This window comes from Pseudonaja textilis, chromosome Z (assembly GCF_049901715.1).
Source record: "Pseudonaja textilis isolate UNSWEBS1 chromosome Z, rPseTex1.2, whole genome shotgun sequence".
Classification (NCBI taxonomy): Eukaryota; Metazoa; Chordata; class Lepidosauria; order Squamata; family Elapidae; genus Pseudonaja; species Pseudonaja textilis.
This window is the reverse complement of record NC_142008.1, coordinates 12794639-12866727: the sequence shown is the minus strand read 5'-3', so window position 1 is coordinate 12866727 and position 72089 is coordinate 12794639. Positions and strand designations below refer to the sequence as shown.

The 72089-nt window shown below is 40.6% G+C and overlaps 1 long non-coding RNA gene across 1 annotated transcript; it reads left to right on the top strand.

Annotated features, from left to right (window-relative positions):
- Positions 1–18558: 18558 nt before the first annotated feature.
- On the top strand, positions 18559–49113 carry LOC148123905 (uncharacterized). The gene is made up of 4 exons (XR_015739970.1): positions 18559–18783; positions 24373–24419; positions 24816–24888; positions 48901–49113. It is a non-coding gene; the product is annotated as an uncharacterized LOC148123905 (long non-coding RNA).
- The last annotated feature ends 22976 nt before the right edge of the window (positions 49114–72089 follow it).

Genomic DNA, 72089 nt, shown 5'->3' with positions numbered 1-72089 from the left:
TTCAAACTCCTTCTGTAATATTGTCAGAACTTCAAGAATGCCAGCCCTTCAAGGCAGACTAGATTAAGACTGCAATGTCAGCACTACTTTTATTGTAAAGTTATAGTAAGAGAATCTTTCAACAAGAAATGATAATAGCAATAGCATTTAGATTTCCAGGTGTTTTCCAGCACTCTTTAAGCAGTTTACAGAGTCAGCATATTGCCCCCAACAATTTTGGATCCTCATTTTACCCACCTCAGAAAGATGGAAGGCTGAGTCAACCTTGAGCCTTGTGAGATTTGAACTGCCAAATTGCAGGCAGCCGACAGTCAGCAGAAGTAGCCTGCAGTACTGCACTCGAACCACTTTGTGACTGAGGCTCTTAATAATAGCACTTTATATTATACTATATTTTTCAAATTTAACAACAAACGAATAAAAGGAGACTAGTATAGCTATTTCAAGCTTTTTAGGTCTCATCAGCTGGCCATACCTGTCTGGGATTCAAACCTGAGCCACTTGCATATTAGACAGATATATTAACCTCTAGGTCATGGCCTCTCCTTGCTTTGTCAACTGTACCAGGGGAAAGATTAAGTGTTTTTTCTGGTGACACTAGTCTATCAGGGCACCTATCAGGTCTATCCAGATATAGGACAGAGAAAGTAGAAGCAGTATGTTCCATTCCATCTTTGGGTAAACCAGGTTGCCCTGATAGACTGGTCTCACTGGAAAAACACTTGCACTAATGAGTCTACACTTGGAATCTGGTCACCATGATACAAAAAAGATACTGAGATCCTACAAAGTGTGCAGAGAACAGTAAAAAGGTAAGCGTTCTGGAGGCTAAATAATACATCTAATGAGCAGGTAAGGGAACTAGGAATATCTAGCACTTATTGAAGAGAAGGAATGGGGCGATATGACAGCTGTCTTCCAGTACTTGAGGGACTTATACAGAGAAAAGCGGGTTGACTTATTCTCCAATGCACCTGAGGACAGGATAAGAGGATATGGATGGAAGCTCATTAAAAACAGTTCCAAGCTAGAACTAAGGAGAAATGACAGTAGGAATAACTAAGCACTGGAACAGTTGGCCTACTGGAGTTATGGATGCTCCATCACTGGAGATTTTTAAGAATAGAAAAGACAACCATTTGTTTGGGATGATATAAAGTTTCCTCCCTTAATCAGGGGTTTTGACTGAAAGATCTCCAAAGTCTTTCCCTATGATGCCCCTTTCCCCTCCTCACTTTTTCTTTGTGACAACTCGGGGGAGGGTTCTTATTTGAGAATTTTATTCAGATCACATTCCTGTTTCACACTCAGTCCTTTTATCTGACCATAGTGTTGGTAACAGAGCCTTCTGTCCCTCAAGGCCTTTTCTCTCTACAACTTTTTCCAGGTCTACTAGATTGTAAAACGAGCAAACAGAACATTTCACGGTTTTCCAGATATGGATATATCTTAGTTGTCTAAGAGCATTACAAACTTGGCATTTTTAATTTCATCCTTTTCTAATGATCCTTAGCTCAGCTTTGTTTAGATTTTCCTGTTTTCATAGCTGCCACTGGTGGAGTGAGCCTTTTTGCTAAGCTTTCCACTATGACTTTCCAAGATCTTTTTCCCAAATAGAGTCAGCCTGAATTTCCAAAATGTATATGTGAAGATGGAATTTATGCATCAGTTCAGACTTATTTAAATTGAACTGCCTTTATCATTTAGCCAATCATTTACCAGATTATAAAAGCCACTTTGGGAGGTTTTTCAAAGCTACATTTGCTTTTTATCACTCTGAGTAACTGTATATCGTCCACATACTCACTCCATTGTCTTAAGTCAAGAGGAAGACTTTGCCTGCAATTGCCGATGTGTTTAAAATCCAGGGATAATTTGTGTCATTCTTTCTTTACTTTGGCCTCTGCAACAGCTACCCAAGAAGAGTATCGATAGACCTTTTAAAGCCCATCACTGGCAAATTAAATTTGTTCCTCTCTAGAATGAGAGTGCCTTGGTAGTACACTTTATGACTTGAATTGCCTGCCAAGTGGCTTACGAGGTCTTTTCTATTTGCTCTGCATAAAACAAAACAAAATAAAAAATTAAAGGAGTGAGGGAATAACTTCAATTGTGTATTGAGGTTGATTGCATTTAAATCCTTGACTGCTTGTGTAATTAGAACATTATAATAGTGGCTATCTATGGCATAGTTCATGTGCTTTTATTGCATTGCGAACCTTCTTTGCATGTTGGAAAGAACTGGTTCATTCTGCAGTTACTTTCATTTACCCAGCACATCTTAGTATCATATTTGATGCTAAGGCTTAGTTACCATTGATGATAGATGCTTGTTAGAGACTAACATCAAGTGCTAAGTCAAAATTTCTCAGTATGCTGTCTGGGGAATTCTAGAAGTCTACATATCTTCAAGTTACCAATGTTGAGAAACACTGCACAAGGTATTTATGTCTCATGCTGAAGACAGTCTTGGGTGAAGGAAAGCTGGATAAAGAAATTAATACACAGGGCCTCATCCAGTCTTCTTCAACCCGATGCCCTCCAGATGGACTGGACTTCAACTGTCCAAATGCTCAGTCCATATTTATACGAATAAAGATGCATTGGGCTATTTAACACAAGTAACATTTACTTTAATTGGGTGATTATGTGCTTCAAGATATTTTATTTTAGGAGCTTCATCAGGCAAATATATATTCTTGTATTGTTGTACTTTTTGAGAAATTAATTATGTTAATTTGAATTAAATAGATATAATTGCCCAATCGTAGGGCCCTTCAAGGTTAACCTTTTGTCAGTTCTGGTCCATTAAAACTGGCTAAAGTGTTGTGAATCTTCAGGCTGCCACAGGACTCTTCCTCAGTTTTGTTGGCTTTCACTGCATGTACTATAAGGGATCATGAGGGGAAAAAACATCTCAACTTTAATTTTACTAAGCCAATGGTATCACATATTAATATGTAACAACAAAGACAACACTATACCATTTCTCAGGACAAACTGTTGGTATTATTTTCATATTTCTTTGTAGAACTCATTGCTAAATATTAATTTTCATAAAACCATGGCCCCTAACTAGAGTAGTTATAACTTTGTTTTCTTTTGCATTATATATTATTATTTCTCTTACATGGATCTGTCTCCCTCATTATGGGGTCATTGAGTCCATAGAGTTTAATATAAGATCTTAATGCCTGACATGAAAGACAGCCATTACCATAAAGTATGTTTATAAAAAAGCATATTAAGCAGATACTTTAATTAGGTCAACTATGGCTTATTGAATAGCTGCCAGTTTTGAGTTTCCAAGAGCTCCAGCCAAGATATTTAACAGTCAGGGGAAAAATTAGGGCTGTTAATATTTTGATGGTATCATTCATATTGCATAATCGGGGCTGTCTGTGGGATGTGGTCCAAAGTTGTGGGCACAACTGTACAATCAAAGCTCCATTTGTTTTTTAAGGCATTCCATGTGTGACACACATAAAAAAAAAAAAACAGATGGAATTTCAAAAGACTTTGCTTATACAAACTGGTAGGGAACACTGGCAATCATGATTGAGCTTATACCTCCCTCTGGCTTCCCCTCTGATTTGTGGAATGCTGTCAGGTAGCTTTGTGAATCATAATCACATGGCCACAAATGACTGTAGCAGCAGCAGCTGGGCAGTGGTACTAAAGAGACCACAACTTTCCTAAATTTTATTCCCATAAAAGTTAGGGGTCTTGGCATTTTGTAAATTAACCTTTTTGAAATATTTTCAGAGGTGGTATTCAGTAGGTTCTGATCAGTTCTGGAGAACTGGTAGTGGAAGTTTTGAGTAGTTTGGAGAACCAGCAAATACCATCTCTGACTGGCCCCGCCCCCATCTATTCTCTGCCTCCTGAGTCCCAGCTGATTGGCTGGGTCTTCTTTGGTTGCCCTGCATGGGAGAATGGAGCTGGAAAGCAGGTTAGTGGGGTCGGAAAGGAATGGGATTTTGCAGTAACCTTCCCCCACAAGTGAGGAGGGAATGGAGATTTTACAGTATCCTTCCCTTGCCATGTCTACCAAACCATGCCCACCAAGCCGGGCTATGCCCAACAAGACACGCCCACAGAACTGGTAGTAAAAAAAATTGAATCCCACCATTGTATATTTTGGTTCAAAACCTATTGCTCTCTGAGGCACCATTTTGCCGAGTTGAAGGCTACAAACAGGCAAACAGATACAAGAGATTTAATTATTTTATTTTGTGGAATTAATTGGATGCCCATCTTACTTCAAGGTAAGTTTGGATGGTTTATAATCGTAAAAGATATAAACTAAAAACATAGTTTATATGTTCTAAAAACATAGTTTATAGTTCAAAAGGTCAAACATTTAAAGGATGGGGAGGGTAGAAGCAGGAGGGGGAGGGGGCCTCGGATATTAATCAATCAACCACCCCCACTGTGTGATCTCTGTATTGGAGCTCCAAGCTAACTCATGGAGCCAGTTCTTTAGGCTTTTATGGAAAGTCAAAAAAGTTGGATCTAACCTCATTCTGGAGAGCAAGATGTTTCAGAGAGCAGGAGCAACAGCAGAGTAGTCCCTTCTCCTAGACCCCACCAGCCAGACGGGGGATTGAAATGTGAAGAAAGATGTGATAGCAAGGGGCTTAATTTCCTTTCCCAGACAATAGTTTGGCTCTTTATGAATCTTGGCTCTTCCGATTCATTTCTGTTTTGCCTTGTAAAATGGGATTGAAGGAGAGAGCATGCTTATAAGGCAAAGGACAGATAGTCAGGACTTGATAAATAAATGGGCACTTGGTTCTGAAAGTTTGAGGAATAAAGCGGTGGGAATTTTGCTTCCAGAATAGCTTTGCCACTGAATTTCCAGAATATTCAGTTAGAATGGAATGGAACAGAACAGAACAGAATGGAACAGAACAGAATAGAATGAGCTGGAAGGGACCTTGGAGATCTTCTAGTCCAGTCCGCAGCTGAAGCAGGAGAACCTATACTATTTCAGAAAAGAGACTGTCCAGTCTCTTCTTAAAAATCTGCAGTGTTGGAGCACTCATGATTTCTGAAGGCAAGCTGTTCCACTGGTTAATTGTCCTCACTGTTAAGAAATTTCTCCTTAATTTCAGGTTGCTTCTCTTTTTGATTAGCTTCCAACCATTGTTTCTTGTTCTTCCCTTTTGTGCTTTGGATAATAATTTTTGATCCCTTCTTTGTGGCAGCCCATCAAATATTGGAATACTGCAATCATATCAATACTAATTCTTATTTTCTTTAGACTAACCAAACCCAAATCCTGAAGCCATTCTTTGTATGTTTTAGTCTGAAGAATTGGTCTTACTAGGATTTTATAAAGCGGTACTAATAGTTCATGTGATTTTGATTCTAAGCCTCTGTTTATACAACCTGGAATTGTATTAGCTTTTTTGGTTGCAGTACACTGCTGGCTCATATTCAAATGATCATCCACTAGGATTTCAAAGTCCCTTTCACAGTTTTTGAGCCAGGTCTCACCTAATCAGTACTCATACCTTTGGTTCTTCCCGTCTAAACGTAAAACTTCACTTTTCTCAAAACTTTGCAGTTCTGCCTGCCAAGGGACAGATTACCTGAATAGATTATAAACCTCAGTGTTCTTTCCTCCCTCAAAACCAGGGCAATCCAGCTGCCAATCCAACAGCAGTGACCAATCAAATGGCAGCATTGAGAAAGAGGGGAGATATGCTTCCTGAGAGCTCTTCAGCCCCATACCTCGTGAGAAAGAGGCTGAATAAACTGAGCCAAAGCCCAGAAGTCAAATAAAGGGACAAAGTAAAAGATAGGCAACCTTCATGAGAAAGAGGCAGCCAGAAAAAGGCAGTAACTGAAAAAACTGGGAAGAGAGAGAAATTTTTATCTTCCCTCAGATTGGAGTGAGGAAAATTTTTTCAAGCCATTTCCCTCAGAAAGACAAAAGATTTTATTTATTTTTTATTTATTTTTATTTATTTGTCAAGAAAGTATTAGATAACAGGTATAAGCATGGTTATGAATACATGAAATGGGTACATATAAGAAAAATAAAAAACAATAAGACAGGGACAGTAGGCACGTTGGTGCACTTATGCCCGCCCCCTACAGACCTCTTAAGAAAGGGGTGAGGTCAATAGTAGACAGTCTAAGGTTCTTTGGTGGGGGGAAGCAGAATCAAGAAGTCTAGGCAGAACAGATACACAGACAAACAGAATGGGTGAAGAAAAAGTATACTTTAACACAACAGAGAAAAGAGAATGGGTGAAGAAAAAATACTTCAACACAACAAAAAGAGAAATCAGAAACTGAAAAAGATAAAAGATCATACTCTGTAGAAAAAGTTTTATAGCCATATAAAGAATGGCAATATGAATAAATAGGGATTAATAAAACAGGAAAATACAAATCAGCCGTAAACAAATATATTGGGGTTATACAGTAGACTCAGAAATGGTGAAATTGGACTTTAAAGAATATAATACAGATAAAAGACTTACAGAAATAGTTGAATGCACTAGAAAATAGTTCTATTATTAGGACTCATTTCTTCACGAGTTAAAGGCAATCTATAATTTACAATCCTTTTTTAATTTGTAAACTCTCCTTTTTTTAAAGTTTCCTTGCCAGCCATTGAAGGCAGAATCAAAATCAATTGTCCAAATTGTTTTGTGCCGATTGAGTCTGGCCCAATCTCCTTATTGGTAATTCAGAAAAAAAAAAACTGTGACATTGCCTTATTTTACAACGGCTGCAGTTGTATGGCTCATTTGAGAACATCCCAGCCAGCTGTAATCCAGGCAATTTGAATATAAGAAAAGAGAATGACATTGGAAAGACTAAATAGGGGCAGAATTAAGTATTTGGAACTAGAAAACTTTCTCTAATGTATTGAAACTTTAAAAAATCTTCATGAGAGGATAGACAAAAAAAAAAAAAAAAGCTCTTGGATTCACTTCTGCTCTGTCAGATTACCAATGGAAAGAAATGTCCAAGTTGGTGCACTGGAGTAGTGAAAAGGTGAAAAAACTACCAATCCTAATTCAGCAGCCTTGAGGCTAGAATCTTGAAACATGAAAGACAAGGTTTTCTGGATGGAAGTGTGCCCCAATATGGATCATTTTATTTGGAACCTGCTTTCTAGATGAAATTTTATTTTGTAATGGGAAGGGGTGGGGGTTGAAAAATATAGAAAAAAGGTTGTGGGCTTAGAAAGCTAGAGAAAAAAAATGCTAAGTTCCTATCAGGGCAAATGTGAGTTCAGAGATAGACTCCTAGGAAAGGTGTCAGACTTGACAGCTTAAAATTAGAAATAATTATGTAAATCTTGGCTCTGAATCAGGAAACAGCACATGTTGCCAAGGTTGTTAAGTATGGTCCCATACCTTTGCAAATTAATTCAATTGCCTGTCATTTGATTACAGTTCCCTGGCAAAGCTACTAAAACTACTACTGTGCAGTGTGTTGTACAGCACCAGAAATTTTTTTCCCTTTTCTCCCTAGTTCGGGAATCTTTAAAATAATACAAACATATGACCTCCCCCCCCTCTTTTTTTTTTTTTGCCATTGGAGCCTTCTCTTCAAATTAAAACAGGGAAATTTAATGAACCCTATGATCCTTGGAAAACTGCCAGGAAAGCCAACAGATTCCCTCTCTATTAAGAAAACTCAACCTGTATGACTCTTATTTTATTACGACACCAACAGGAGTTTCTCTGATGAGGAGTGATGAGTCCTTGGTGCTCTCTGAGCCTGCTTGTTTCCTTGCAGACATTTCATTACTCAAACTAGGTAATATCATCAGTGCTAGTAAAGAGTGCTGTTTGCTGCAGTTTATATTCCAGTGCTTTGCCCTGTCAAGTGTTGATGGGGCTGGTCTTAGAAATTCTTTGGTTGGGTTGTTTGCTATTGGCTCAGTTTCTTGATTGGGGTATTGTTTTACTTGATTGTTGGTCTGATGTTAACCTTGGAGTTAATCTATGGGTGCTAATTGCTGGTGGAAAAATGCTTGGGTCTTTTTGTTCTTTTTGGGGGCTGGGTGATCTTTTGCATATTCCAGCGGTGTCAAAACTCAAGTCTTGGGGGCTGGATTTAGCCTGCAGGGTGCTTAGATCTTTCCCCCAGGGCCTCCCTGGAAACAGCAAAGAACTAGCCTACGTGGCCTCTGCCTGTGAAAATGGAGCTCATAAGGGCCACATATGGCCCTTCCGAACTCCATTTTTTCTCCTGTAAAATATTCCTAGGTATACATCTGTATTGTAATACCTTCTATACACTTCTAAATGATAATAGATAACTGGTTAATTAAATTCTACTATTCTACTATATAATAGTATATGATATCATCTAGATAATAAGTTAATAAGTAGATATAATAAATTTAGTAATACAATAAATAATTAGATATATTCTAACATATTGTAATTTGTAGTTAATAAATTATTACTTAATAAATATTGTGAGATTACTATTATTAATTGTTATTATCTATAGTTAATAATTAATACTAAAACTAATATTAATATCAAATTTTCTCAGTATTGACACAATCCCACAATTTATAATCTTAAATATTAAAAAATAATGTATGTCATTTACACCTTGTCAATATCCAATATAAATCTCATCAGTTATGGAGAGCTTCAAATTCATAAAGCAGAGAAAAAAAGAAAAAGAAAGAGTAAATATAAAATAATACGTACTTACAAAGATATATATATATATATATATATATATATATATATATATATATATATATATATATATACACACATACATACACATACATATTCTTAGTTAATTGTAGTTAATTGATTAATTAATTATACCATCAATTACAGTACCTTTTACCTTCTTATTTGATATATTTATCTCTACTATTTAAGAATAATTAAGATATTTAATATTCTCTATAGATTCACAGTCAGATCTACTTCAGTCCAAATGTCTTCTTCATATTCTGCAGAGTCACTGCACAATTCTGGTCTCCTGTCTTTCTTGCTTCTTTCAAGACTTCTTTCTTTTTCTCTATCACTCTAAAGGGGTCTTTTCATTTTCCATTTTCTCTGACAGAGGGCTGCAGGAGGCCATCCCAGCCAAAAACGGAGCTCAGGAGCTTGTTTTCACTAGCAAAGTGCTTGGACCACCACAGGTGTCCCCACCAACATGAGTGATGTCATGCTGGCCACACCCATCTTGGCCCTCTACCCCAGCCCCCCAGGTCAAACACAACCCTAACGTGGCCCTCAATGAAAGGAGTATCTTTTTAGTTGACATTGAGTTTAACACCCCTGGTGTATTCAATATATGTTGTTAGTGTCTATATGTGTCTATTGATGGCTGATTTGTCAGAGTGCCAGGTTTCTAGAAATTCCCTGGCATTTTTTGACTTGGCTTGGCCTAAGAGGGTCACTTTTTCCCAATTGAAACTATGGGTAAATTAGTTCATTTACCTTCCTACTGATCTTCCACTTCTTTTTCCTTCAACCTTTCACAGCATTATTTCCTAGCTAGATTTTTGTGTTTGATGTAGGATAATTTTAATCTAGACATGATTCTATTGAGAATTCTGGATTGACAAATTTGATGATCCATTTGCTTGATTGCTTGACTGAACACAAACACAATGTTCTTAGGAATCTTCTCCAATATCAAAGTTCAAAGACTCAATACTCTTCAAAACAATTCGAAAACTACCAAGACTACTGCCATGTAGTCATTAGGAGTCAAAATTGTCTTAAAAGTGCCCCCAGCCCATAATAACTAGGCATAGAAAAGACAGTCTTTTCACTATTGTAGAATAGGTGATAATAATTACTTAATCCAGAAGATCTCAAAAAAGGTGGAGCCTAATTCAAACTTAAATGGGAGACCATGAGGAAGTTCCTGGACTAGATACTCCAGGCTAGAATATGGGAATACTGAAAACTGGAATATTGAAGAAACATCCTGAAAGAAGACTATGATCTCTCCTTATTGTTGTTAAGTACACAGCCAAACTCTTGAGGAAGACTTTTTCTGTAAGAGAGGGAATTTTGAAGGACTGATTTGAGAAGCATCTTCAATAAATGATCCAATTTTGCCCACCTTTCTCTGTAAAATCATCAGTTAATAGGACAGGCTGGGAAATATCCAGACTTGTGAAGAAATGTAATTGCTTTTCATTCATTTTGCTGCACATTATGATTCCATTTGACAGCACTGAAAGCATTTTCTCTCATTTGCAATAATATTGGAGGTCAAATAGGAGATAATTCGATGAATGCATCCCATTGACTTCGCTCTTTTTCTTGTTTCTAAAAAACACTAGTCTTCAATTCTAATTATTCTCCCTCACTGCACTTTTTATGGGAATTCAGTTGGCTTCTAGAAGATTACAATATCGAAATTGGCTATTTTCTTTTACATCTGATTTTGGGACAGTGCCACATATTAGTGGCACCCGTGATCACAGCTAAAATTGGAAGAGACCATTGCAGAACAGCCACTTGCTGACCACAAGAATCCAAACTTACAGCCCTCCAAAGTGATAGGCATGTAGACTTCACAGAAAACATTCAATTGTTTGCACTGTTTGTGGTTAAGATTTGTGTTTTTTTCCCATTCTCCTGATCATTCTCACTGCCTTTTTAGCGCTGTTTTGACCTGGTCAAATCCCTCTGCAGACGTTTCAATTTGGTCCTGATTCAGAAGTTTTAATATATATACAGTACATATTTGGGGGACGTGAAAGGAGCCTGAACAAAAATTGTATTACTTTTGACAAAGGGGTGTCCTCTAAGCAATGGTGTAACTGCAAGTACTATTAATCCAGAAGTACTGTTCAGTTAGCTTTATAGGTGCTTCTGACATGAATACAGACAGTTTATACAATATACTTGTGTGCTGATGTGTACATGCATGTACACACACATATATGCACACATACAGAGACACACACACTATAGCATGTGACTGTACACAAATACTATAAAGTGCGGTAGCCTAGAGATGGAGCTCTCACCTCACAATCAAGAGGCTGTGAGTTTGATCCTAGGTAGAGGCTAATATTAGGAATAAACTCTCAAGCTCGAACAGTGGGTTGGACTAGATGACATCCAAGGTCCCTTCCAACTCTGTGGTTCTGTATTCTATCTGTCTATCCATCCATCCATCCATCTACCTATCTGATACAATCCTATATATGCGCGCACACACACACACACACACACACACACACACACACACATGTATGGTATTCAGCTTTGTTCAGGTATTTTCCCACATCATTATAGTTGTGCTTTTAAAGTTGTAGCAAAATCTCATCTGCCACCATCAGGCTTCTGTATAGTGTTCGTCTGTGAGTCAGACTTTCACAGCTGTTTCTGTTTTAAATTTGGGGCTAGCCTACGCTGTGCCAGAATGGTTTTTTTCTTCATCCTGATTGGTTGGGAGTCTTGGTCTATGTTTATTGGTCTTGGAGTTTGCTGTGTTCTGCTTGATTGGTGTTTCTAATATCTTCTGTCTGTTTTGTGGCTTTTTTGTCTTGGTTGGCTGGCAACATTGTGTTCCTGTATTGAAGGCTTTTAGTACAGCTTGGGGTTTCTTAGGATGGCTGCTATTTTTCTGTCTGCTTTGAAGAAACTCTTGATGTGATGCCTGTGTAGTATCTTACTGATTTTGTCTGTAGTACCTCTTATGTTTGGCAGGACAGCTGTTCCATAGGTCTGTCCTGCCCTACATAAGAGGTACTACAGACAAATTTTGTACTACAGACAAAATCAGTAAGATACTACACAGGCATCACATCAAGACTGCCTTCAAAACAGACAGAAAAATAGCAGCCATCCTAAGAAACCCCAACAATAAAATTGACCTGGAAAACCAAGGCATATATGAAGTCCCCTGTGCATCATGCTCTGCCACATACATCAGACAGACCAATAGAAGAATAAGTACCCACCTGGATGAACACAAAAATGCAGTAAAAAAGCTAGAACACACTTCCTCACTAGTCCAACAGATGAAAGCCACCAGTCAGAGCATCAACTTCAATGGCACCAAAACCCTAGCCACTATAGAAAACCCCAGCCACAGAATTATCAGAGAAGCCATAGAGATTGAAAAAAGACCTGAAAGCATGAATAGAAGAGATAATTCCACCAGACAGTCAATTATTTGGAAGCCTGCACTCACAAACAAACAAATCTCCACACCACAAGCCAGGCAAACACCTGGGCACAAACAGATCTCTCCTGATACCTCCAGCTCAAACACACCCCAAGCAGGCACCCAGATGAAACCTAGCTTCCTAACAAATGATAGCCATCCATTTATTTGGAGCCAAGCTGCACTAAAAGCCTCCAATACAGGAACACAATGTTGCCAGCCAATCAGACAGAAGATATTAGAAACACCAATCAAGCAGAACACAGCAAACTCCAAGACCAATAAACACAGACCAAGACTCCCAACCAATCAGGATGAAGAAAAAAACATTCTGGCACAGCAGTAGGCTAGCCCCAAATTTAAAACAGAAACGGCTGTGAAAGTCTGACTCACAGATGAACACAATACAGAAGCCTGATGGTGGCAGATGAGATTCTCATCTACAACTTTAAAAGCACAACTATAATGATGTGGGAAAATACCCACGTCATGTAAGTACCCACGAAAACTCTACTTCTGGCAATCCATGAGTAGGAAAGATGAAGACTGGGTAAGAAATGCATTGGAGTTCACTCAGTTAGTTAGGAAAATCTGAACAATTCTTAACTCTTGCACATTATCAAGCATTAACATTTACATATTCTTCAACTTGATTAAAACAGAACATGACAAGCTTTTATCTGGCTACCCTTTTCACTAAGTTTCCTATCAAAGACCCACCTCTCAAAGCACTTTGTGTGAGCATCAAGATGTCAAGGAAGCTTTGTGTAAGGTTGGGGGCACCAAGGAGACAGGGATTGACAAGTTCCTACCATCGTTGGGACTTAAAAGAGACTATACCTCTCAGATAGAACTGTTGCAAAATTAAGATTTTGGGTTGCTGAACAGGGAAAAAATTGGCTTGACCTAGATGCTAGAGTGTGAACCTGTCATTGTTAGTAGTAAACATCTAAAACCATAGAGATCCAACAGAAACTCAACATCTATGGAGAGAAGTTGGATAAAACTATATTATAGTTCTAGATATGGGGTTATGAATGAGGAGAAACTTAGTCATTGATGGCTGGTTGGCAAAGCTGCTATTCAGATAAGGATTTCCTATAGAAAAGAAAATTAGCAATTTAAGATACATTGAAAATAGATTTGCGTATGTGGATATATGTTAATAATCCAATGAAGAAGCCAGGGGTGGATTTCTACTGGTTCTGTCCACCTCTGCAGAACCGGTAGCTCTGAAGAGCAGCAGACATAGAACCGGTTCTATGTCTGCTGATGTTTTTGCTCACCTGCCCACCCAGGCTCTTACCTGACCTATTTCCTGATTTTTTTCAACTTCAGCTGCTGTGCGAGGCACAGCTGCAGTTAAAAAAGCAGGAAAAAGGGGTTTTGAAAGGCTGCTTCTCTGCACACAGCATGCTGATGATGACTTACAGGAGTGCACTGGCAGCGTGCAGGGAAGCACATTGTAAATGACTGAATCTCGTAAATGACTGAACTAGTAGTTAACCCTGTTGGATCCCACCCCTGGAAGAAGCATACCCATAGACTTCCTGCTTCAGGATCTCAGGCTTCAAAGAAGTATTTTACACCTTAAGTACTGTATATCAGACATAATTGTTAACATTCATCCAGTTGTAACCAGGGCATAAAATCCCGTACTTTTCCATTCAGTTCAACCACTCATTAGTCTACCTATCAAATTCATCCAAAGATGGTATTCTTTTAAAAATCACCTTGCATAAGCATGATCTTTTTCTCATCTTGAGGGAATTATAAACGGAAAGCAGAAAGATGTGTTAGTCCGAGGGTCTTCAAACTTGGCAAGTTTAAGACTTGTGGACTTCAACTCCCAGAATTCCTGAGCTAACATGACTGGAGGAGGAATTCTGGGAGTTGAAGTCCACAAATCTTAAAATTGTCAAGTTTGAAGACCCCTGTGTTTGTCTATCTGGCATCACTTTTTCACTTTTGCTAATGGACTCAAACGAATATTCAAAGTGCTAGTGGTAAGTTGACTATCTCCCTCCAAAAAGCAGCACCTGGAGTCCTTGCCAAAATTCAATAGATAGATGAATTTTCCATGTTTTCTTTAGGGCACTTTAGAGGTGTATGAGAGAACTGATTGTAATCTAGTTGAAAGCATTACATCAGCTGAATTGGGGAACAAAGCCATCCTAATGATTTGATTTGAGGGGGTAGAAGAGCCTGATTTAATCTGATGAGTTGCTCCCATCAAGCGAAAATGGACTTTCATATGTGTTACTGCCCACAATTTTAAAAGCTCATGAAATAAAGTCCAGCCCAATTTGTTTCTCTAGTGCACCACTTCATCATAGAATGACTCAACTTTATTCAATCTGTGTTTCCTTCAAAATAAGCATTCTATTGAAATTTTATTGCATGCAATAAGCTAAACACCCTGAATCAAATCTGTTGTTTGCTATTCATCCATTTGACTCATATTCCTATACAAGGATTTTTGTTTCTTAAAAAATTAAAGCAAGATTTTTACATTTAATAGAATCATTTTACTCATTCCTTCCTTCCCCTTTAAGTCAGTATTAACACCTGGTGACTTCTTGAACAAGTCCCTGCATTTTTCTTTATAACATTTCAGAAATAGTTTCCCATTGCCTTGTTCCTACCATTGAGAGAGATGACTGGTGCAAGGTCATCCAGCTAGCTTTGTGCCTAAGGTGGGACCATTGTCTCCTGGTTTCTAGCTTGATTCCTTAACAAGTAGATCAAACAGGTTCTTTAATGTGATGAGCTACTGTATATTCTTTTTATGAATCCTAATTTAACTTGGCTCCTCCTTCCAGCCAGCTCATCTGCCAATTGTGGGCTGATGAGAAAACAGTTCCTATCTATAGATGCTGTGGTTTTAGTCAAAATCATAGTCAGAAACTTATAAGGAGGAAGGAACAACTGGATGACCTTAGGTGGAACTATCTCAGCTACACATTGCTAAGAAGATGAGTGGAACAGCTTCCAAACTCTCCATTGCCACAGTGTTGACAATCATCAACCAGACCCAGAAGGAACATCTCTAGAATAGGATAGAATAGAATAGAATACTTTATTGGCCAAGTGTGATTGGACACACAAGGAATTTGTCTTGGTGTAAATACTCTCAGTATACATAAAGAAAAGTACATTAGTTAAGAATCAAGAATCATAACATACAACACTTAATGATAGTCATAGGGTACAATCAATAATCAAATCATATTAGGAAATATTCAATATAAATCATAAGGATACAAACAATAAAGTTACAGTCCTACAATCACAAGTGGGAGGGGATGGGTGATAAGGAGAGATGAGAAGATTAACAGACTAGTAGTGTACACTTTGTAAATAGTTGAACAGTGTTGAGGGAATTATTTGTTTAGCAGAGTGATGGCTTTCGGGAAAAAACTGTTCTTGTGTCTAGTTGTACTGGTGTGCAGTGCTCTATGGCGTCGTTTTGAGGGAAAGAGTTGAAACGGTTTATGTCCGGGATGTGAGGGGTCTGTAAATATTTTCACAGCCCTCTTTTTGACTTGTGCAGTATACAGGTCCTCAATTGAAGGCAGATGGGTAGTAATTGTTTTTTCTGCAGTCCTAATTATCCTCTGAAGTCTGTGTCTGTCCTGTTGGGTTGCAGAACCAAACCAGGCAGTTATAGAGGTGCAGATGACAGAATCATTCATTCCTCTGTAGAACTGTATCAGCAGCTCCTTGGGCAGTTTAAACTTTCTGAGCTGGCGCAGAAAGAACATTCTTTGTTGTCCTTTTTTGATGACGTTTTTGATGTTAGATGTCCATTTTAGGTCAAAATATATAGTAAAACCTAGAAATTTGAAAGTCTCTACTGTTGATACTGTGTTGTCTAGAACTTCCTTCTAAAAGAGAGAATACAGGTCCTAACTTTAGACTCTAGAAGAGATGTGCCATATGGTGGAGTCTACGTGAGCATGAAGAAGTTCTTAGGTAAAGAACAAGCAGTCAATACAGTCCAGGTATCCCCTTTGGGTATTTACTTCAGCCTTGGATATTCATTGTCATTCACTGGCTGTGAAACAAAACTACTGCATTAAAAGAATTTGATCTGAAAAACACTAAAAAAAGGATCAGTTTCTAGGAAATTTGGACTAAAGATTATTTTCAAAGGGTTGCATAGAGACAGAAGAGTGCAGGGGTGGGCTTCTACCAGTTTGCACCTATTCATTAGAACCAGTTGTTAACATTGTAGGCAGTTCAGAGAACCAGTTGTTAGAAGAAATTACTGGCCTAATCCTGTAAGGAAGGCAGGAAGGAAACATTCTGGTGTTGCTTACAGAAACTGCCTCTCCGTTAACCCTTATTACATTCTTGGCAGGACTAGACTTCCTGTCTCTGGAATGTCTCTGGAGTTTTCTCCCCTCCTTTGCTGATACTTTGCCTGTGTGGAGTGACCATTCAAAGTTACAGTGGCACTGACTTATGACCCTTTTCCACATTTACAACTGTTGCAGCATCCCCACAGTCATGAGAGGTCAGGCAAGGAGATGCGTGCCTCAATGTGAGTGATGTTGAGTTGGCCACGCCCAGCCAATAACATGACCACCAAGCCATGTCCATCCAGTCACATGACCACCAAGCCACGTCCACCACTTAAGCCACACCCACAGAACTGGTTGTTAAAAATTTGAATCCCACCCCTGGAAGAGTGGCATGGTGGTGCAGTTGTTTAAAAACACTAGATTGTTGGCCATAGATGGTTGGCACTCCAGTGGTCCAAGGCCATGGCACCACATGACGGAGTGAGCTCCTGCCATTTGCCCAGCTCCTGCCTACCTAGCAGTTCAAAAGCATGTAACAATTCAACTAGATAAATAGGTACTATTTTGGTGGGAAAAGCTAGCAGTGCTCGGTCTAGAAGTGGGAGGTGGTGTCGGATGTGCCTGGATATAATGCAAAATTGGCAGAAGAAAGCCTGGGTGACCCAACATTTTCCAAACACTGCTAGCTAGCTGGTGCAAAGCCAGTCTGCTCCCTGTGGTGTACCATGGATAGTATGTATGAATGAACAAAATGAATTGTCTTAGGCTTCCAGAACAACTCTGTGGCAAGAAGCATTGTAGATTTCCTTGAATAATAAGGAACAAGTAACTTACGTCCTTTTGTTGTTCTGAAGTCACTAATGTGGCTGCATGTTCCCTGCTTCCTATTAAATAAGGTAGATGAAAGATGTTCTTCCTATTGGACAAGGCAGGTATGATGGATCATTTCTTCTGATGTCTAACAAGTATGAAAGTCATAGCTTTACTTAGTGCTGTCTATTACCAATAAATTAAATTAAAACTTACTTCCAGAGAATATGTTCTACAATTGGTGCCAAGTTCTGTGGAACTAATGGAACTGACTTGGGTAAATACAAAAATATAAGATTTACAAATCTGTGTTTTTACTTTTTTTAAAAAAAAAAATTGCATCTGGGAAGGTGCAAATCTCTGTTTAAAGAGGAAAGTATGTTGTGAGGTATGTGATCTGATTCTCAGCTAAAATAAAGTCTGAATTCTGATTACAGTGAAGTTCCAGAAATCCTTCTCCTCAATTTTCCTGCTTGAAAGGGAGTAATATTTTTCTTCCCATGCCAATGATTTAATGAAGAAGTCCAATAAATACAAATCCTTGTTTGCTACAATATATTATGCAAGAATTCCTCATACCAAGGATATACAGCAGAAGTATCAAACTCGATTTCATCGAGAGCTGCATCAGGGTTGTATTTGACAGCGGGGTCGGAGTGGGTATGGCCCAGGTGGGCATGGCCAGTTTGATATTACTCATGTTGGGAGCACCTGTGGCCCAAGCACTCTGCCAGAAAAAAACAGGTTCCTGAACTCCATTTTTGGTTGGGATGAACCCCTGCAACCCTCTGCCAGCAAAAACGGAGCTCAGGAGGGCCACGTTTTCGCTGGCAGAGGCACCTCAGGCTGGTCCTTTGCTATTTCCAGAGCTTCCCCATGGGCTGTATCTAAGTAGCCCATGAGCCAGATCTGGCCCCCAGGCCTTGAGTTTTACACCTCTGATATACAGTATGAAACTTTAAGGCAAATGTCTGAAGACCAACATTTCCATTTTGTGCAGTGATGCTTTCACTTTCTTCTAATCTAACATAGGTATTTGCAGGATAACTAATAATTACAATCCTATTGCTTATTTAGTAACAGATAAGCACATACTTAGTGTCCTTTTAAGTACCATTTTTAATACAATTCCTTCTGGTGAATTCATGACCTAATTGCTGATTTAAAGTGGCTCATCCAAATCCAGTTGAAATCACTTATTACTAAGACAACCAATTTGGTCTGCTTCATTTCCACTTTGACAATTGCAAGTTTTCCTGAATCCGTACTTCTTACATTCCATGTTCCAGTGTGTGTATATATGCACCTATAAAAAGAGCTTTTTTCCCTTTTCAGTTTTAGCAACATGAATCACTGGATTATTTGTGACTCGGATCTAATTCAGCATAGTTTCCAGAACTTCTGATGATTGTTGTCTTTGGTGAAAGAAGGTAGAAAGAAAGAAAGAAAGAAAGAAAGAAAGAAAGAAAGAAAGAAAGAAAGAAAGAAAGAAAGAAAGAAAGAAAGAAACCTTCATAACCTGGTACCCAATTTCATCTAAATAATTATATAGTGACCTTGGCAATAATACAGAGGGCATGTGGTTTTGGTGTCCTTTCTTCTAGATGGATTGGGTTTTCTCTAAGATATTTGGGACATCAAAAAGTGAAGATGCAGATGATCAAAGTTCTTCCCCTTACTATTTATTTAGTGCAGGGGTGTCAAACTCAATTTCATTGAGGGCCACACCAAGGTTGTGTTTGACCTTGGGGGGACCGGGGTGGGTGTGGACATCTTGACATCACTTGTGTTGGGAGGGTGCCTGTGGTGGCCAAGCACTCTGCCAATGAAAACTGGCTCCTGGGCTCTGTTTCCGGCTGCAGCAGCCTACTAAAATCCCCCTGCAGCCCTCCCGACCTCTATTTTCACTGGGAGAGGCACTGTGGGGCTGGTCCTTCACTGTTTCCAGGGTGGCCCAATGGGCCAGGACTAAGTACCCCCACAGGCCATATCTGGCCCCCAGGCCTTGAGTTTGATTTAGTGTATGGCAAAAATGTTGCAAAAGCACATCATAATTACATTCCCAATGATAAAATATGAAACTGTTCACTCATTCTCAGATTCAAAGACAGACTATTCATATAGTCAATAAAATGATGGAGCTTTCCTGATATGTGTTCAGAGAGCACCGTTCCATAATATATTGCATCACAACTATATTCCAAAGAAGAGAGCAACCCCCATTTATGAAGGAGATTAGCATACCTGGGATGTTACCTTGCTTAGTAACAAAAATTCTGGTCCCAATTGTGGTTCTCAGTCAAGGACTGCCTAAATACAAATACATACAGTCCATACCCAGATTCCAAATCATACTCAAAACTAAGCAACGCTATTCCTTTCATTGGGAGAAAAATATTTTAAATTTGATTGTTGCAATGATTGCTTATTACCAATGACATACTTGACACTATGACAAACTATGACATTTTTGTTTTTGCTTCCTTCCTTTGCTCTATCAATTAATATGCAGTTAAAGTAAATGTGTATTTATTTCCTGCCAAAACTGATCCTATGAAATCATTACTTTTATTTAGGGAGGGCCTCTTTAGCAAACCACAGCCCTGAAAATTTAGAAAACTGAGGAAAACATTCAACCAATCTTGTTTGGAATTGAAAGTGTCCCTCTCTCCACCCTATCTAGCACAAGCTCTTTACGTGATCCTGACCCAGTTAAGTGAATTTTGTGAAAGAAAGAGAAAACTTCTGAACCTTTGCTAGGTCCAATAAAGAATTCTTCATTCTGAGACCATGAGGTCGACCCCAAGAGGGACAGCCTTGCCGCTACTCTGCCATATCCCTATTTTTATTTGTGAATTGTTGGTGGGCATGTCAAAGCATTTCCTAGGGCGATTTTTCTGAATGTGATTTTTGCATGAGCGCATTTGAATCAACTCTCAGCCAAGCAGCCAGGACTGCAATCATGCACCTTATTGCTCACAACAATTGGCCACCCACAACTGGTAGCAGTATCAAACTCCTGATAAATTGCATGTATTTCTCATCATCTCTCTCAAAAGATATGCACAGCTGTTTAGCTCTGGGAGTAGAGGGGGATAGCAAGACATTTAAAACCAAGCCTCACCTCTGTGATCTTTTATGATGGATGCCGGATGCCATCAGTGATCAGCACAAGAGAGGCCAGGGCATGCATTTATTATAAATAACATGTCTGTGGAGCCTTTGCAAAACGTTTTCCCTCAATCAAATCTTTGCTATTTAAATAAAACCGGGAGGGAGGAAACGCGATATCACTAATGAGGTGCAAATTATATTGGCAAGAACACGTACACATCCCAGGCAGCTGATTATCTTTCATCAAGCCAGTTAAGTAATGTAGTCCTCTTAATGAATGAATGGATTTGCAAGTCCAGTTAGGGCCCAGAGTTCAACCCTGAGACAAGTTAATCTGCTATTTTAAAAAAAATTAAATTAGCCGATTGGAATTCAGCTGATAGAAGTATTCGGAACAAACTTCCTGGTTCATATTTTTTTTCTCATTTCCCCCGTCAATGTGGAAGACTTGAAGGCTTCAAATCTTAGGGGACTTGGTGCTCGAACTCCCCACCATCCATGCATATGGAACGGCTAATGATAGAAGCCAACCCAGTGGAGAAGGCAATTCCATGTAGACATTTTCTCCAAAATGGATTATTTCAGCCTGGTTGGTCACAGATTCCGTAGTTTTCGAGCGATTCATCTTACTATTAATAATGTCAGAGAATTTTAGGCCCTTGAATTAAATAATGATAAATAGGAGGCACAGAACGAGCTCGGCAGAGGCAGTGTCTGTTTATTTCAGCACAAGGCTCTGTCAGGCCTGATAAATCGGATCCCTGAAATAGTTTATAAAGTACCGAATTGATGTGGCAGTTTGGTGAGGGGAGAGAATTAATGTCACGGGAGAAGCTTGCAACCCAGATTTTGATGAAAGCCTAGGAAAGTCGTTTTATATAAATGGCCAGGAATGGAGAGGAGAGAAAAAAGGAGGGAGAGAAAAAAGCCAGAAAGGAACTTGTGAAATTTCAATACACCCCAAAAGAAAAGTAACACAGGCAGGGAGGGAATGACAAGATGGGAGTCCAAAAAGAAGGAGGCCATAACTTTGCTATCAAACAGAGGTGGTATTCAACAGATTCTGACCAGATCTGGAGAACCAGTAGCAGAAATTTTGAGTAGTTCGGAGAACCGGCAAATACCACTTCTGACTAGCCTCACCCCCATCTATTTTCAGTTTCTGGAGTCTCAGCTTATCAGCTGTGTCTTCTTTTGTTGCCCCGCATAGGAGAATGGAGCTGGAAAGCAGGTTAGTGGGGTAGGGAGGGAATGGGAATATGGGATATTTTGCAGTATCTTTCCCCTGAAGTGGGATGGGAATGGAGATTTTATAGTATCCTTCCCTTCCCATGCCCACCAAGCCACACCACACCCACCAAGCTATGCCCACAGAACCGGTTGTAAATTTTTTTAATCCCACCACTGTATCAAATCCCTCACTCCTTTTTTAAAATATGTATTTACAGGGGTGTGGGGAAGAGAGGAGACTTCAGTCACAAGATCGCAGCTGCCATCCTGACATTTGGACCTCTGTGGATGCCCCTGATCAGTCGCCTGAAAAGTTAATAACTCCAACATTGGAGTATAGGAAGTGGAAGAAGTGGGTCATAGGTTGGCTTCCTATTTTACAGGCCAAGAAGTAAACACTTTGTATACAAAGGATGGATCTGGGAGAGAGGACATCATAAGGAAATTAAAAATTAAGCCACCTAAACTAATGAAAGGTGTACAAAAGCTATCGTGCAATTTCTTGAAAATGTTCATCACATCAGGGTTTCTACCTTCCCTTAGCTTGAAAATTTATTTCAATTTTCTCTACTTGGTGGTTTTGAACTTCTTTTACTGTCAGAGATGCTACTGTTTACTTGCCCGCCTTCGCAGTGCATCATTTTATGCTACAATCTTTGCTTCACTGGATTTGCTACTTCAAGTGGGCAGCTGAGGCTGACTTTGCACAGGGTCTAGCAAGAAATCTAAGGACTATGGCCTTTATTGGGGAATGTAAAACATCAGTTGCTAAAAACAAGATGTGAATGTGCTCACTGAATCCATCTTAAGGAGCTGATTTCTAGGAGTCTTAATGCAGATCCTTAGAAAGCATAGCAAACAAAGCAGGATCTTGCTCAGAGGTCTCAAAATTAAGGCCTAGGGCCCAGATCTGACCCACGGGGTGCTTAGATCTGGCCTGAGGGCTGACCCTGGAAACAGTGAAGAACTGGGCCACCATGCTTCTGCCAGCAAAAATGGAGCTTGGAAGGGCTGATCTGTTTCCGCTGGCAGAAAGTTGCAGGAGGACATCCCAGCTCAAAATGGAGGTTGTGAGGGTCTTCCATTTTTTTTCTGGAAGAGGGTTGCAGGAGGCTGTCCCAGCTGAAAACAGAGCTCAGGAGCCCATTTTCCCCGGCACAGCACTTGGGCCACTATAGGTGCCCCCTGACAAGTGATGTCATGCTGGACATGCCCACCACGTCCATGCCCATTCTGGTCCCCGAGGTCAAACAAAACCCTGATGTGGCCCTCAATGAAATTGAGTTTGACACCCCTGATCTTCCTGATTTCCACATCCTAATTCAGCCCTTCCAAAATGGTAATTCTTGTAGATACATTAAGTCACAATCTTGAAATTTCTGTTATGAGGCCCAAACAAATTAATACCTATAGGTGTTGTTCTCCACTCTGAGAATGCCAACAAATAAGGAACGATGTATCGTTTAAGCATCTATAGATCAAAGTCCCATCATCCTCAGCCAACATAGCTAATGTTTCTGTTCATGGCAGATGATGGAAACTGTGGCCCATCAGACCAGGAAGATACCAAGCAGGTAAGTTTCTTCTACCTGGAGGTGATCCTCACCTCCAAGTTTGCCAGTATCAGATCAACCACCAGCTGATACTTCTATGGTGAGGGCAATAAATGAAGATTTAGGCACTACAAGGTTAGAAACCTGGTCAGATTTTAAAATCTGGATATGAACAAGATATTAACAGGAGTTTTTTATTAGGTATTTCTTTTATTTTCACATTTTAAAAAGGGGTTGTGGGTTTTTTTAAAACTGTAGCGATCTTTCATGTTTTCTGCAAAGATTGAGTTAAGGCAAATAGTTGATTTATTTGTAAACATGAACAACATTTATTGATCTTTTAGAGACAACCAAATCAATTGGTAGTTCAGTAGTAGAACTGATCAAAGGATGGATAGCCAGACAATGAAAACGACTGTAAAACAGTTTCTGCCTAATTAGCTTCTTTTATTTGCATTTTTTATCCAAATTTACATATGGGCTTGTTTGGAAAAAGGACTATTTTATCTCCCTAGAGAGCATTAGGGTTTTTCATAGTTTTGATGCTCTCTATAATTATAATGGTAATGTTCATAATGATGATACATTTATACTGTTCTAAGTGTTCACATGATTGGAATAATAGATACTCCCTGGTTCTCTATATCTTTGGAGAGTCCAGTATTTGCCTTTTATTATATGCTATAAGTAAAGGGAAGAAATATAAAGTTGATTTATTTGAGTAAGACTAAAACATTATGTAGTTATTTCTTACATGGACTTTCTGCTGACATGATTGAAAATGATGCTTTATAGAATTGTCTATAGATAAGAAATGAGGTGTGGGATGAAGAGATCTTAGATGTAAACCAAGAGGGGGTGAAGATTGTGAAGGGGGTGAAGAAAAATTGTTCATACTTGTTGTGAAGAAGGTTGGAAGTCACCTCTTTTCTCTTTTTTTACTAAATCCTTTCCTTTTTCTTTCTTTTCCCTTTTCTATGTTTTGTTCTTTTCCTTTAAACCTTTTGTTCTTTCTATTGTTCTAGTTAATATTAGATTTTACTATCTAATCCACAACTCCCAGAGGTAAGCTATCCAACTGATCAATTGTTCTCACTGTCAGAAAATTTCTCCTTAATTCTAAGCTTGATTTCTCTTTAATCATCTTATATCTGTTGTTTCTTGTCCTGCCTTCAAATGTTTTGGAAAATGAGTGGACCTCTTCTCCGTGACAGCCCCTCAAATACCAGAAGAAGCTAATCGCATCCTTACCTTTCTGTTTGTAAGTGTCTCTGCTTTATAGCTATAGGCCAAACCTATGCTCTAAAAAGGAAAAAAAAAGTCCATATAAAACTGAGAGACTATTCTATCATTACAGAATGAAGAGAGTCTTGGAGAGATAAAGATGAAATTCCAGATAATTTTATGGCAAAGTTAAATTTTGAATAAAGAACACTCTACCTATTTCAATATTAAACCTTCAGCTACAGCATTTTGATTATTTATATATGGTAGTAAAAATAGGGGTACAATCTAAATTCTATCAAATAGTTGAAAAGATTTAATCATTGTCCTCTTCTGCTTCACATGTATACAAGCTGAGATGGGTGGCAAGATAGTCTTCATTTATTTTCTTTATTAATTTGGGTAATAAGTCTTAACTTGTCTCTCTGAGCAGGGAATAAATACAGACCCAGGAAAGGAATAGTTGATATCTTGATCAATCACGGGAGCACCTCTCACCTAAAATGGTATGGACTTACTGCTTACTAGTAGCAATACCCATACCACAATAAGCCATCATTTTAGAATAAATTAGACTAACAGAGTTGGAAGGGACCTTCCAACTCTGTTATTCTGCTAGTCTAACCCGCAGGAAACCCTATACCATTTCAGACAAATTGTTGTCCAATCTCTTCTTAAAAACCTCCAGTGTTAGAGAATTCACAATTTCTGGAGGCAAGTTATTCCACTGGTTAATTGTTCTGTCAGGTTTTTTCTTAGTTCTAGGATGCTACTCCCCTTTGATTAGTTTCCATCCATTGCTTCTTATCTTGCTCTCACATGCTTCGGAGAATAACTTGACTCCTTCTTTCTGGCAATCCCTGAGATATCAGAACACTGCTATCATGTCACCCCTAGTCCTTCTTTTCATCAGACACTAGACACACCCAATTCCAGCAACTGTTCTTTATATGTTTTAGCCTCCAGTTCCCTAATCATCTTTGTTGCTCTTCTCTGCACTTTTTTTAGAGTCTTAACATCTTTTTTACATTGTGGTGACCAAAACTGGATGTGGTATTCCTAGTGTGGCCTTACCAAGGCATTATAAAGTGATATTAACACTTCACATGATCTTGATTCTATTCCTCTGTTTATGCAGTCTAGAACTGTGTTGGCTTTTTTGGCCTCTGTAGCACACTGCTGGCTCATATTTAAGTGATTGTCCACTAGGACTACTAGATCTCTCTCACAGTTACTACTATTGAGCAAGACACACATATACTGTACCTGTGTATTTGGTGCATTTTGTTCTGCATGATTTGCTGATGTAGGCATAATTGGCTGTTTACCATAAACAATGATAGGTAAATCTATATTGTTTCTGCATTACTCTCCCAGTTTGAGGGAATTAAATGTCAATTTCTCAAAAAAAAAAAAAAAACCTGCCACAATTCCAGTCGAGCACCAATATCAACTGAATGGTTGCCACATTTTATTCTGTTTCATGAGTTCTGTGGCTGTTTTATTTTTAAAGATTTCAAATGGAAACATTTCAACATTTTCATTTATTTAATTGAACTTCTGTTTCCAAAGACAATTCAAAGAGTAGCAATGGGCTGACCTATCAAACTGAATACAATTCTCCAGCAATGACATTGTCCTCCCAATTACCCTCCCATTCCACCTTGTCATTTTTGCAAGGGAAAATATACAATTCAAGCAGAACATTTTTATGATTGGCAATTCTATTCACAGAAATGTTTGAGGACAAATTAAATTTACTTACACATCTTTTTTCATTTTCATTTTAAAATATAAGCTTCCTATAGACATGCTAGACAGCTTCTAAACCTGACAAATAGTTTTGAGTGTATACATAAACTTTTTAAAAGATTCCATATTTTTCCAAATTTTGCAGACTACCTTGAAAATTACAAAAGGAGAAGGAACAAAAACAAGCAAACAAATATAAAACTGCTGACATTTTGGCCAATTGCGTTAATATATTACAGGGGGAAAAGATTTTTTTAAAAAATCAGGAAAATAGTTATCAAAATGGAAATATCAGAGGAAATCTACAGGAAAATGCTCACATTGTGGCATGTGTATTGCATTTGAAAAAATCACTACCTGATGCAATCAGGAACAAAATCAATACTGGAAAAATGAAAAACGGAGTAAAAGTGTAATTAATTGCCAATCCTAAACCATTGATTGTGGTAGTGGTATAGAAAAGTGAACAAATGTTACTGTAAACAGAACTATAGATAAGATGCCCCGTCTAACATAATTTAATCTAAAAGTGTTCCATCATGTCTTAGATACATTATAATTTCACCATCAGAGTTTACATAATGCTGAGGTTGTGGCATTTTTAAAAATAGTTTTTGGGGAAAAAATCTTCCAACCCTTCAGACTGAAGCATAAGCTGAATGCATCATATTTATGAGTACTAACTGTAATATATGTTACTACTTTTCAAAAGGGGCAGATGGGCAAAATCCCATAAGGTTTTCTATCTGTGCTTAATTTCCCTAATGACTATTTCATATCCAGCCCATTCAGCTAAAGAGGCGCTAAATTAAGAAGACTGCTGTTTGAAGCTAAGGGTACAAATTGAATTTCAAACACCTAATAAGGTGTCGAAAATTACCTCAAGCTTTCAAATGTCATATAATGTAAAAATACAAATGAGTCTTGAAAAGCAGCTCCAGTTGTAATTAACATTCTGATGTGTTCAAATAATCAAACGTTCACCTCCAAGGAGCATATTGTAGGAGATTATTGCAAGTAATACTTTGCTAATCACTAGGTGACAACTATTTTTATGTCATTGATCCAGATTGCTTGCAACCATTTTGTCTCTGTCACTTGGTGGTTTTTTGTTTTTAATTCAATGATGTTTCACCCCCTCCTTCCCCCATGTTGAAGACAATCTGTCCTTCAAATCTCAACCGAGGTCAGTAATCAAATTCCGTAAGGAAAGGTCTCTGTCTCTCTCTCTCTCTCTCCTCCTCTCTCCCTTATATGAAATAGTTGGTTCTTTGCTCCAACTATTTTTAACCTGAAAAAGGACTTTGCTAATATTGAAAAGGGGCTAGATGTTTCCCAAATAACGCCCCCCTTAATAGATATTCTCAATTGAAGTTTTCTTTGGCTGAATAGTTCAGAATGATGGTAACCATAGAAATGGAATTTTATAGCTATTCCCTTTTTATTTAGCCATGAGGAATTTTTTCCAATCAGTCATATGCATCACAGATGTAAATATCAAGGGTATGATGTTCTCCATCATCTTTGTTTGGTGTTATTACTTCCTCCTCCTTTCAATAACAGGAAAAGATATCTGGGAATTTATCTTCAATCTCATACCAAGTTGTTGTCATCACATTTTTCATACAGGTTACATGACCTGTTTCTGACATTTCAGCCTTTATATCAAATCTGAACTGGCCTTGCTGTATATAGACATTTGCATACTCGTAATACTACGTTCCGATTGGGCAACCACTGCCGCCTAGCAATTGGTGGTTAACAACATGTTATGATTGGCCGCCTAAACAGTGGGAGGTTTAAAATGATGCCATTGTTTGCGAGCCGCCGCTATAAAAGAGGCTGCCGTGGCTCAAGTTCAGTGGAAGTTACTGACAGTTAATAAAGAGCTGAACTCAACTCTGGTCTTGAGTCTAACTTTGTTCTGGCGATAGAACACTGGCGACGAGGATGGGATCGAGAGGACAAAGACCGTAAGCACGCGGCAAAGAGAACCAAGAAATCGAAGAGATGGCCGGCAATAACTCTCCATCAGCACCGTTCAACCCAGCCGAAGAGGAGTGGGAATCATATATCGACAGATTCCTGATGTTCCTGGAAAGTAACGAACTACAAGGAATCACTGACGAGAGGAAGAGAGCCGTATTCCTGGCACATTGTGGACCTACAATTTTTAAAATGGCCAAGGCATTGGCAAAACCACATAATGTCAAGCAGATGGCATGAACCGGATGCTGAGAGCCCATTACGCACCTGTTGTTTCTAATCTCATTCGAAGACACGAATTCTATAAATGGGATCAACGAGAAGGCGAGAGTATCGGGGATTTCGTAGCAGCACTAAGGGACATTGGAGGGAGTGGCAAAGCCAACTCAACCAACCTGAAAAGGCCCGGCAGGAGCGGCATAGCTGACTCACCCTTCCAGGAGGTTCCAGAGAGAAGGACAGGAGAGACATCGATCCCTTCTGAACCGACTGAAAACAACACAGAGACTGAGCTGCGCAGGTCAAGTAGGACCCACAAAAGCCCCACCTACTTACGTGACTACATCAAGTAAAGTTGGACTGAACCAAGAGGGGAGGGGTGTTGTATATAGACATTTGCATACTCATAATATTACGGTCAGATTGGACGACCACTGCCGCCTAGCGATTGGTGATTAACAACATGTTATGATTGGCCGCCTAAACACCGGGAGGTTTAAAATGATGCCATTGGTTGCGAGCCACAAGCAGCCACTATAAAAGAGGCTGCCGCAGCTCAAGTTTAGTGGAAGTTACTGACAGTTAATAAAGAGCTGAACTCAACTCCGGTCTATCTTTGTTCTGGTGATGGAACAGGCCTGTCCACACATCATCCTTAGTGCAGCATGCAAACCAGTGTCTACATTTCCTGCATTGGGTGAGGAAATCACATCTTTCTCCTTCTATCCTGGCCACTTTATACAGAGGCACAATTGAGAGCATTTTAACAAACTGCATTCCTGTTTGGTTTGGTGGCAGCAGTGCTTCAGATAGAAAGTCCATACAGAGAGTGGTGAGAACAGCCAAGAAGATTATAGGAAGCTCGCTTTCTGTCCTTCAAGATATTGCTTATAAGCATTATGTGCTTAGAGTTCCAAGCACTGTTAGAGACCACACACACACACACACACACACTTTTTTCGTGGTCTTTTTCTATTGATCCCTTCTGGGAGGAGATTTCAAAGCATTTCTAACAGGGCTTTCAGATTGTGTAACAGCGTTGTTCACTATGCCATCCGTCTGGTAAACTTGCAAGATTTGTTTCTCTTGCCATGCACATGTATACATCAATGGTGGTATTCAACTTTTTTTACTACTGGTTCTGTGGGCATGGCTTGGTGGGCGTGGCAGGGGAAGGTTACTGCCCCACTAATCTGTTTTCCAGCTCCATTCTTCTGTGCAGGGAAACAAAAGAAGACTCAGCCCTGTTCAGGGCAACCAAAGAAGACCCGATCAGCTGGGACTTGGGAGGCAGAGGTGGTATTTGCCGGTTCTTTGAACTACTCAAAATTTCCACTACCGGTTCTCCAGAACTGGTCAGAACCTGCTGAATATCACCTCTGGTATACATCCGAATTAGACTGTGTTGTTTCTCTATGTCATATAATATATGTGGGTACATACATAATTATGTATGTATTATGTATGTATGTATGTATGTATGTATGTATGTATGTATGTATGTATGTATCTTGTCATTGTTGGAAGAAATGTCCATCTGGGTTCAGTTCCAAGTGGGAAGAAAGACACTGGAAACATGGAGACTGAATGGAAAGATGGTTTAATGGTGGACAGGATCACATTGAGGTCCTGGGCAAAATGGAATACATGGGTGAGAGAAAGATTTATATCCTTTGTTGGACTTTGAACTTGCTTCCTGTTCCTGTGACAAGAAATGTATCCTGATTGGTTATCAGACTCCCATGGGGCCATGCAGAGACAACTTTGTAGGTTGTCTTGAGTTCCAAGCTTGCTTGAATCTTGCTGGGTGATGTAATGAAGAGGTTTTGGGAAATTCCTGTTACACCTTAATGGCTTGGATCTGAGTGACGGTTAATCCCATCATCCTAGAGCTAAACTCCTTTTTTTGAACTATTACCATTTTGCAGATGGTACAGAATAATAAAAACAAAGACAAATAGGCTGAAAAACAGCTTTTATCCCAGGGCAGTAGCTCTTTGAATTCTACTGTATAGTGCAGTATTGGTGTGGTGTCGGGGTTTCAATGTGTGGATTGTGAAGGGTGTGTTTTTGTGTTTATTTTTATGGTCATGATGTGCACTGAAAATGATGCTTGATTTCATTGTACGAGGTGCAATGACAATAAAATAAACTAACTAACTAACTTTTGTCTTGTAGACAAGATGGCTGTCTTTCTGGGGCTATTGACAAAGATGAGGACTGCTTTCCAAGAGCATGTTTCTCCTTTTCTCATCCATAATATTCTACCTTTTTAAAATATTTCCTAGAATATTTCATTTATCTAGGAAAAGGGTGGATGTTAACTTTCTACATCAAGTTTATGTTCATATTAGAGGTGGAGACCCTTTGAGAACTGTATGCAAAATAATTTCATTTAATGTATGCCGATTAGTGTACATTCAAAGTGACAATAAAGTATTCTATTCTATTCTATTCTATTCTATTCTATTCTATTCTATTCTATTCTATTCTATTCTATTCTATTCTATTCTCACTGTTGATAGCTTAATTTTTTAAAGGCGAAATTATTGTGTGTGAAGCTGAACAACAAAATATGTATAGAGCTCAAAGGGACGTGGAAGAACAACTCTTCTTTATAGAATCTTCTCTCTTCCTCATTCATACAGAAACCTTAATAGAAGGCCAAGACTTACATAAAATTACACTGAGGAATGCAGGTTGTTCATCACATATGTGTTTTCCAGAATAAGCTATTCCGAATAGGTCCCTGTCAGATCTAGGCATATCCATTTGTTATGTGTTACACCTTGGATCACAACAGAATGCTTCAAGGGGAAAAATGTATTCTTTTGAAGCTATGACTGATTTAAAAATGGTGTTACCAAAAAATAAGGAAGGCTCTGAGCATTAAATAAAAATATTGTTAGGTCTTTAAAGATCAAGAAGTATCCTTTGAATTAAGACTGAAATCATTAACCTGAGCAAATGTATATAACATAATGCAACAGCGAACAGGCAAATTATTAGTCAATAGAGGAAGCCCTGCATTCAGTTTTATCCTAATTATCTAGCCTGAATAATAAGACACATAGACAGATCTAGCCTCTCGGGAAAAAATAAACAATAGCTTGAAATAGTAAAAATCACTACTGTTTCCTGCTGCTGCCATCATCTTAACCATCCAGGAGTAGGGTTACATTAAACAACAAGCTATGGTTTTGATTTTTTAAAGAATTAGTAGAATTATTTTATCAAAGATAGCTATTGCTCAGTTACCTCAATCTTTTCCCCAGCTTTGCTTTGTCTCATTCAGATTAGGCTTCAAAAATGATACCAAAACTGATAACTATGCCAAACCACAGGATAAACTTGATTTTCTTTTATAAATGCTGAACAGACAAGAACCAAGACAAATCCTTTTAGAATTCTGTAAGTTGAGGCTGTGCACTTCTTCAACTGTTTCATAGTCAGAACTGAAATTACTGCTACCCAATGCCTCATTTAGGCAGTGCATTAAGCTATTGTAATAAAAAAGTATTGAGATTCAGTTGGTTGTAGCGATTAACACATGAGGTTATGAGTTCTAGTCTTGCCCAGTGGTGGGATTCAAAATTGTTTACTACTGGTTCTGTGGGTGTGGCTTGATAGGCGCGGCATGACTTGGTGGGTATGGCTTGGTGGGCATGGCAGGGGAAGGATACTACAAAATATCCATTCCCACCCCACTCCTGGTGGAAGGTTACCAGCAGTTCTTCGAACTACTCAAAATTTCTGCTACCGGTTCTCCAGAACTGATCAGAACCTGCTGAATACCACCTCTGATCTTGCCCTAGGCACAAAGCTAGATGACTTTTGGGCCAGAGCTTCTCTCTCATCGGGCATGTTAAGAAGAAATTGGACAACCATTTATCTGGGAGTTGGACTAGAAGACTTCAAGACTCCTTCCAACTCTGATATTTTTTTACTTCTGAAGCCAGAAAAATTGCAGAGACCTATCCATATTAAGGCTTGTTTGTCCATAAAGCTTTAATGGATTCCAAGCAGGGCCAGTCAAATACAAGAATCAAATGCTAGTTGACCATTTATTTATTTATTTGATTTATCAATCGCTTACAAGATAATAGGTATAAGTATAAACATGAGTAAGAATACAGGAAATGGGTATGAATAAATGGGGACAATAGGACAGGGATGGGAGGCACGATGATGCACGCCCCTTACAGACCTCTTAGGAATGGGGTGAGGTCAATAGTGGATAGTTTGAGGTTAAATGAGTGGGGGTTAGAGGATGTAAGAACAGAGTCAGGTAGCACATTCCAGACTGCGGTTGGATTAGCCTATATTAAGAGAAAACACTCCCCATTCCTTGAATATACTCAATTGATACTACAGAGATCAAAATTCTAACTAATACTTTCTGTTTGGTAAGTTTCTATAGGAAACCTATGTAAAAGAAAGCAGGCATAAATGTAATTTTATAAGGAAGGGCATAACCCTGAGGTTCATGTGTTCCCTGAAAAGAAAATAGATCTGAAGGCATCTACAGAGTTCTTACCAAACTGTAATTTTTAAATTTATCAGGAGGAACAAATTGCTATAGAGTGGAAGTATCAACCATTTTTTAATTGAAATATAGATATAAATAAAGGGAAATTTGGTTCTTAATTTGGCCCCAGAGGTTACTGGAGTTATGGTATCTCCAGTGTATCATTCAAATATGTGTCCTTTAATCCAGAGCAGGGCTGTTAAATTTCCAGCCCCTGGGCCAGATGTATCGCGAAGGGGGGAAAAATTCCCATATGTCACGTGATGCCATTGTGATGATGTGAGTTTGACACCCCTGACCTAGAGGAAATGTGTAACATCAAATTGTGTAAGGAAACAGCTATGATATTCTGTGAATCTATACAAATAATTTCCATAAATTTAAGGAATATATATGTCCAGTAAAATTGCTCATAATTATTCCCACATACTGTCCCTTAGCCAAAGTAGTCATTTCCTCATGACCCATTGGCATATCATTTCTCCTGTTTAAATATCGGGTAGCTGCAATCCAAAGGTAGAATTTGGAACATAATTAATCTATTTCCTTTCTCTGTAAATTATTGTCGTATTTAGTGAAATTCTTCTTGTCAAGCAGTAAAAATGTAGTCTTTCTCCCTATATGCTTGGATTTTTGATCCTACATGGAATTTGATACATAAATCAATATTTAATAACAAAGCAATACGATTCTTCTATGTACTTTATTGTGCCTCTTGATGCATTTTAATAATCTTCACTTCCCAAAGGTGATGGAAACTTTATTTAATTAACGTCCATGAAATATTTTTTGCTATTTTACTTTGGGCCCTGCTTAAAAGCTAATTCCCACCCCTTCACTTTTTCTCTTTAGGTTTAATTGAATCTTAGGTTGATTTTCCACTACATTCTCTTCCCCATAACGATAGGCTTAGCCATGTCTTTTCAAACACGATCTTATAGAGCTATTCTGATAGATTTTCTCACGCTGCTCAGAGAATTTCTAAAGCAGACTATCTCAACCTGTGGTCTTCCTGATGTACTATCTGTTAATTCCCATGTTCTTAGGAAAGGAAAATACTCCAAGTCTCACAGTTTCAAAATGCACTAAATGAAGAAAAAGTGATTCCAAGTTATCAGGTCATGCTTGTTAGTTCAAGACATCTCATGTCAAGAAAGGGCAAAATGTGGTCTCTGAACACTTTATATTTTTAGGAGAATTTTTAAAGAGTTCACTGAACCACAAATTGTTTTATTGATCAGTAGTGGGGTAGACAGTGATGGAAACCTCTCTCCACAGAGTTTTGCAAAATAGAATACACATACATGTGATGCCAGTTTGCTTAGTGGTAAAGACTAGAAAGTAGGCTAATGTTCCACCTTAGATGCAAAGCCAGCTGGATATTCTTGGGCCAGTCACTCTCTGTCAACCTATGAGTTCAGGCTCACGTAACAAGCCAACTGGTCAACTCTGGTTGATTCCCCCTTAAAAAATGAACCCTACAAACATTGCGAAGAAATAAATCAAAAAAGAAAAAAAGATGTTATTAAAAAATAAAGAATTTGACTGAATGCAGCACATCCTGTATTTAATGAGATCAGTGATGGGATGGAATTATGATGGGAAGTACTACAAAGACAATGGTACCTTTGAGAGAACAAAGAGGCAGCATTTTTATCAGTTACTTATCTTATACCATCCTTGTTTCCCAGAACCACCTTCTATTATTATTTACCAACATTCATTGATCTTTTAAACACGGACAGAAGAAAATATTTCTAGCTCAGGGTTGAACTGCAAAGTTCTTGGTGCCCTCTGAACGTTGATGTTTTCTTGCAGATTTTTAATTACTAGACTTAGCACTAATAGAGAGTGCTGTTTGCTTTTATTTTATATACTAGTGATTTTAGTATTGTTGGGAAGAATCTTGGTAGTTATTTATCTCTATATAGAGATTTATCCCTAGGCTTCAAGATTAAACCTCTGTGTAGAAGGACATCAACAGATAAATAAAGTGCCATTCAAACAAGACAACCAAAAAGCCAAAAATGAAGCAAAAACACCAATCAACACCCAAATAATCAGAGATTAACACCAAGATTAACATTAGACCAACAATCAAGAAGCAAACAATATCCCAATCAAGGAAGTACCAAGACCACTTAGTAGCTAAGCTAAATTCCTTTAAAATTGGCTAAGTATTAACTTTTTTATTACTTAACAAAGACTGTTTTCCAGAATATTTTTCTTGTTAATTTCTTGAGGATGGAATTTAATTTCAAGTCAGAAATGTTGCTATTTTGTTTAACTGTAGAATGCCCACAGCATCTTCTCATTTGACAAGCACATTGCATGCATTTCATATATTGGATTTCTTTGTCTTGTGATATTATCTTCAAAACAGGAAAGGGTTGAAACCTTGAAACCTCTGACCATACACTTTTATAATACAGTGGACATTTCATTTCATTTCCCCTCTCATTTTTATTTTTTATTGCCCATAAAGAAAAAAAAATATAGTGAGAATTCTTCCTCTGACACAGTTGGATTAGGGGAGTACATCAAACAAACCCAGGACGTACAGACCATGATGGCCTCTGGAAGAGGAGATTTGTTCCCAACAATTTTTGAGCCTAGGAGCCCAGCTCTGTTGCTATGTATGCTAATTGTGACAAAGAAGTGCATGAGTGAAAAATATCCCCAAAATGTATGAGGCAATGTTTCTATTATTGCTCTTTGAGGCTTTTTCCTTAGAGCTTTCTAAGCATGGCTGTTTGCTTGCAAACATTTTATTACAGGTAGTCCTCAACTTACGACATTAATTGAGTCTGGAATTACGGTCATAAATTGTGGTGGTTGGTATGTGGGTGACCACATGACCACACATGACTTTACAACCTTTTTATGTGGTGGTTGTTAAGCAAACACCATGGTCATTAAAGGAATTGTGGAGGTCTGCTGCAACTTTGAATAGTCGCTCAGCAACTGCTTGTAAATCTAGGACTCCCTTTACATGAGTAAGTAACATTATCAGTGGTGGTGAGTGTGTGTTTGCTCCCTGTTTATACAATCGGGTTTCCACTTTTCTTCTTGCCTGAGGCAAGAAGTTCAAGTATTGCCAGGACACCCCTTCCTTCCTTCCTTCCTTCCTTCCTTCCTTCCTTCCTTCCTTCCTTCCTTCCTTCCTTCCTCACCCATCAGTGGCTTGAGGGCAAAGCAGTGGCTGCTTCAGTCCGGATTGGACTGATATCTTGCAGAAGACATCTGAAATTATGTAAAGATTTCTTGAAAGTGACCAACATATATTCACCATCAAGACTTGGCTTTGGAAGGGAGAGAAACAGTGTAATATCAATGTCGTTCACACACTTGCTACATGCTCTAAATTATCAACATAGCAATTTTGAACTTTGATTTTACAGAAATATGTCAAGTATTGCTGAAGTTATTCTAGGAATATGCTCTGCTGTCTCTGGAAAAAATGAGAGCTTGAATATGAAATAGACCAGTACCCTATTCTGTCATGTCATTTAACCATACTACTTAAGGCCATCGACCAATAATTTTATTTCCCCGCCCCCAGCTTCACTATTCTTTGAAAATCTGAAGGTTCTTTAAAGATGATAGATAGGCACTAATGGATTTTCTTAAAAATAAAAATTGTCTAGGCAAAGGGCTTGACCTTTCCAAGTCTCTATTTAGCACCCTCTGTTACAGCACTGTGCTTCATTTGTTACCATACTGCACCTCACTGGGAAAGGTAATTACAGTTAAAATTAAATTCTACAGACTGTCCTGCCTGCCTTTTAACAGTGAGAGGCAAAAGAGAGACCAATCCGGGTTTGTTCTCTTCTTGTTTAGAAGATTCATGTTTATCTAATGTGAAGTCAATATTATCGTCCTGTAAAGAGTTAGGGCACCACTAACAATCCATCAGGGAGAGTTTCTTTATCATGCCAAGGCTACGCTTGGGTAGCTCAAAATCTATTTAACACCGTGCTAATGCTTGAGCTCAGCTTTGCTGTGTCAGCATTCCCACCACCATTCATCTCAGCCTGAAACATTTCACAATCAAATGTTTTACCGAGTGCTCCCAATAGCGAAACCTTCCTGAAACGGGGGAGGAAAAACGGAACCATAGACACATACATCAGAGTGGGGTTTGGTATGTTTCAGAACAAAACAAGCAAGCTAGCAAGTAAAACTTTGTACTTTTGGCTCAGTGTCATATCTTGCCAGCCTTCCCAAGCGGACCAGACAGGAAACATGATAAGACGAACTAATTCTGATATTTTGTAAGGTTAGGTTAATAGAATGTCGCAAGTCTGAAAGTACAAATTCCCGCTGTCTCCCTTAGAGTCTGAGAAGTTAGGGAGTGTCGCTTATGAGTCTCTTTCTCTGCCCATTATATTGCTGAGGGCTACACCTTTCTGTTATCTGATCAATCCCTAGGCAACATTTATTGCCTGTATCACAAGGTCTTTCTCACATACCAGATGTCATAGAATAACAGAGTTGGAAGGGACCTTGGAGGTCATCTAGTTCAACCCCCTGCTTGAGCAGGAGACTCTATTCCATATATTAGCCTCCACCTAGGATTGAACTCACAGCCTCCTGATTGTGACACAAGAACTTTACCTTTAGGCCACCGTACTGGACCAAAGGGGGTATTCAGCCAGTTCTGATGGGTTCTGGAGAACCAGTAGTGGAAATTTTGAGTAGTTCAGAGAACCGGTAAATACCACCTCTAATTGGCCCTGCCCCCATCTATTTGCTGCTTCCTGAGTGCCAGCTGATCAGAGTACCAACTGATCGTCTGGGTCTTCTTTTGTTGCCCTGCACAGGATAATGGAGCTGGAAATCAGGTTAGTGGGGTGTGGAGGGAATGGGGATTTTACAGTATCTTGCCCCTGGAGTGGGGTGGAAATGGAGATTTTGCAGTATCCTTCCCCTGCCACACCCACTAAGCCACGCCCATCAAGGAGGGAGGGAGATTATAATTAGAGTGAGGGGAGGGTCTGAAGGAAGTCCTGCCTTAACACTTGGCCACCACAGGTGACATGTGTGACATTGAGCTGGCCAGGCCCACCCTGGCCACACACACCCCGGGCATGCCTCCCCTCTGCCCCCCCACCAGTCAAAAACAACCTTGATGCGGCCCTCAATGAAATTGAGTTTGACACCCCTGCTCTACAATTACATAGACTTGGGGAAGCTTTCAAAATTAAACCAAGATTAAAAATAGTTAAAAACATAAAACTCACCTCAGATTATGACAACCATGACAATAACAAGAAACCACACTGAGTGACCATAAACACATTACCTAAAATCTATTAAAAAATACCATAATTTTAGCTGGGTCAATGGAACCTTTTTCCATATATAAGAATGTACTTTAAACTGAGTTAGATTGTTTGACCTGGTAATCAAGAACTAGTGAAAAGCTTTCTGGCACCTCAAAAAGATTTTTCACACATCATAATTTGAACCTTGCATTCCACCTTTGAGAACGTCTCCTAATTTCATTCCTTTTACTTTGTAATAAATTTCTCAAGCAAATTCTCTTCGATCCAGGAACTTATAGAAAGAAAATGCGAAGAAATTTTGCAGTTCAGCCCTGATTCTAATGATAAACTGATCAAATTAAAACACTGACTTCGATTTTCAGCCTGTATATTGGCCTTCTGAGGCTTTGACTGGTTTGTTGGGCCTACGTTTTGCCTAGGTTTAAATTGAAATGTGGAACACATTGTTGAATCATGAAAATATTGTGCCTGATATATGAAAGAACTGGCATGCTATTATCAAAAGGGAAAGGTTACTGAAGAAAGTTAGCACCCACTCCTCTCCTAGAAGAATGAAATATTTTAGGAAACATTAAAAAGGCAGAATATTATATTTTCCTCGATGAGAAAAGGAGAAACATGCTCTTGGAAAGCAGCCCCCACCTTTGATAATAGCTCCAGAAAGATTGGCCCATCCTATCTACAAGACAAAAAGGCCTCCAGCTCCAGGGTGATAGGATTAGCCCTCACTCAAGATCCAAACCAGGACAAAGCCATTAAGCCATAATAGGAATTGCTCAACACCCTTTCAGAACACAAGCCTCTTCATTATATCATCACCCAGCAAGATTCAACTAAGCCTGGCACACAGACAGCCTACAAAGTGAGCTGAACCTCTGCATAGCCCCGTGAAAGTCTGACAACCAATAGGATACATTTCTTGACAGGAACAGGAAGCTGTAGGGCAAGGCCAAAGAGAGGTTATAAATCTCTCTCTCTTTCCAGTCCATGTGGTCAGCTGGCCAGGATTTCAAACCAAGGTGGTTCTGTTCACCATTAAACCATCCTTCCAAGCAATCTCCATGTTTCCAGTGTCTTTCTCCCCGGTTGTAATTGAACCCAGATGGACATTTCTTCCAACAGTACTAATGCAGGAAATAAACTATTGATCTTCCAGATCAGTGTTTCTCAACTTGACTGTAGAATTCTAGGAACTGAAGTCCACATACATCTTAAAATTTCCAAGATTGGGAAACATTGTTTAGATATTGCTGAACTACAATTTCCAGCAAGCTGTGGTCAACATGGATCGAGGATATCTGCAAGGGGGGATTTTTTTTTTAAAAAAGAAATCAAGATAGTAGCCCTGATGCACATGAAAAAGAACTTTTATCACAGGGTTTGCAGCTGTTATATTGATTTTTTAACCTCCCCCCCAGATACCTCAGGCACGGCTAATGGTAAAATATGTTAGATTAGAAACAATTTAGGAATGGGTAGGCAAAATAATGAGAATTTAAGAACTCATTTGAAGGCATCTAAACAAAAAAAAAATCTATTAAGTAATCTCTTAACACGTCCACAATTTTGGAAAGAAAGGGAAGCTTTCTTTTTTCTTTCTGTACCTTTCCAGTTCAAAAGTTTATTAATATCTATTTTATTATTTTCTTAGTTTATTGGTTTTGACAATGTCATATTCAGGGATAAGGTCATTTAACATATGTTTAGTAGGCAAACATATTCCAAGATAACACATAACGTAGACTATTTTCAAATTGGGCCCAGGAATTAGAGTGACAGAATGAGTGAACTCTTCCATCAAAAAGCAAACATTTAATGTGGCATGTTAAGCTCTGTTCAATTTGATTAGATGAAATGCTTTGCCCCACATTCTCTCCCCTACGAGATGTAAATATTGAACTGTAGCTCTAGGTTGTTTGGCTGGCTGGGATGATTAAATAAGGGTTAATAAAGATAACTGCCGCTGTACTTCCTACAACCAAATTTATCTTTTTTGCTTTGCGTTTTGCAAAATTAATAACTCAATCTGGCATTGTTTTTCAAGGCACTGTGAGAATAACAGGTGTCTTGCAGACTTAATGCAGCTTGTCTAAGCCAGCAGAAAGAATCAGAAAATGAATTATGCCTTCTGGATAATATTTCCAAGTACATACAGGAATGGTTCAGGGCCATAGAGGAAAAAATAAACCTTATAAAATCTGTCTGGAAGGGTTCAACATAATAAAGTCAATACTTCTTTTGAAAACAAAAAAATAAATGAAAGAGTATGCACAACTGTGTTTTCCTTTCCTTTCCTTCTCTCCCCACTTCCTTCCTTCCAACTGTCCATCAGCATTCCAGCAAACCTCCATTCTAACCAATAACTCCGAGACAGAAAGCTTTAAAAAGTTCCTTTTATTTGGATAGTAACTGGCACAACTGTAGAATCCCGAATCTGAAAGTTCCAGGCTTCCTTGCAATAAGTAAAAACTACAAATCCATCCCCTACACCTATCACCACATCATATGGCCCAATCACCATCCATCCCAAAATAAGACTTCCTTTCACTATGCGCAACACGACCTGACCTTGAGTCAGAAAAAGAATTTTATTATGTCTAACTAGATATACTCCAATGAATTCCCCCCCATCCCACTTTCCCATTTCCCAATTGTGGCAGCATGGGGGCACTGGATTTCAATATGTCTTCTGTTATGTCTTTGGAACTGGTTGGGGTCCCCAACCAGGTCCGCTGTTTGAGCGGGAGCACCAGCAGCTCCCATTGGTTGGCTCCGTTTGACAGCCGGCTATATAAGCCGGCTGTCGAAGCAGAGCCAGCCGTTGTCGCCCGCTGGTCTGCAAGTTAGCAAGCAGACGTGACAACCCTTTATTCTTTGCAATAAAGCCTGTTAGTTGTATCGCTCTGGTCTCATGCCTCTTCCTTACCATCGCTCCACAACACTGGCGACGAGGATGAGATGGTCAAGGCTAACCAGACGCGTTTATTCAAAGAGCTGTAAGTCACGGAGAGTGAAGCCACGGGCGCTGTAGCCACAGCCGCCCACGCTCGCAAAGAGCGAAATTCAAACTGATATTTTTGAGCTAATTCGCTGAACGAGCCACAGGCGCCGCAGCGAGGCCGCCCACGCTCACCAAGAGCGCGATTTTCAAAAAGAGCTACACAGCCCAGAGAGACAGCCGCAGCCACGTTCTTTTAAGAGTGCAAATTCAAATAGCGATTGAAGAAGACGAACCTGTTCTTTTCTCCACGATGAGTACTAATTCAGCATTCCCTCCATTCAAACCAAATGAGGAAACATGGGACTCCTACAAAAATCGATTCAGCCATTTTCTTGATGCCATCGGTTTAGCCGAGCGCTAGGAGCATAGGAAGAAGTCCTATTTCCTGAGTTACTGCGGAGCCGCCGTCTTTGACACCGCTACAGCGTTAGTCGCACCCCGCGCCATCAGAAGCATCCCATGGGACGAGCTACAGGAAATACTTTCAAATCACTATTCGCCCAAACCGTCCCAAATAGCCAGAAGGTATGCCTTCAGGGTCAGGAAACAGGCAGAGGGGGAGTCGATCAATGAATACATGGCCGCCCTGAGAACAGCCGCTTTACAGTGCGGATTCAAAGAATATTTGGAAGACATGCTGTTGGACCAGATCGTCTGTGGGGTGAGAGACCTGAGACTCCAGAGGCATTTACTGGCAAAAAAGGACTTGACTCTAGCCTTAGCCATGGAGGAAGCCCTGGCTGCTGAGCTCTCGGCCCAGTCAGCAGCTGAAATTCAGGGCACTCGATCTAAACCCAGCACGCCAACTGTCCATTCTGAAGAAGTAATCAGCAAAGATGACCCCACAGACGCATCTGACATTAACCGCCTTAAACATCAGAAGCCTTCACAGGTAGAGCGGGGCAGAGAAACAACTTCACCCCCAAACAACCTCCCATGTGCCTAACCTGTGGAGGCTCCCACCCTAGGGCATCCTGCAGGTTCAGAAACGCCATCTGCCTGAACTGCCAAAAGAAGGGTCACATCGCTAGAGTCTGCCAAGCAGGGCGATCTTTACCTCAAAGGCCTCCACCACCTCCTAACTCCCAAAGGCAAGTGGAGGACTGCTATGCCTGCTACCACGCTAACCATACTTCCCAAACCCCTGATAAAATTAAAATTTCTGTTTTCCTAGAAGGTAAACCCTGCAGGATGGAGGTGGACACGGGATCCGCACTCTCAATCATCTCCTGGGATACCCTGAAGAGGATCCAGCCCAGACTGTCAAGGAAACAGCTACAAAGATGCCACTTGACGCTGCGGGACTACCAGGGCAAGAACATTCCTGTCCTCGGGAAAGGCAAGTTCCTTGTTCAATTCCAAGCCTTTAAAGGCCATCTGCCTCTAGTGGTTGTTAATGGTACCGTCCCTAGTCTATTGGAACTTGATTGGTTTCCTTCTCTCGGCCTTAGTGTAACCGGGATCCATGCTGTCTCAACTTCTGATGTAGATACACTATTTTCTGATTTTTCCGATGTATTTAGCAATGAGCTGGGTTGCTATTCGGGCACCCCATATCATTTTCAGTAGACCCCCAGGCAACCCCTCTTCGTTTAAAACCACGTAGGGTACCTTTTGCCATCCGTCCCAAATTGGACGCAGAACTAGACAAACTACTCAAGCAAGGGGTGCTAGAACCCACTGATTTCACTAAATGGGAGACCCCCATAGTCACCCCACTTAAGAAAGATGGCAGTTTGAGAATCTGTGCGGATTACAAAACCACGCTCAACCGCTATCTGCAGGTCAGCGCATACCCTGTCCCCGTTTTTCAGCATCTGTTACACACTTTCGAACCCGGCACCATTTTCGCCAAGTTAGACATGTCCCAGGCATACCAACAGTTCCCTGTCGATGAGCAGACAGCAGAATTACAAACCATAGTCACGCACAGGGGGGCATTCAAGTGTAGGTGCCTCCAATTCGGGGTCAGCGTGGCCCCAGGCATTTTCCAGTCACTCATGGAGAGGATTCTCCAGGGTCTCCCAGGAGTGGTCCCCTACTTCGATGACATCTTAGTCTCAGCTACTAGCCGACCTCAACTCATTCAGAGAGTCAGGACAGTGCTGGAGAGGTTTAGACAGCATGGCCTTAAACTTAAGAGGGAGAAGTGTGCCATCGCCACTAGGCAGGTGGACTTTCTGGGTTATAGAATAGACGCCTCTGGCATCCACCCCGTTGAGTCCAAGGTGAAGGCCATCCATGAGGCACCCACACCCACCAACAAGACTGAACTTCAAGCTTTCCTGGGACTCCTGAACTTTTATGCCTCATTCCTCCCGCACAAGGCATCGGTCGCTGAACCATTACATAGGCTACTAGATAAAGACTCGCCCTGGCACTGGGGACCCAAGGAAACCCATGCTTTCAAGTCAGTCAAATCCTTACTCACATCAGAAGCGGTTCTAGTTCAATTCGATCAACGTCTTCCCCTGGTCCTGGCTGCTGACACATCCCCTTTTGGCATTGGGGCTGTCCTGAGCCACAGACTCCCCAACGGTTCCGAGGCACCAATTGCTTTCTTTTCTAGGACCCTTTCTCCAACTGAGAGGAACTACAGCCAAATCGATAAAGAGGCCTTGGCTGCAGTGGCTGCAGTTAAGAAGTTCCACGAATTCTTGTTTGGCCACCACTTTGAGTTAGTGACTCACCACAAACCTCTTTTAGGACTTCTGTCTGGAGATAAGCAAACCCCGCAGGTGCTTTCGCCCAGAATGACCAGATGGGCCCAGTTTCTGGCCGCTTACTTATTCAAGTTAGTGCATCGTCCTGGTAAGAACTTGAGCCACGCCGATGCCCTCAGTCGCTGTACCCTGCCAGTCCCAGTCGAAGACCCAGTGCCTATCCACGCCATTTTTGAGGTCAACGAACTCAAGCTCCCAGTGACAGCCGAGGACATCGCGGCGCACTCAAAGAAAGACAAAATCATCACCCAGGTTCTGGACTGGGTGGGAAGGTGTGGCCGGAAACTCAATGTACAACTGATTTTGTCCCCTTTAAAACCCGCCAGCAGGAACTGTCAAAGTTGCAAGGTTGTCTATTGTGGGGAACAAGAGTGGTCATCCCAGCCTCCCTTCGAGTGCCCATCCTGAAGGTGCTTCACGAGGGTCATCCAGGCATCGTAAGAATGAAGGCCCTGGCCCGCAGCTACGTCTGGTGGCCCGGCATGGACGCTCAAATCGCCAACTGGGTAAGCTCTTGCCAGCCTTGCCAACAAACCAGGGCCGCCCCTCCAGCTGCCACGCCCACCAGATGGGAGAGTGCAAACGCCCCTTGGTCCCGCTTGCACGTCGACCTGGCTGGGCCTGTACATGGCAGGACCTTCTTGGTGGTCGTGGATTCATACTCCAAGTGGATTGATGTAGCCATACTTCCCACAACCACCACCCAGGCGATAGTTAAGGCCCTAACCCGTCTATTTGTCACCCACGGGCTTCCTGACACGCTGGTTTCAGACAATGGCCCACAGTTCACATCGTGTGAATTCAGCATGTACACTGCTAACTTGGGCATCAGACACGTCCTTACAGCACCATTCCATCCCGCTAGCAACGGGATGGCAGAGAGAGCAGTTAGGTCAGCCAAGGAGGCACTCGCCAGGTTTGGCCAGGAGGATTGGCACTCTAAACTGTCTCGTTTCCTGCTCAGCCAGCACACAACACCCTGCACCACCACCAACAAATCTCCTGCCGAACTTCTAATGAGGAGCCGCCTTAGAACCACCCTGGACAGGCTACACCCCACTACTGCCCAGACACCCCTTAGGGTCCGACAGTCTGGTCAGAGACTTCACCCCACAAGACCTGGTATACGCCAGGAACTACGCGGGGATCCGTTGTGGGTGCCAGGACAAGTCGTGTCAGTCACAGGTTCCAGGTCCTACAGGATCCTCCTAGAGGATGGACGTTTGTGGCGGAGACACGTGGATCAACTCAGAAGGTGGTGGAAGGGTGCGACAGATACCAACCCATGCCAACCTGCCAGCGCCAACGACGCCTCACCAGTGCCTGACGCGGATCCCCTGCGGAACCTGGTTTTCCTGACGAGCGAGAGGACTGGCGGAGAACCCGAGTTTCCAGCCAGAGTCACCACTCCAACCACCGAGCAACCCAGTTGACCAGCCGGACCTCGAGACTCAGCCGGGCCAACCTGAGCAGGGGTTTTCATCAGCACCACAGGACACTACGCCGGGGCAAACCCACGCCCGGCGACCGCCGAGGCACGTTCCAAGACCAGGACTTGACACTGGCCGACAGTTCACCCGAACTGCGACGTTCTGGTCGCCAGCGAAGACAACCTCGTATCTACAGGACTACGCATGTTCCCAGCTGGGGGAAAGGAGTGTTATGTCTGTGGAACTGGTTGGGGTCCCCAACCAGGTCCGCTGTTTGAGCGGAGCACCAGCAGCTCCCATTGGTTGGCTCCGTTTGACAGCCGGCTATATAAGCCGGCTGTCGAGCAGAGCCAGCCGTTGTCGCCCGCTGGTCTGCAAGTTAGCAAGCAGACGCGACAACCCTTTATTCTTTGCAATAAAGCCTGTTAGTTGTACGCTCTGGTCTCATGCCTCTTCCTTACCATCGCTCCACAACATCTTCCAAAGCTGACACCTACCTTCCTTCCTTCCTTCCTTCCTTCCTTCCTTCCTTCCTTCCTTCCTTCCTTCCTTCCTTCCTTCCTTCCTTCCTTCCTTCCTTCCTTCCTGGTATACTATTGTTCATTTCAAATAGATTGGAAAAAAAGTTCTCTGGCAAAGGAAGTGATAACATCAATGGATTTGATGTCAGGGGCTGCTTTCTGACTATTTTAGTTTATTTTCTCAGCATGCCCCACAATAATCCAGTGCACTGCGCTGAAAATGGAATGATAGCCAATAGGAGAGAAAGCAATGATGGTAAGGATATTAAAGAGCTAAAATTTAACAAACAGATGCTAATAACTAGAAGTATTTCTCAACTTATGATCTATCACAGTGATTGTTCAAAGTCATAACCAGAGGTGGTGTTCAGCAGGTTCTGACCAGTTCTGGAGAACCGGTAGCAGAAATTTTGAGTCATTCAGAGAATCGGCAAATCCCACCTCTGACTTTCCCCACCCTCATCTATTCTCCACCTCCCAAATACCAGCTGATTGGCTGGGTCTTCTTTTGTTGCCCTGCATAGGAGAATGGAGCTGGAAAGCAGGTTAGTGGGGTGGGGAGGGGAGGGGGATTTTACAGTAATCTTCCCCTGCCACACCCACCAAGCCATGCCCACAGTACTGGTAGTAAATTTTTTGAATCCCACCACTGGTCATAACCCCTGGCAGGATACTTATGACCCAGATTTGAAGTTCTCAATTGGCCCATCCCTGGTCAAGTGATCACACTTTAGGCACTAACACTCAGCTAGGCTATACAGCCATTTGCAATGTCCCATGATCAGTTAATTGTGTTTTGCAATAGTGTTGCCTAAAACTGGTATTAATTTATGCTTTCAGAAAAACCATCTCATGGTGAACCATTGGCTCGCTTAACGACCAAGACATTCACTTAACAATTGTAGCAAAAAAGGTCATAAAATTGGGTCATTTACATGGGTGCTCTGATTTAGGAGTGTTATGACTTACAACTGTAATAGACAGGCTTCATTATACTTATAACTCAGGACTGTAAAGGAAGGTACACAACTTATCCAGCACATTGAACAATGAACTAAACGAAGATTTTAGTAATAAAAGTGATGAAAATAGCAAGTACCAAATTAAATTCAGCTACAATTTTGTCCACATCCTGCAAATTCTACAGTCTATAAATTCAACAGCAGGAATTCAATTCTGATGGGATTCAGTCTTCCATCCTTCTGACATTGGTCAAATGAGGACCTAAATGGTTGTGGAGCAGTTTACTGACATTGTAAACTGCTCAGAGAGTGTTGTAAGTCTAAGTATTATGCTTATTACTACTTAGAACATAGAATAGCAGAGTTGGAAGGGACCTTGGAGGTCATCCAGTTCAAATTCTTTGTTGCTTCTCTCTTTGATTAGTTTCCACCCATTGTTTCTTGTCCTGCCTTCTTGGTGCTTTGGGAAATAGGTTGACCCCACCCCCCTCTTCTTTGTGGTAGTCTCTCAAATATTGGGACACTGCTATTGTGTCACCCCTACTCCTTCTTTTCACTGGATTAGATATACCCAATTCCTGCAATTGTTCTTCATAAATTTTTAGCTTTCAGCTTCCTAATCAACTTTGTTGTTCTTCTCTGCACTCTTTCCAGTGTCTCAACATCTTTTTTTAATATTGTGGTGACCAAAATTGGATGCAGTATTCCAAGCACGGTCTTATTAAATCTTTATAAAGTGGTACTAATGTGGTAATGTAATATAGTACCACTTTACAAAATATAGGAGTCAGTGGTGGCATTCAATTTTTTTTACTACCGGTTCTGTGGGCATGGCTTGGTGGGCGTGGTGTGACTTGGTGGGTGTGGCTTGGTGGGCATGGCAGGAGAAGGATACTGCAAAATCTCCATTTCCACCCAACTCCAGGGGAAGGATACTATAAAATCCCCATTACCTCCCCATCCCACTATCCTGCTTTCCAGCTCTGTTCTCCTGTGCAGGGCAACAAAAGAAGATCCAGTGATCCGATCAGCTGGGACTCAGGAGGCAGCTCTGCTTTACCACCGGTTCTGTGGGCATGGTTTGGTGGGTGTGGTGTGGCTTGGTGGGCATGGCAGGAGAAGGATACTGCAAAATCTCCATTCCCTCCCCACCCCATTAACCTGCTTTCCAGCTCCATTCTCCTGTGCAGGGCAACTAAAGAAGACCCAGCTGATCAGTTGGGAGGTAGATAATAGATGGGGGCGGGACCAGTCAGAGGTGGTTTTTCCAAACTACTCAAAATTTCCACTAACGGTTCTCCAGAATCTGTCAGAACTGGCTGAATACCGCCTCCGATAGGAGTGAATCTTCCTAGGATTGCTTCTTCTCATCTTCCTATCTTGTGGCTTGAGCTGCTGCTGTTCTCTCCTCCATTTTGGCAATCCTGCTGCAAAAGGCATAGGGAATTGAGGCTCCTTCTGGTTTGCATCCTAAAACCTTGATAATTTCCCACCCCTTTCCTGCCTAGGCATATTTTTCATCCCCAAGTTACAGCAAAAATAATACAATGGGAAATGGGGCTTTCGTTAAAAAAAAAAGACTTCTGCCAATTTCATTGACATTATATCACAAGTGTAAAGCAGAAATGCACATGGAACTCAAACTAAATTGTAATCATAAGCTAGCCATGATCTTACAGGACCCAGTGCTGCCTTATTAAGTAACCACTTAAATTTACACCAGGCTAATAATGTATTTGCTCAGCTTGAAATTCTGCGCATAAAAGGTGGTAGAGAGAATATTAAGCATGGGTGGAAAGAATCTTTATTATTATTATTATTCATTTTATCTTTTTTTTCCCCTCCAGAACCTCTTGCAAATAGCAGCTGAAACAATTTATTTTGTAACCTATTAATCGTCTTGGCAAACGGTATTCATTCTGAAAGTTTTTTTTTTTAAATGGAGCTTATTAAGAATTAAATAAGATTACAAAAAGAAGTTAAATGAGGAGTAGGTGGAGGTGACAAAGGCAGCCTTATTCCTAAAAATACTGACACACAAAGGAGTGAGCCAAGGCAGGATGACGGAGTTGAGCAGGATGATTTTGAACAGATGTTTATTTCCCCAGGTGTGGCCAAGGATTCTGAGCACATAAAAATTTGGTCACAAGTTGTTGCTCTGGAATGGCAAAAAACCCATATCTTGACAGCCGCTGCACAAAGTTAAATGAAATGAAAATGAAGAATATGTACTGTTTTTGTAAAATATAATGCAGTATTACAAGTCCCATGGCAGCAACAAGAAATGAGGAATGCAGTTGAACGGGAGGAGGAGGAAGAGAAAGCAAGGGAGGTGAGAGGACAATAGTGTGGACTACTTTGTAGAACGGGATTTTAAGTTGTAGCTTACTTTGGAGTCTGTATTAAGAAGCTGCTAACCGCCAATTTAGTGTCTTGTATTTTTCCTTTAGAAATGAATGGATGATGTGGGATCAGTCTCTCTTTCTCCTGCTCTAGGGCATTACAAATGTGACAAAAAAGAGCAGAAAAACTATACAAGCCTCCTGGAGTTCTACAAAACTAATCTAATAATAATAAATAAGAAAACAAAACATATAACTAGTCCTTGACTTATGATCGTAACTGATTTCAGAATTACAGTTGCAATTCCTGCCAAATGTTAAATAGGCCAGCAATGGCCAACTTGATTTTATGACATTTTTTGTAGTGGTCATTAAATGAATTACCATGGTTGTTAAATTATCCTGTTGTCTACAATGGGGGAGAGGTTGCTGGAAACCTTGGTTTTGCTGATTTCCAGCAAAAGAGTTGTAAATTTTGGCTACACTTGGCTATAGGACATTGCAAAATTGCCATGAATGTAATTTGCCAAGTAGACAAAATGCAATCATGTGACTGTGTGTGGGGGGAGAGAGCATCAGAATCAAAATTCTTCCCCAAACCCCAAAAACTTTAACCTTAGACCGTCTACTATTGACCTCACCCCCTTCCTAAGAGGTCTGTAGGGGGCGTGCATAAGCACACCAACGTGCCTACCATCCCTGTCCTATTGTTTCTTTCATTTTTCTTATATGTATCCATGTATTCATAACTATGTTTTTACTTATACCTATTATCTTGTAAGCAATTGACAAACCAAATAAAATAAATAAATCATAACTTTAGTCACTAAGTGACCACTAAGTGAAGCATTGTAATAGGATGGGACTCTGCTTCCATTGCACAGTGTTTCTTGCTGTTGAGCAATTCTGATCTGATCAGCAACTGAATCTTACTGGGTTAAAGACATTGGGGAAAGTTGAAGGTGACAAATAAATTTTATCTCAAACTTTTGCTTTTGACCAGCTTTAGCTAGGCAGAAAAAAGCAGAGCAAGGTCAGACATGGTGGTGGGTGTGGCAGGGAAAGGATACTGTAAAATCTACAGTCAGAGGTGGTATTTGCTGGTTCTCTGAACTACTCCAAAATTTCCACTATCGGTTCTCTAGAACTGGTCAGAACCCGCTGAATACAGTCTCTCGGTTTGAGGATGTAGCAACAGAGTCAGATAGTGAGTTCCAGGCACTGACCACTCTGTTGCAGAAATTGTATTTTCTGCAATCAAGTTTGGAGTGGTTTGCTTTGAGTTTGTACCTATTATTTTCGCATGTGTCATTGTGGTTGAAGCTGAAGTAGTCATTGACAGATAGGACGTTGTAGCAGACAATGCAATGAATACCAAAAACAACAAGTATCAAACAATTTTTCCCATAAAGACTAGCGGGTCATGAGGAAATGAACACCAGGCTCGAGCTGGCATGTTGAGTACCAAATCATGAGTTCTGGGATAAAATATTCTCATCAAAATGTGTGGAATACCAAATTTGACAAGTTTCAAAGTAAGTACCAAGGTGCTTCTGTATTTTAGTTTTTAATTCCAGTTTCTTTTTCAGGGAAATCAAGAAAACTATGTGATTCTGTGTTATCAAATGTATTAGTTATAGGACCTGGCTTATCTGTTGATTATATTTAAAGGAAATGATAGTTAAGCCCTGGAATTTCTGCCCATTTTCCTGACAATTGATTCTGTCATTTCAAAAAGGGCCATAATTGCTCCTCTAAAGCCACATGGTCTTTTTTTCAACAAACACCCAATTTATTTATCTGAAATTTGGCACCCATAGAGACAGGTACTGCTTCTGAAAATTTCATCACACTCTGTCTCAAAATAGCAAACTTACAGATGCTTACAGTTCAATCTTCCGGCATAATTTTTAAAAAAACTTTCTCCTTGCATTTTCCTTTGCATTTATTTGACATCCCCTATTAGTAACACAGTAGATTGCATTCATCATCTTCATCATCATCAGTAGCAGCAGCAGCATCATTAGTACAGGTAGATCTCACTCAGTGACAGGTCACCTAACAAAACCATTTGAAGTTATGATAGAAAACTACTTTTTGATCCAATTTTGGAGTTCTGGTGGCTTCATACCTTCCCATGACCAGATTTCAGACTTGACAACCTGCTTATCTTTACACCTGGTTGTAATGTTCTGTGGTCATGGGACTGTAACTTAGGATATTTTATTGGCAGATTCTGGCCTTTTCAGCTGATTTCAGGCCAAAAAAAGGCCAACAGGAATACATGGATTCACTTAACCTCTATGGTTTTCACTTAACAGCCAGCACAAGTCAGGTCACTCATGTTGGTGCCTCAACCTATGACTTACAACAGATATTGCATCACTGTCACAAGTCAAGAACATCGAATAACTAAGAGAAATGCTTAGATTGAAAAGCCATAGATTAAAAAGTTAATAGAATAGAATAACAGAGTTGGAAGGGACCTTGAAGGTCTTCTACTCCAACTCCCTGCCCAGGCAGGAAACCCTATACACTTCGGACAAATGGTTATCCAACATCTTTTTAATAACTTCCAGTGTTGGAGTATTCACAGCTTCTGGAGGCAAGTTGTTCCACTGGTTAATTGTTCTAACTGTCAGGCAATTTCTCCTTAGTTCTAGATTGGTTCTCTCCTTGGTTGGTTTCCACCCATTGCTTCTTGTCTTGCGCTGAGGTGTTTTGGAGAATAGCTTGACTCCCTCTTCTTTGTGGCAGCCCCTGAGAGATTGGAACACTGCTATTATGTCACCCCTAGTCCTTCTTTGCATCAAACTAGACATACTCAGTTCCAGCAACTGTTTTTTATATGTTTTAGCCTCCAGTCCCCTAATCATCTTAGTTGTTCAAATACCTCTAATTGCCTGATACAAACTCTACAATGCTGAAAATATGACCCATTGCAAACTCTGTCCTTTTGCATTTGTGCTCCAATGTGTTCCAATGTCAGACACAAGCATGTGGGTGATGTAGTTGGGTTGTGACATGGACAAAATCAGTGAACAATGGAGATTTCCAGTCTGGTTTATTTCCATCATGGATAAGAAAAAAGGAGGAACAGTTATCTTCCTGGGAAATGGTTGCTTCTTTCAAATACCATAACATTGGCTGAAAGCAAACCTAGACAGCATTCATTAGAGACTGGATCTCCCATACCATGTGCATGTTTTCCTATTTCTCTCCCTCCCCCCACATGTCTTTGCTACCTCCACCTGTCTGTGCAAATTCTTCATGTGCAAACTCTTCATGTCTATTTAAAGAGCAATTTAAAGATAGCCAATCTCTAATGAATACTGTCTAGGTTGACTTTCAGCCCTTATTGTGGTATTTGAAAGAGGGAGCCATTTCCCAGCAAAATAACTTTTCCTTTTTTCTTATCCATGATAGAAACAAAGCCAGATTAAAAAAGCTCAGAGGCTTTTCTCTTACTAGTTTTGCAGTTTAACTAGTTTTGCAGTTATTAAACAGAAGGCAACTTTCTGCTTGAAACAAGCGAGCACGGTGGTGTTTAGGTATCATCGGTAATTAATATTGCTGAATCAAGACTGTCGGCTTTATTTAACTCCAGTTCCAGCATTTCTTCTGCCCCCCCCCCCCCCAGTCCTGTCCATGACTAGGCTGTCTGTAGAAATGAATTGTGGTACCTCTATAATTCGGACAGGATAATAATATATCTGGTGTTGTCCCTCCCTGCTTCCCCCATTTTCCTCCTCTTTGGATCAGCCACGCAATCTGTCATTGCATTCTAGAGAAAATGAATATTTTGCAAAGAAGAGGTATTTCTTTTGTTCTTACTTCCTTGCTTATGGCTTCCCAGCTTTATGATTATGGAAGATAGGGAAGGGCTCCTATGAGTATTGTGGCATTGCAGTAGTTGAATTTTTGCATTGTCAACTCTTGGGTGCTCTCATTCAGATGAATGTAGTGATTAACTCAATGAGCTTTAGTTACACGCACTACAAATTCTCTTGCTTTATTTGGATGGTTTGGGTGTGTGTATGTGGAAGTTGCTCTGAACAATAGCAGTAACAATAGCAATAGCACTTAGACTTATATACCATTTTGCAGTTCTTTACAGCCCTCTCTAAGCGGTTTTACAGAGTCAGCATATTGCCCCTATAATCTCAGTCTTCATTTTACTGACCTCCGAAGGATGGAAGGATGAATCAACCTTGAGCAAGTCAGAATCGAGTTGGTGACAGTCAGCAAAATTAGTCTGCAATACTGCATTTTAACCACTGCGCCACCACAGCTCTAGTAGCAACTGGGCCTGTAAATATAATACATGCTTATCTTACCCTTTTATGATGTATGATGCCATTAACACATTCCCCAAATGGTGGAGAACATGAATTTTTTCAAGCAAGCTTTGAACTGAAAAGCCCTGATTTAAAATTTGTATTGTTAACCAATGAAATCCTTGACTTATGACTACACTGGACCAGAATTTTCAGTGTTAAGCAAGGTGGCTGTTAAGTGAGTCGCATATGATTTTATGACCTTTTTGCCATAGTTATTAAGTGAATCTATACAATTAAGTGAATCTGACTTTTCCCACTGACTTTGTGATCAATACTGCAACTGTTGTAAATACATACCAGTTGCCAAGCAACCCAAATTTTGATTACTTGACCATGGGGATGCCATGACATTTGTAAGTTCGAGGACCAGTCGTAAGTTGTTTTTTTCAGTGCCACTCTAGTTGCTAAATGAATAGTTTTAAATTGAGGACTACCTGTATTGATAATTTTGCACCTAATTTTATCCTCATTTCCCCCAAACATTTTCATCTTGGAACAAAGTTTCAATTCTAACTCTGAGGAATTGTACTCTCCCACATATTCATTCAGCATAGTTGATAGTGAGGGATGATGCTAGCTGTAGTTCAACCACACAGACTTCCCATCTAGCTCGTTCTCAAGATTCATTCTGTACTATATTTTGTCTATCAACTTTCTAGGCTGCTGATATTTGCTGATATCTGCAAAGGAAACATAGGAAGATGATTCTTCTCAATGAGCCTTTCTTCCTTGTTTCAGAATCTTGATTGACATGTCCAAAAATTATAATAAGAAGCTTTTGAACACATACAGGAATTTCTACAACCATTGGAGCTGTAGAAAGCCCCCAAACTGTGGACTATCAAAGCAAGGTGTAGTCTGCATCTCCATAGAAGGAAGGAATGCATGAATAGAAGGGGAACTTATCAAATTTGCAGATGATACTAAGCTGGGAGGAAAGCTAACACCCAAGATAGGCTCAAGATCCAGATGGATCTTGACAGACTAGAACACTGGGCCATGTCTAACAAAATGAAATTCAATGTAGAGAAAAGTAAAGTCCTACACTTAGTCAAGAAAAACCAAAAGTACACATATAGACTGGGTGAAACCAGGCTCAATAGCAGTAACTGTGAGAGGGATCTTGGAGTCTTAGTGGACAACCAGCTAAATATGAGTCAGCAGTGTGCAGCAGCAGCCAAAAAGCTAATGCAATCCTAAATTGTATTAACAGAGTGATACAATCAAGATCAAGGGAGGTACTAATGCCACTCTATAAAGCCTTAGTAAGACAGCACCTAGAATACGGCATCCAGTTTTGTTCAGCACATTACAAAAAAAATGTTGAGACTCTAGAAAGAGTACAGAGAAGAGCAACGAGGATGATAAGGGAACTGGAAACTTAAACATTACAGGAACTGGGCTTGGCTCGTCTAGTGAAAAGAAGGACCAGGGGAGACATGGTAGCAGTTTTCCAATATTTGAGGGGCTGCCACAGAGAGGAAGGGGTCAAGCTATTTTCTAAAGCTGCTGTAGTCCAGACAAGGAATAATGGATAGAAACTGAACAAAGAGAGATTTAACCTGGAAATAAGGAGAAACTTTCTGACAGTGAGAACAATCAACCAATGGGACAGCTTGCCCTTGGAAGTTGTGGGACTGCCATCACTTGAGACTTTCAAGAAGAGATTGGACTGCCATTTGTCATAAATTGGGTGGGGGGTTGGACTAGATGACCTACAAGGTCCCTTCCAACTCTGATTATGTGTTATCTGTTATCAGAGAAGACAGTGATGTTAGATAGTTTGTACAGGAGAAAGATTGTTAAGATAACTCTTCTTTACTAGTTCTCCATCTATAAAATTATTGGTGCAAACAGACTGCTTTAGCTTGGCAGGATTTCTGTCTATAAGAGAGGAACAATAAAGAAAATTACTTAGAAGAACCTCAAGTCTTTCTTGGTATTTTTTTTTGGGGGGGGGGGGTTGACAGTGGTTGTTAGACATCAAAACTCCATGAAGTGGCTTAAAAAATGATGTTATTCAAAGTATCAAGCAACAACACATCTCTTAATTATGATATTAGTCCAGATAAAATGAAAGAATGGTATTTGCTATGCTACTTTGAATATCATTGTAGAGCTATAGGAGCCTAGATGTCCAGTAGATGGACAGAAAAGCGATATAAAAAACCCAGGGGTGAGATTCTACCAGTTCACACCTATTCGCTAGAACAGGTTGTTAACATTCTAAGCAGTTTGGAGAACTGGTTGTTTGAAGAAATTACTGGCCTAATCCCGTAAGGAAGGTAGGAAGGAAACATTCTGGTGTTGCTTACAGAAACTAACCCTTATTACATTCTTGGCAGGACTAGACTTCCTGACTCAGGAACATCTCTGGAGGTATTTTCCCCTCCTTTGCTGGTACTTTGCTTGTGTGGAGTGACCATTTAAAGTTACAATGGCACTGAAAAAAGTGACTTATGACCATTTTTCATACTTACGACTGTTGCAGCATCTCTGCAGTCATGAGAGGCCGGGCAAGGAGATGCTATGTGAGTGATATTGAATTGGCCACACCCAGCCAATAACATGACCACCAAGCCACTCCCACCACCTAAGCCACACCGATAGAACCGGTTGTTAAAAATTTTGAATCCCACCTGTGAAAAAAACCCCAGTAGTAAGCAGGCCTTCTGCAGAAATAGTATTGGAATTTATCTCGGGATTGCAAATTGTACTGCAAGTAATAATTTTCTGAAGCCCTTTCTCCATTCAAAATTTGGCAGAGCTGACTTGGAAACCCCAACCATGTTGAACTACAATAATGTATCCTTATTCTCGCATTTTAATCCTGTGATAAATTAGACAGGAACTGCTTCTCCCCAACATTTCATGATACTTAATAGAGTCCAGTATGAAAGGCCAGAAAAGAATTTTGTGTTCTCTGGATGGATCATCATTTCTATGATTGAGTATTTGATGTTCTTTTATTATTGTCTTTGCTATATTTTAAGCTTCATTCTTTTCCCTTGAAAGAATATTATTGATCTACTTATTAAATACTGTCTACCTCGTATGAATTTTTCACATAAGCAGTGTTATTTAAAAATGATAATTATGATTTATCTGCAGTGCAAGACTCTAAAGACCAACCTCACCAGGAGGAGGTTTTTGATGGATTTTAGCTAAATACTTTGTGTAGAAAAGTCTTGTACCTCCTTTACAAAATGCCTTACTTTGATTATATCTCTTAGAAAAATGGAGCAATCAATAAATGATTATGCTGCTTGAACATTTAGGCCATTGGATTTCTTTTTGTGCTTTTTGTTCACTATCAGTTTAAAAGGGCAGTTAGTCAACTTACAAACTCTTCGGTTATTTTCCCTATTGTTTAAAGCTTACCTTAAAGTTAAATTTGAATCAGTTTTACTTAAATTCAAAGTAAAATGTAGTGGTACTGTGGATTACCGACTGACTGACTTGCAGAAAGAGTCAGAAAGATTAAAATGACAGATATGATCATGCAATCAAAGCTCCATCCTTTGTTTTTAAGAAAGTTTAAAAAACTTGCAGTACCACTTCCATTGTAAGGAGAGAGATATAGTAACTCTAGTAATCCCTGAAACATGAGCGTAAAATTTGGAGCCATGGGATTATAGATGACTAGTCCCTTTTTCAAAACTTGGGACATGAATCCCAAGTTGTTACCAACTTATGTTTAATAAAAAAAAAAGTTTGAATGAGGGCTCTCCAAACTTTGCAGCTTTAAGACTTGTGGACTTCAACTCCCAGAATTCCTCAGCCAGCATGGGAGTTGAAATTCACAAGTGTTAAAGTTGCCAAGTTCGGAGAGCCCTGATTATATTAATATTATAACTAACTGAATCCTGCATATAACTGGTGAGCAACTGTATTTGATTTTAGCTTTTTCTCTTAGCCGCATTGACTATTTTTCGTAACATGCCCCCAGTTTCACTGAAAAACTAAAATGTGACCCTCAACCAGGCAAATATTGTGCCATACTGCTCTAAAAGCAGTTTCATGTGATTTTTGAAAGAAAGAAAAAACACTCAAACCTGCCTACCTTTGAGAATTCCTATCCCAATCTGAATAAATGATACAGCCTCAGCTCACCTCATCTAGTTTAAATTCTAATCCCACTAACTGCCCATTGTTTCCCAAGAAATAGTATACCCAGTCTTCTCTATCACAAACATCCATTTCTGGTTTATAGAATAGGACTAAAATCCACTTGATTACCTTGGATTTATTGAAAATATTGGTGGATTAAATCCTTAATATCAGAATCAATTCTATTTTTGGTTTAGTAGTTAGTATTGGAAAAATATTAAGTATTTCTAATGTTCTTCTCTTCCTAAACCTGTTAATAAGCAGTGCTATCATATGAAATGCTGTTAGGGGAAGTAGCATGGTTTTAAAGTCAGCAATGATTCATAAAAGTGTTGAAAGTTTAGATGTTTTTATTTATAATTTTGAACACAATTTGGGGGTTTGGGAGATATCATCTGGTGGTGTCATGGATTTTTTGGCTTGGTGCAAATCATGAAGCCAGTGTTGGAAGAAATTTCCTGAGTTCATTTCCTAGCTGGAAAGCAGTCACCAGTTGACAAGCAGCTGACAAGAAATAGACAAAGAAGCCAGCTGCCAGAAAGGGATCTTTTAATTCAGGAAGGCAAGAATAGTAGTGACACAACTTGAGAGTTCCTGGCTTGCAAGCAGAATGGCATGATAAATTTATGGATTTTTATACCATACAGCAGCCAAGAAAATTAACCAACTAACAATAACTCCACAAAAGAAGACCCTTAGCACATTCTGAAGTTCAAGCATGGGAACACCAGCACCTTTTTAAAGCTTTGTGAAAGTCCATCAGGGTTGGGGGACATTCTACTCTCTGAGGAGAGAATATCCCTCTAGCAGGGTCTGTAGCAAAGGAAGCATGTCTTGTAGTTCCTGCTGAATCAAACCAGATGGGTAGAGTCTCTTGGGAAAAAAAGCCCCTCGATTAATCCAGTCCCAAACCATCTATCTAACACCATTTGCCTATTTACACAATTTACCCAATTCTTCTAGTTTACATTGAGAAAAAAAGGTAGACTTCTTTTCAACTGTCCCCGGGGCAAGGTTCATTACAGCAACTGCCACCAAAACACTTTGAATGGATTGTGCAAGAGTCTGGAGGTACAGACTGACAATCACAAAAAGTATGATAGAAACTCTGGAAGACTAGTCAAAGACCTAGACCTTACAGGAAGCACTGTAAGGTAAAATGTACACATGATCTACAGTAATGGATTGTTGATAATATATAGTTTGTCAATATTTGAAATCCCCCCTCTCTCTCTTTAACAAAAGGGCAAGAAGATTTTCTATTGCCCTCCCTCCCTCCCATCCATCTCAAAATAATGTTGAGTTTGAGTTGACCCTTTATTGCTATTAGATGCAGTTGGAGTGGAGGAGGTGGTGGTGAGAGTAATTAATTTAGGGGAAAAAAGCAACATAATAAATTCTGTGAAAAGCAGATGAGATTTCTTCCCAAGTAAACAGATGTTTATAGCAGTTCAACCAAAAATTTCCTCTCTAATTTGTGGAACATATATACACAACCTGAATAAATAAAATAAATAAGCTACTGATTTTTTTTAAAGGAAGAGACAAAAGCAATGCCCTTAAACATGATCAGTTTCCCCCCATTCCAATAGACAAGGATGTCACTGCATACATAATATACTATAATTAATCCTTTCATGGATTCCTATCTGCACCGTACAATATAACTATAGGTTGTCTGTCACCTAGTAATTTTTGCAGGTGAGCAATTATCATGATAATTAATAGTTAGGGAAATTACCAGGACAACCCCAACTCATTTCACATAAAGAAAACTTGCTATTAGGTGAGCTTTCAATTTTCTTGTACACTGCCAGTAGAAATACATATTTTTGCATCTGCTTCTCCAAATGGCATGCATGTTGACATTTCTTCATACTTTGTGAACAGAACATGTGCTATATTAATCCTTTATCAAATAAATATTAAATGTAAGTGATAGTGGAAATATCAGTATGGGATTTTGGAAGGAGTCATTTGGAACATTTTCATGCCACAAGAAGGAAAATAGTTTGTGTCATAATTGTATCTTTGGACAAACATGGTACTTTTGAGAAATGTCTTGAGTATGAGTTGGTATATTGCACCTACCTTCTAAGTTTATGGGTTGCAGGCAGTAATACATTAGTTTGCAATGTATTATCTGGCTTACAGTTTGTGCAGTATAGCAAATATCCTTGAGGTGAACTGGAATTTTGGTTGTGTTTGTATAATATTAGCCAAAACGTATCCAGACCGATTAGTATTTTCTTACTATTAGCAAGGAAACTGACATGAGTATGAATAAATAATGTTTGTAGCTCAGGTTGAAATGAGTATGAAACCATACTTATTCAGTATGAACAAAGCTAGTAACTTAGATTGTACCTTTGCTTCAGCCTTTCACTGAAAAGCTTCATGTGTGGAAGTTGGCCAAAGTCATCAAATCTGTAGGCAGTTGTGATGATGACTACACATATAGAGGATTGTGACTTGGCTTGTAAGAATAGTAATTAACAAGTGAAATGAAAGAAATTAAAATACTGTGTCTGTGAAACAGAGGGAAAAGGGAGAGACGTAATATATCTGAGTGAAGTCATTTGATGTTATGGAATGGAGTGGATGAGTACATACAGGGAAGTGAAGGTAGTTGGCTTAATTAGGAATGAAAGTCTGCAATGGATGACAGAAAAAAATGAATTTTGTTTGTTTGTGGTTGCATGTCAATGGTTGATGATGGTTGCATATTTATGTACCAATGTATCATAATAATGGAAGAGTTAGAGATGAGTGTCAAGGAAATAGTGGAGTATTTTGAATGAATACCATCCTGGAAGGAAAAATTATACAGATCTGAATGGAGGCAGGGAAATGGAATGAGAAAATACTGATTGGGCCATTCAGAGACCAAAGAATGAATGTGAATGGTGATTGTTTGGTGTACATCTGCTTAAAAAAGTATCTCACATGCAAAGAAATTAATATAGATTTCAAAGGGAGATTGATTTGATAGTTTATGAAAGATATAAAGTCGATGAGAGGTTTTGAAAGTGAGATAGAACTTTTGTTGATATGTCAAAAGTAAATCTTGGGAAATAATGGTTTTTGAAGAAATAGAAGTGAAAGAAATGAAGGTAGAAAGAAAGAAAAGTAGAAGCCCAGTATAAGAAGTATTGTGAGATATAGGAAGTAAGAAAGGAAGGGAGGGAGGAGAGGAGAGAGAAAGAAAGGGAGAAGGAGAAAGAAGAGAAGAAGAAATGGAGAAGAAGGAAGGGAGGAAAGAAAATCATAAGGCTGTTAAGAATACACAATGTCAACTCAGGAACTTCTATGCAGGAGGAAAAATGGTGGCTGAGACTATGAGATCAAAGACACATTGCTTGTGACTTCTTCATAACTGCACAAAAGTTTATATAAGTGGCTTACTTATGGGAATGGGACTATGCCTTTTATTTAACATGTATGAAAATTGGCCACTGGAAGAATACAGAAAAGGGAGAATTATTTGTCTGTTCTTAGTTTTTTAAGTCTGTCTTGGAAGTTGTTTGCCAAATTGTTCTAGAAAGAGACAAGAGATGAAAAATGAGAAAATTTGGGAAGCACAGTGATGGCAAGCTAATTCAGGAAAGTGAAGAACATTTGTTATATATTTGATTTAGGGAAAGTACGTTAGAAGATGAATGGGCCTACATTATGGAATATTTTGTGTAAATATGGAATTAAAGATGGTTTATTGAATGTGATAAGCACATCGATAGTGAAAATAAACCACGTCTCAGAATAAGTGGAATAGTTAGTGAATGTTTTAGCAATGAGCAAGAAGTAAGACAAGAATATATTATGTCCCCTTGGTTGTTTAATATATTTATGGATAAATAAATATGAAATGCTTGCAATGATGTTAGAAGTGCATGAGATCTAACTAAATGCATGTTTGAATGCAAGTGATTCTGTGTCGGTGAATCAGAATTTGAATGATTTATAGCTAATGTTAGATAGATTTTGTGATCCAAGCAGGAATAGGAATTTGAAAATTAGTGTGATAAATTTGATACTGAAAATAAAAAGAACAATTGGCAGCTTTGCATCAAATCTGAGAAATTACAACCAATAGTTCAATCTGTATAGTTAGGAAGAATATTTACTAAACATGGGAAAATGGGTAGGGGAGTATTATGTCATTGTTGGTAATAGATAGATTAATGTGTGAAGGAATGAATGTTTGTCAAAACAAATAAAAAGACTTTGAATAAGAATGAATAAGAAACAATCAGGTACTTCAATCGAAATCATCTACACTTGGTGCTGACTTTTCCATATCATCATCATCATTATTATTATTATTATTATTATTATTATTATTATTATTATTATTATTATTATTATTGATATGACTTTCATTTTACAGAAATGGAAAAGATATCATGCTATGTTGAAATGTATAGATGAAACTATGGTCTTACTTGCTTGGAATGCTATATGAAGATTTTTTTTTAAGTTTTCAGATCAAGAATTTTGCTGCGATCTAAATAAATTTATTGATACAATCAAAAAGTTGATTAGCTAGTCATATAATAATTTTGTACACAATATATTACAATCTAGCATAAATAAATTAGTTTTTCAGTTTTAAATGGCAGTTTTGCTGTTTGCAATCAAGGCTTATCAATCATTACTTCTATTAAGCTTTGATTATCAATCACTACTTCTATTAGTTAATTATTTAGTTATTTTTCAATACTGGTTTAACTTCTGACACCATTTTTGCTGCTTCTATAATTTGGGGGCATTATTATTTATTTTATTTATCAAATTCATTTGCTGCCTGTTTCATGGCTCATGACGACTCTGAACAACTGAGTTGATCTTGATTATTTATTGATTCTAGAGTTAGATTTTTGAAAAATGCATTGGAAATTGGGAGGCCCAAGTTAGTCTCAGTTTTTTTTATACTCTAAGTTATTCTCTTAGTAAACTGATCTAGGGTGAGACATGTCTAAATAAACATATCCAAATGCATATTAATGAAGGGATACTACTGACTTTCAGCTCATGTGAATGGAATGGTCCTTAATGTAAGGACAGGAGAAGAATCTCAAAACTCATCCTAAATATCTAACTTGCCTAGCACCTATTCCACAAAACTACTATTGTCTATTATTATTTGTCTGATTGGTTGATTTTTAACATGTCTTTCAATACAATGGAATGTTCAGGACAAGTAATAGTAATGAAAATGTATAATGCAAAATAAAGATTAAAAACAAGAGAGGCACAAAGTTGTCTTGTTTGGAAAGTTGAGCTAAAGAGATATAATCCGACTACCCTTCTAAACTCAGAAATAATCAGGATAAAATGTAACCAATCCTTGATCTCATATGTACAATTGAGAGAAAGATTTAATATGTATAGAAAAGTTATTGGAATTGAACAACATAAAGTGGAATTTATGTACAAATGTTAAATACTGCAGAAAAAACCATTACTACCAACCTGCTTTCCATCGAGGACCTGTATACTGCACGAGTCAAAAAGAGGGCTGTGAAAATATTTTCAGACCCCTCACATCCAGGACATAAACTGTTTCAACTCCTTCCCTCAAAATGATGCTATAGAGCACTGCACACCAGAACAACTAGACACAAGGACAGGTTTTTTTTCCCAAAAGCCATCACTTTGTTAAACAAATAATTCCCTCAACACTGTTCAACTATTACAAAGTCTGCACTACTATTACTATTAACCTTCTCATCACTCCTTATTGCCCATCCCCTCCCACTTGTGACTGTATGACTGTAACTTTGTCGCTTGTATCCTTATGATTTATATGGACTGTTTCCTAGTATGATATGATGATTGCTTATTTTACCCTATGGCTATCATTAAGTGTTGTACCTGTTGATTCTTGACGAAGGTATCTTTTCATTTATGTACACTGAGAGCATTTGAACAAAACAAATTCCTAGTGTGTCCAGTCATACTTGGCCAATAAAGAATTCTATTCTATTCTATTCTATTCTATTCTATTCTATTCTATTCTATTCTATTCTATTCTATTCTATTCTATTCTACCCTACCCTACCCTACCCTACTGTTGTGGAGCGATGGTAAGGAAGAGGCATGAGACCAGAGCGTACAACTAACAAGGCTTTATTGCAGGGAATAAAGAGTTGTCGTGTCTGCTTGCTAACTTGCAGACTAGCGGGCGACAACAGGCTGGCACTGCTCGACAGCCAGCTTATATAGCCGACTGTCAAACGGAGCCAACCAATGGGAGCGGCTGGTGCTCCCGCTCAAACAGCGGACCTGGTTGGGAACTCCCACCAGTTCCACGGACATAACACTCCTTTCCCCCAGCTGGGAACATGCGTAGTCCTGTAGGTAAGTTGGCTGTCTGCGCTGGTGACCAGAACGTCACAGTTCAGGTGAACTGTTGGCTGGTGACAAGTCCAGGCCTCGGGACGTGCCTCAACGGTCGTCGGGGCATGGGCTTGCCCTGGCGCGGTGTCCTGCGAAGTCGGCGAGTCCCTTTGCTCGGGCTGACCCGGGCGAGTCTCGAGGTCCGGTTGGCAAACTGGAACGCTCGGCTGCTGAGTCGGTGATCCTGGCCGGAAACTCGGGTTCTCCAGTAGACCTTCCTGTTCGTCGGGAAAACCGGGTCCCACAGGGAGCTTCCGTCTGGCACCGGCAGGGAGACGTTGGCGCTGGCAGGTCGGGTTGGGTTGGTATCAGCCGCACGTCACCTTCTGAGTTGGTCCACGTGCCTTCTCCACAAGCGTCCATCTTCCAGGAGGACCCTGTAGGATCTTGGACCTGTGACTGACACGATTTGACCTGGTACCCACAAAGGATCCCCTGCATAGTTCCTGGCGTACACCAGGTCTTGCAAGGCAAAGTCTCTGACCAGACTGTCAGAACCTAAAGGGGTGTCTGGGCAGTAGTGGGGGTGTAGCCTGTCCAGGGTGGTTCTAAGGCATCTCCCCATTAAAAGTTCGGCGGGAGATTTGTTAGTAGAGGTGCAAGGCGTCGTATGTTGGCTGAGCAGGAAACGAGACAGTTTAGAGTGCCAGTCTTCCTGGCCAAACCTGGCGAGTGCCTCCTTGGCTGACCTAACTGCTCTCTCTGCCATCCCGTTGCTAGTGGGGTGAAAGGGAGCTGTAAGGACATGTCTGATGCCCAAATTAGCCACGTACATACTGAACTCACATGATGTGAACTGCGGGCCATTGTCGGACACCAGCGTGTCTGGAAGTCCATGGGTGACAAATAAACGGGTCAGGGCTTTGACTACTGTTTGGGTGGTGGTCGTGGGAAGCAAGGCCACGTCAATCCACTTGGAGTAGGAATCCACGACCACCAAGAAAGTCTTGCCATGCACTGGTCCTGCCAGGTCGATGTGCAGGCGAGACCAAGGGGCACTAGCACTTTCCCACCTGGTGGGCGTGGCGGCTGGCAGGGCAGCCCTGGTTTCTTGGCAGGGTTGGCAAGAGCTTACCCAGTTGGCGATTTGAGCATCCATGCCGGGCCACCAAACGTAGCTGTGGGCCAATGCCTTCATCCTTACGATGCCCGGATGGCCCTCGTGAAGCACCTTCAGGATGGGTACTCGAAGGGTGGCTGGGATGACTACTCTTGTACCCCACAATAGACATCCCTGTAGCCTCGACAGTTCCTGCTGGTGGGTTTTAAAGGGAACAAAGTCAACTGTACATTGAGTTTCCGGCCACCCCCTTCCCACCCAGTCCAGAACCTGGGCGATTATTTTGTCTTTTTTTGAGTGCGCCGCAATGTCTTCGGCTGTCACTGGAAGTTTGAATTCGTTGACCTCAAAAATGGCATGAATTGGTGCAGGGTCCTCGACTGGGACTGGCAGGGGGCAGCGACTGAGGGCATCGGCATGACTCAAGTTCTTGCCAGGACGATGCACCAACTTGAATGAGTAGGCGGCCAGAAACAAAGTCCATCTGGTCATTCTGGGTGAAAGTACCTGCGGGTTTGCTTATCTCCAGATAAGAGTCCTAGGAGAGGTTTATGGTCAGTCACAAGTTCAAAATGGTGGCCAAATAAGAATTCGTGGAACTTTTTAACTGCAGCAACCGCAGCCAGGGCCTCTTTATCGATTTGGCTGTAGTTCCTTTCTGCCGTGGAGAAAGTCCTAGAAAAGAAGGCAATTGGTGCCTCGGAGCCGTTGGGGAGTCTGTGGCTTAGGACAGCCCCAATCCCAAAAGGGGATGCGTCAGCAGCCAGGACCAGAGGAAGGCGTTGATCGAACTGGACTAAGACCGCTTCCGATGTGAGTAAGGATTTGACTGCGTTGAAAGCGTGGGCTTCTTTGGGTCCCCAATGCCAGGGTGAGTCTTTATCTAAGAGTCTATGTAGGGGTTCAGCGACAGATGCTTTGTGCGGGAGGAATGAGGCGTAAAAGTTTAGAAGCCCCAGAAAGGCTTGTAGTTCAGTCTTGTTGGTTGGTGTGGGTGCCTCGTGGATGGCCTTCACCTTGGACTCAATAGGGTGGATGCCGGAGGCGTCTATCCTATAACCCAGAAAGTCCACCTGCCTAGTGGCGATGGCGCACTTGTCCCTTTTAAGTTTGAGGCCATGCTGCCTAAACTTCTCTAGCACTGTCCTGACCCTCTGAATGAGTTGAGGTCGGCTAGTAGCTGAGACTAAGATGTCATCGAAATACGGAACAACTCCTGGGAGACCTTGGAGAATCCGTTCCATGAGTGATTGGAAAATACCCGTGGCCACACTGACCCCGAATTGGAGGCGCTTACATTTGAATGCCCCTCTATGCGTGACTATGGTTTGTAATTCAGCTGTCTGATCATCAACAGGGAACTGTTGGTATGCCTGGGACATATCTAGCTTGGCGAAAATGGTACCGGGTTCGAATGTGTGTAACAGGTGCTGAATAACAGGGACGGGGTATGCGCTGACCTGTAAATAACGGTTGAGCGTGGTTTTATAGTCTGTGCAGATCCTTAAACTGCCATCCTTCTTGAGTGGGGTGACTATGGGGGTCTCCCATTTGGCAAAATCAGTAGGTTCTAACACCCCTTGTTTAAGTAGTTTGTCTAATTCTGCATCCAATTTAGGATGGATGGTGAAAGGCACCCTGCGTGGCTTAAGGCGGAGAGGAATTGCCTGGGGATCTACAGAAAACGAGATGGGGGTGCCCGAATAGCAACCCAGCTCGCTGCTAAATACGTCAGAAAAATCAGAAAATAATGTATCTACGTCAGAAGTTGAGACATCATGGATCCCAGTTACACTAAGGCCAAGGGAAGGAAACCAATCAAGTCCCAACAGGCTGGGGAGGGCAACGTTAACAACCACTAAAGGCAAATGGCCTTTAAAGGCTTGGAATTGAATGAGGAACTTGCCTTTCCCGAGGACAGGAATGTTCTTGCCCTGGTAGTCCCGCAGTGTTAGGTGGCATCTTTGGAGCTGTTTCCTTGACAGTCTGGGCTGGATCTTCTTCAGAGTGTCCCAGGAGATGATTGAGAGCGCAGATCCCGTGTCTACCTCCATCCTGCAGGGTTTACCTTCTAGGAAAACAGAAATTTTAATTTTATCCGGGGTTTGGGAAGTATGGTTAGCGTGGTAGCAGGTATAGCAGTCCTCCACTTGCCTTTGGGAAATAGAAGGTGGTGGAGGTCTTTGAGGCAAGGAGCGCCCTGCTTGGCATACTCTAGCGAGGTGACCCTTCTTTTGGCAGTTCAGGCAGATGGCGTTTCTAAACCTGCAGGATGCCCTAGAGTGGGAGCCTCCGCAGGTTAGGCACAAGGGTGGTTGCTTGGGGGTGAAGTTGTTTGTCTGTCCCGCTCCTACCTGTGAAGGCTTCTGATGCTTAAGGCAGTTAATGTCTGATGAGTCTGTGGGGTCTTCTTCACTGAGCACTTCTTCAGAATGGACGGTTGGACTGCTGGGCTTTAACGGAGTGCCCTGAATCTCAGCTGCTGACTGGGCAGAGAGTTCAGCAGCCAGGGCTTCCTCCATGGCTAGGGCCAGATTCAAGTCCTTTTTTTGCCAGCAGACATCTTTGGAGTCTCAGGTCTCTAACCCCACAGACGATCTGGTCCAGCAGCATGTCTTCCAGATATTCTTTGAAACCGCACTGTAAGGCAGCTGTCCTCAGGGCAGCCATGTATTCGTTGATCGACTCCCCCACTGCCTGCTTCCTGATTCTGAAGGCATACCTTCTGGCGATCTGGGATGGTTTTGGCGCGTAGTGATTGGAGAGTATTTCCTGTAGCTCATCCCATGGGACGCTTCTGATGGCGCGTGGTGTGACTAACGCTGTAGCGGTGTCAAAAACGGCGGCCCCACAATAGCTGAGGAAATAAGACTTCTTTCTATGTTCCGCAACGTCAGCTAACCCGATGGCATCAAGGAAATGGCTGAAGCGATTCTTGTAGGAGTCCCATGTTTCCTCGTTTGGCTTGAATGGCGGGAATGCTGGATTAGTATTCATCGTGGGTAGTGTCGGGTTCGTCTTCTTCAATCGTCTTTGAAATCACGCTCTTAAAAGAGCACAGGCTGTGACTGTCTCTCTGGGCTACGTAGCTCTTATGGAATTTCGCGCTCTTGGTGAGCATTGGCGGCCGCGGCTACGGTGCCGGCGGCTCGTTTCAGTGACTACAGCTCGAGTAATGGCGGTTTGAATTTCGCGCTCTTTTTGTGAGCGTTGCGTGGCTGCGGCTACAGCGCTCGTGACTTCACTCTCAGTGATTTACAGCTCTTTGAATAGACGCGTCTGGTTAGCCTTCGACCATCCCATCCTTGTCGCCAGTGTTGTGGAGCGATGGTAAAGAAGAGGCATGAGACCAGAGCGTACAACTAACAAGGCTTTATTGCAAGGAATAAAGGGTTGTCGCGTCTGCTTGTTAACTAGCAGACTAGCGGGTGACAACAGGCTGGCTCTGCTAGACAGCCGGCTTATATAGCCGACTGTCAAACGGAGCCAACCAATGGGAGCGGCTGGTGCTCCCGCTCAAACAGCGGACCTGGTTGGGAACTCCCACCAGTTCCACGGACATAACACCTACCCTACCCTATTCTATTCTATTCTATTCTATTCTATTCTATTCTATTCTATTCTATTCTATTCTATTCTATTCTATTCTATTCTATTCTAAACATGCTGCAATTTTTTTTACTGAGATCTGAAATGGAAGAAAAGCAAATTAAAGAATTCATAACAAAATAGACTAAGAACTTTGGATGTAAGCTATAGATGATCAATGAACGAATGTGCATAAGAGTTGAAGTTGGTATAATTTGAGTACAAAATGTAGGTATAAAATGATGCATTGTTGGTTCAGGTAGCCATTGACTTACAAATGGTCACTTGGAGACTATTAGAAATTACAGCAGATCTCCTGAGTGCTCTGGATTCAAAGTTCTGATACCCCCTGCTCCCGTGGTCATATGATCAAAATTGGGGCACTTGGAATGAGTCCGCATTGCTGTTTGCAGTGTCTTAAAGTCACATGACTATGATTTATGGAGATTTTTTTGCCAGAAACTAGCCTTTACTTGCAGACAATGAATTTGCTGAATAACTACTGCAAAAAAATGTCATTAAATTGGGCGAGGTTATGTGGTGACCTGCTTAGTGACTGGCACAAGTCATGACTGCAACTCTGGTCATAAGAATTACTGAATAAAGGTACATCTAATCAATGCTGGAAATGGGAAAATATGAATGAAAGTTTTATCATACAAGGTGAACTTGTGAAAAAGTGAAAGGAAGGAAGGAAGGAAGAGAAAAGAAAGAAAAAGTAAAAGAAAGAATAGAATAAAATAAAATGATAGAATAGAAGAATAGAACAGAGTAGAATAGAATAGAACAGAATAGAATAGAATAGAATAGAATAGAATAGAATAGATAAAATTTTCTTAAATACTAGGAAATAGCATGCAGAAGATAATCATTTATTTTTGCCCTGAACAAGACATTTAAAATATTTTCAAGGACACTATGTCAGCAGGCTTTAAAAAGATCAACTAATTATCAAATCAATGATCATCTGGGATAAAGTAATGAAGTATGGAAAATAACCACTTCAAATTACACAAATTATTACTGCAGAGTATTTAAAACCTGTAAGCCATTAGCAAGGAGATTTAATGTGTGGGCATTAAATGCTTTCAGAGTTTTACTTTTTGGTGTCTTTTAAGAAATAGAAAAATGTTTTAATTTCTCTGAATGCGTGTATATGTGTGAGTATGTGTTCAGTTTTTTATTTTTATTTCTTCCTTAGAAGAACATTAGTCCTATATTGAAAATATTGCATTTTCTTCCACATACATGATGGGCTGTGTGGTCTAGTGGTTAAGGCAGGAAACAGAAACCAGGAGAATGTGAGTTCAAGTCCTACCTTAGGCCTGAAAGCTGGTTGGGTGCCTTTGGACCAATCACCAGAAGCCGGTAAGTTCTAGTCCTGCCTTAGGCACCCAACTGGGTGACTTTAGGCCAATCACTCTCTCTTGGTCCAACTCACCTCATAGGTTTGTTGTCAGGGGTCGGATTCAAATTTTTTAACAAACAGTTCTGTGGGTGTGGCTAGGTGGACATGGCCATGTGACTGGGTGGGTATTGGTTCTTCTTTTCCAGCACTCCCCCTCTGGGTTTTTTTTTTTGCCTCCTGGGCCTCAGGAAAGCCTCGGGGGAGGCGTTTTTGCTCCTATAAGGCTTCTCTGGGTCCCAGGAAGGAAAAAGCGTAGGAGGGGCATGCAGCTCCCCCCCCCCTACACTCCATTTTGCCGCCTTCTGGGCCTCAGGCATTTTTTCTCCCAGGAAGCCTCTCTAGGACCCAGGAAAGCAAAAAATAGAGTGCGGGTGGGCAGCACACACACACACCCCGCATGCCCCCTTTTGCCTTCCTGGGCTTCAGAGAAGACTCCTGGATGAAGCGGTAAGACAAGTCAGGGGGATCCCGGCATAGCTGATCATTGGAACAGCTGATCGTTGGGAGGGGAAAAAAAAAATACCTTAAGGAGTGACTGGGCGGGGGGACGCAGTCAGCAATGTTGAGGTAAGGACTGACTGGGCGGGGAGGGGAGGGGCACAATTTGCCGGTTCTCTGAACTTGGAAGAATCATAACAACTGGTTCTATAGAACCGGTCCGAACAGGTAGAATCCTACCCCTGTTTGTTGTGGAGGGGAAAATAGGTGTGCTGGATATATTCGTCACTATGATGATGATGATGATGATGATGATGATAGCCATTCAGCTATGTCTGATTCTTGGTAATTCTACAGGCCAGATCTCTCAACATCTTCCAATCCTGCATTACTTCATTGTGTTGTTCTATGCTGTGGTTAGTCTCAGCCTTGATGGTTTTAACTATTGTGTTGTTTGACTGCCTAGTTTCTTTTTACTGCTAACTTTTCCAGACAAAATTGCTTTCTCCAATGAATTTCTCCACACGACATGGCCAAACTAAGTGGAATTTTTTTTTTCTTCCTGTGACATGTCTGATGTTACGTGCTCCAGTATTTGCTTGTTGATCATCTTTGCTGTCCAAGGAATATGCAGGAGCCATGAGACAGGTACAAAAAAAATAAAAATAAATGAATGAATTTTTGTTATTTTATTAAAAAATGTCATGAACTAGGGCAGTGATGGCTAACCTTTTTGGCACCAAGTGTTCAAAGTGCATGCACCTCCAAAATGCAACACGCATGTGCACCCTGTTAATGCATCCCCCCGCACATGCATGTTTGAACTCCCCTTCCCTCTTGCACATGCGCACATGATCCATGCATGTTTGCTCTGCCCCCCTGCACATGTGCCCCCCTCCCATGCATGCACATGTGACCCCCACGTGTGCCCCCATGCATGTGTGGCAGAGACCCGAAGACCAGCTAGCCAGTGGGAGGTGCGCATACACATGCACAGCTGGGGCAAGGGTTTGTGCGCCCAGAGAGAGGGCTCTGCATGCCACCTCTGGCTCACATGCCATAGATTCGCCATCACAGGACTAGTGGCATAGTAGAGAAACTGCAGTTTCAATACAACTATTGACAATGAGAAATGAGCATTATCTTTAGGTGGACTAGCCTACAATAGCAACAGGAAAAAAAGAAAGATCCATAAGACATTCTTCTTCCTTTATAGAGAGTACACAACTCTGAATAAAATGGATTCCCCAGGGTACATCATATCGTGGGATAAGACATCAAAAGTGCAGAACAATCCTGTCCTCAGGCATCCAGAACCAAACATCGAGGAGTGTCATTATGACCCCAGTTTCTAGCTGCTCCTCCAGCAGGAGACACACACCAGGATAATGTCCAGATAACATATCTCCCCTCCAATTTGTCTAGATCAAGGGTGCCCAACCTTGGTAATGTTAGGCAGAGGTGGTATTCAGCAGGTTCTGACAGGTTCTGGAGAACCAGTAGTGGAAATTTTGAGTAGTTTGGAGAACCGGCAAATACCACCCGCGACTGGAGATTTTACAGTATCTTCTCTTGCCATGCTCACCAAGCCACACCCACACAACTGGTAGTA